The sequence below is a fragment of the Bos mutus genome, chromosome 24, assembly GCF_027580195.1.
Source record: "Bos mutus isolate GX-2022 chromosome 24, NWIPB_WYAK_1.1, whole genome shotgun sequence".
Taxonomy (NCBI): domain Eukaryota; kingdom Metazoa; phylum Chordata; class Mammalia; order Artiodactyla; family Bovidae; genus Bos; species Bos mutus.
The window spans coordinates 2,831,582-2,903,670 of record NC_091640.1 but is presented as its reverse complement, the minus strand read 5'-3'; the positions used below and the strand labels follow the sequence as shown (position 1 = coordinate 2,903,670).

At 46.7% G+C, this 72,089-nt stretch overlaps 1 long non-coding RNA gene across 1 annotated transcript; it reads right to left on the bottom strand.

Moving 5' to 3' along the window:
* Positions 1-32,494: 32,494 nt before the first annotated feature.
* On the bottom strand, positions 32,495-65,433 carry LOC138985368 (uncharacterized). The gene is made up of 3 exons (XR_011462433.1): positions 65,224-65,433; positions 64,125-64,214; positions 32,495-36,904 (listed from the first exon to the last, which is right to left on the bottom strand). It is a non-coding gene; the product is annotated as an uncharacterized lncRNA (long non-coding RNA).
* Between the last annotated feature and the right edge of the window lie 6,656 nt (positions 65,434-72,089).

Below are 72,089 nucleotides of genomic sequence, written 5' to 3'. Positions count from 1 at the left end.
GACCGCGCATGGTTCCATATTTCTGTTTCTGGGTGATTAGAAATTTCGATTTCTCATCCCCTCATCATTAGGCAAACCGGCAAATGGACATGTTGGTAATGAAATGTTTTTCAAAGTCAGAGTTCAAAGGGTACTGTGAAGATTCTGTCTGCAAAGTGAGATGGGACGTGTTAAGAATTGTCTCACCGGGTGAATGTCAGGCAAAGGAGCAGGGGTTTTGACAGTCTTGTATCTCAGATGACATTTGGTCTGCAGTGTGTCTGTATATTTGCATCAGGTTTTAATATCCCCCATAACTGCAATTTCAGTTTACTTTGCTTCTGAAATCATCCACTGAGCACCTCCTAGGCACGGGACAGGGAAGCCCTGAAGCAGAGGGTGTGGAAAGAGGAGGGAGCCGCAGCCTCTGCCCTGGCAAAGGGCTGACAGACAGGGAGGAGCACGAGGCAGTCAGAGTTCAGGATGCCCCGCTGACAGACCTCCCTGCTCGAGTCCCACATCCCTACGCACACCTTTCAGGCTGCGAGGCCGAGGCGCCCCCGTCCTTCTGACAGTCTTGTCATTTCTCTGCTCTTAGAGTGCACTGACCTGGAAATCCTTCTGTGTAATTTGCACCCAGAGCACATGGTTCTGGGTCTTTAGGCACACGAAATTTGCTTGGTCAAATGACCTAGTGACATTAGAAGAGTGAAAATCTAATAATAAATTAACAATGTGTTTTTTCTTCCTCCCCTTCCTTCCTCCCTCCCCCATCCACGCCTCCCTCCCCCATCCATCCCTCCTTCCCCATTCACCCCTCCCTCCCCCATCCACTCCTCCCCATCCACCCCCTTCCCCCATCCACCCTCCCCCATCACCCCTCCCCCCATCACCCCCTCCCTCATCCATCCCTCCCTCCCCATTCATCCTCTCCCCATCCACCCCTCCCTCCCCCATCCACCCTCCCCCCATCACCCCCTCCCCATCACCCCCTCCCTCGTCCATCCCTCCCTCCCCATTCATCCTCTCCCCATCCACCCCTCCCTCCCCATCCACCCTCCCCCCCATCACCCCTCCCTCATCCATCCATCCCTCCCTCCCCATTCATCCTCTCCCCATCCACCCCTCCTTCCCCCATCCACCCTTCCCTTCCCCTTCACCCTCCCCCATCCACCCCTCCCCCCATCCATCCCTCCCTCCCTCCCCATCCATCCCTCCATTCCTCCCCATCCATTCCCCTCCCCATCCATCCATCCCCCCCCCCATCCCCCTCCCCATCCCTCCATCCCCTCCCCATCCATCCCCTCCCCCATCCCTCTCCCACCCCTGGCAGCCAGCGCAGCTGCAGAAACAGCAAGAGAGCAGGAGAATGCGGACTCTCAGGGCACCCCGGGCAGAGGCCAGAGAGGCAGGCCTGGGGCAGGTCTCAGAAAGCTCTACCCTCCACAGAGCTTGCACTCATCCTCAGGAAAATTCAGGGAAGAAGCAGCTACTGATCTGTGAGCCACAATCTGACTTCACAGGGAAAGCTCTCTGGACACCACAGCCACTCCTGAGTCCCCCGGCAAACTCCGGTCAGGTCAGCATCTCCACGGCCTGTCCAGCACCTCGGCCATCTTCACAGCATCCCAGAGCCTGGGGGTAGACGAGCTCTCCTGGGAGCGGAGCGAGGGGATGAAGGGCTAGGGGCATCTTTGAGATTGATCCCAGAGGAGCAGCTGCAGCCGCCCGTGCAGCCCCTCCATCGGCTCTGCCCATCCCCCCTGTGTGCCAGCAGCTCTTTAGGATCCAGGAGCATCGGCATCCGTGCTGGAGGAGGGCTCAGGCCACGCCTCTCCTGCCACGCTCACAGTGTTTCACCGGTCCCGGTGCCCACACACCAGCGGCCACATCTTAGCCCCTGGACTAGCCATGCCCTTCTATTTATGACCAAGGTGAGTCCTGGCCACGGAGAAAAGGAGGCGCGGCCAAAGTCAAGAGGCAGCACCGTAACTGCAGGCACCTGCCCTGCTGAGAAGAGCCCAGGTCTCCTGTGAAGCTTGCACGACGTGGAATAAAACGTGTTAGCTCACTGGGGACAAAAGTGAGCCCTGAATGTCGCCGTGACTTCTGACACGTAAAGGAGAACAGGTTGCCCTTGGCTCCAGTTCCCCACCCCCCACCCCCTTGCAGGTACACTTGAGAGAAACCCTTGCATATTTGGGAAGGGAAGATCAAGTCTTCTCCAAAGCCGGGAGACAAAGAAATGACCTCTATGGGTCCTTCCGATGTATGTTGCTAGACAGCGAACAGAATTTCTTAAGTATTTGTTAAAGATCACAGACAAGTATCTCTTGAGATGCAATTCAATTAACACAAATGAAGCTGACTGCTCTTCACTTCCAAAGAGGCTTGATTTCATAAAGATTGTTTAAACCCAGGAAATTGAAAGGCTCTCTTCAGGAGGCCCCTATCTTGATCTCAAGAAGCCAAAACCTAGAGAGACCTCGTATCAACGATTGAAGTGTCACCGTTTCCTACAAAGGTGTCCCGTGGCTCCTCTGACCTGGGATGAGCCCTGAACTCACTGCTGGTGAGCAGGGCGTCTTCCTGACTGCAGAGACGCGTCGCTGCTTCCTATTGACAGCTTTTGGGTGTTCCTGTGGCGATCTTTTTTTCCTATCTAGATTGAAAAGAAAGAATTGTTTAAACAAACAGAGAGCTCAAAGCAAAAGCAGGGAATGGTTGTGTTTTTTTGGCGATGGTTAAAGAAAAAGCCCCCTGAACTTTGTGGGCAGAAGAACCAGGAAGGGAACTCGAGTTGGCCCGGGGAAGATCTCTGCCTGCATCACGTCTGCAGCCTCTGGTCAGACAGTTAAGGAACATCTGTTTTTCCAGCAGACTGGACAAGGTGTTCTCCAGCAAAATCCTCTTCATAGAAAATCATGGTCAGCCTCATGCTGGTCATGCAGGTGAAGCACGTGTGTTATTTTCAGAAACTGCAAACTAATTGAAATCCTATTTCCATTATAACTCCACTAACTTCATTATTGATGAATAGGTTAGATGTGTTTACCATCAATTGAGTAGTTCTTGTCGAGACCAGGGGTCTCCTTTTGGTCAGCTCACAGCTAAGCCTGTGGTCAAGAGTTTGAAAAATGCATACTTCCATCACTGACGTTACTATTTTTTTTATCCGCACTCTGTTGAGCTTGGCTCACTAATAAACCACCCAAGAAGCAGGAGGGAAGAGAGGAAGCTGGGGTTAAGGGGGATTGAATAAGAAAGGCGTCATATCCTTTCCTCCATGGGGTTAATTATGTTAACTGACGGAAAACCTGGCAAATCCACAGAAGCATTTTTTCCTTCACAGCAAGAGTGTTAATATCTCCGCAGGGTCTTAACTCTATAGTTTTCACCAATTTTTATAACCCAACCATCAACATACTTGTAACTGAGACAATTAAATCCAATCCTACACTGGCTTCTGCTGGTCCAAATGAGCTCTCAGGTCCATCTGACTGTCACCATCTCTGACTACAGTCTTATCAGCCACCCCGACGACCTCCTAGTTGGAAACTTCCTCTCCTTCCACCCTCCAATCCATCCTAAACACAAGTTGAAACAGCCTAACACAAGTTACACACTTCGAATTCAGGGGGCATTAAATATTGGATTTTAATTTTGTTTCGATCTCAGTTCACTTCCTTTTCTTCCTTAAGACCCCATCATCTGGTCACCCCGTTCTATTGTAATCGTCTGAATAAAACTGATTCATTGTCTGTCTTCCCAAGCAAAATAAATTAAGAAGTTTTCTTCTGAAAACCTCACAAGTTAGTGAAGGAGGAAGATACATAAATAAAAGTTCAGCCAAGGTAGACTATGATAAGTGATACTATAGAAGGAAAAACTAAATCCTGGTTAAATATATTCCAGAAGCAGAGAACAACTTGGACAGGAATTTGTCATCTAATTTGTCATCACTATTTAACTTCTGACTCTGGGTCGACCTGCAAATTTAATAAATATGAATTCACGTCTCATTCAGGTCAATGACAAGACATTGAGAGGACAGGGAGAGGGGCAAATGTGTTCACAAGAACTCATTAATCAACCCTTTTTTGTGAAATAGTTTAATTATTTATATTTAAAAAAACATTAGAAAGTATTTGCAGTGGTTGGAGCCTGGTAGGCTGCAGTCCATGGGGTCGCTGAGAGTCGGGCATGACTGAGGGACTTCATTTTCACTTTTCATTTTCATGCATTGGAGAACGAACTGGCAACCCACTCCAGTATTCTTGCCTGGAGAATCCCAGAGAAAGAGGAGCCTAGTGGGCTGCTGTCTATGGGGTTGCACAGAGTCAGACACGACTGAAGCGACTTAGCAGCAGCAGCAGCAGCAGAACTGATACTGTATCAAAGACTTTCTTATGGGTTTCCTTGTGCATCCTGACAACAGCCTATGCATTGGGCGCAACCGTACTGCATTTGCTAAGAAGCAGGCTCAAGTAGTTAAATAGCATACAAGAGTTGGTGTCAGGATGTGAACTGGAGAATTCTGACTCCAGTGCTCACATCTTCAAACACTATGAGATTCAAATTGGAAGGGATGCAAAAGAATAGAAATCCAGCTATGTGATATGAGTGTATAAAACCACCCATTCATTTAACATGAGGCCGCCGCGTCCCTTAGGAGTTTTTAACCACTTAGCTTCCAAATACCTAAAACCTTGAGGCTTTGTTAATTTAAGTAAAAGGCCATGCTTATATCACAACCAGAAGATGGATAAGACCCAAACTTCAAAGTCCCCAGAGGTAGAAAAATACTCCCACCCAATGCACTACTTCGCATTCCATTGCCTATTTTTGTGGAGAACAACAGAAATTCAAGAAAAATGTCATGGGCGAGAAAAGAGGGAAGCTAGCTGTGGGGCAGAAATGGCCACCAATACCATGAGACAGAGAACATCCACCACGTGTGCAAGGAAAAAGGGGCCCTGGAAGATTGGGAGTTACAAAAAGGGACTCAGAAAGGCAATCCATCTGAGACAGTGGCCTTGGACAGGCACTGCTTCTGTGAGAAAAGGAGTGTACAGAAGAACTGGGGCACACAGGACTGGGTGTAATAGGGAAAGTAAGCAAAACAGGTCAATTAATGGCCCTGTGACACCCCCACTGATGGAAATTCTAGAAAATTCTAGAGAAACAGCCAGAGTGCAAAGAAAGCTGCAGCACAACACTCCACGCTGACTGATACCCTATGCAAGCGCCGGGGAGGAAAGGCCACCAGCATCAGAACATCCCCTCTCGGCAATCACCATCGTAACGAGTCCATCACCGCAGTCTGAGAATTAATTTTTTGAATTGATAGGATGATTTAGTAAAATTGTTGAACAACAACAAAACAATTTACAAAAAGTAATGTGCACTTTTACACCTGAGCAGAATTCCAGATGTGCAGTTTAGAAAGAGAAGTCACCGTGATATCAACGAGAATTCAAGAATTTTAGAAACAAATAAAAGAAAGCTATTCAAGATTTGATGGAGAAGGATTTGATGGATTTGATGGAGAATGTTATTGAAAGATATTGACAATTACCTAAATAGACATACCACTATATTTATGAGTAGGAAAATCGAACACAGATCATCCTCACTTTTAATGCTTTTCATATGCACAGATTTTAATGACTATCAGTTCAGTTCAGTCGCTCAGTCGTGTCCGACTCTTTGTGACCCCATGAATCGCAGCACGCCAGGCCTACCTGTCCATCACCAACTCCCGGAGTTCACTCAGACTCACATCCATCGAGTCAGTGATGCCATCCAGCCATCTCATCCTCTGTCATCCCCTTCTCCTCCTGCCCCCAATCCCTCCCAGCATCAGAGTCTTTTCCAGTGAGTCAACTCTTCACATGAGGTGGCCAAAGTACTGGAGTTTCAGTTTTAGCATCATTCCTTCCAAAGAAATTCCAGGGCTGATCTCCTTCAGAATGGACTGGTTGGATCTCCTTGCAGTCCAAGGGACTGTCAAGAGTCTTCTCCAACACCACAGTTCCAAAGCATCAATTCTTCGGCGCTCAGCCTTCTTCACAGTCCAACTCTCACATCCATACATAACCACTGGAAAAACCATAGCCTTGACTAGACGAACCTTTGTTGGCAAAGTAATGTCTCTGCTTTTGAATATGCTATCTAGGTTGGTCATAACTTTCCTTCCAAGGAGTAAGCGTCTTTTAATTTCATGGCTGCAGTCACCATCTGCAGTGATTTTGGAGCCCAAAAAAATAGTCTGACACTGTTTCCACTGTTTCCCCATCTATAGTTCAGTTCAAATGCACCCATTCATGCACATCACCATTCATAACATCCATCTCCACCATCTATGTTCTGTGTGTAACTGAAGAGATGCAAACTAGGTCTTCAGTCCACAAATCGCAACATAAATAACAGATGCGTGTCATGGTCAGTGACCAATCACACTGCTCCTTCCAAAGTCTGTTAGCAATTAGTTCACGTACGTCTGTCACTCGGCTCACGAACAGAGAGCAAAGCTCACACTGTGTTGTTTCCTTGGCTCCCAGTAGTAAAATCCACACATCATTTTATGAAAATGGATAATTGAGGGAGGAAATTGTCCAACCAGGATAAAAATGCAGTATATTCATTTCCTGTGCTCCTGCAACAAATTGCCACAAATGAAGTGGTTAAAACAGCATGAACTTATCCTCTTGTGGTTCCGGAGGTCAGGAGTCGAGAAGGAATCTCACTGGGCCAACGTGAAGAGGTCAGCAGAGCTGGTTCTCTCGGGAGCGCCTCTTCCCTGCCTCCTCCAGCATCTAGAGGCTGCCTTGCTTTCCCGGGATTGTGGCCACACCGCTTTAGTCCCCTCGGTCTTTGCGTCATCTCCTCTCTCTCTGATCTCTCGTCCCCTGTGGCTCCACTGGGTCTGCCTGGATAATGTAGAATAATCTCCCATCTCAAGGCCCTTAACTTACTCTCATCTGCAGAAGTCCTTTTGCATACAAGGTGATAGTCACAAATTCTGGGGGTTAGGACGTGGATAGCCAGTGCGCCATGCAGCAAAGAAACAAGACGTATTAATGTGAAATGGATGTGGTTAGAGGACAGCCGACCGTGGGAGTGCAGACACTGCTTCTTCCTGAGAATCCTAGGTCAGCAGCCAGAGGAACCTAGCGGAGGCAAGTAATCAACACAAAGAGGAAGATGGCTGTGACGAAGGAAGGGGGTGACGATATCCCAGGGAGAGTGAGAGACCTCTCAGAGAGGCTCTACAGTGATGAGAGGGCCCTGGGTAACATGCTGGACGCCCCTCCCAACTTAGAAAGGAGGATGACTATTCCTCAAGGCATGGACAAGATGCTCCCTCCAAACCATAAATTCCAAGATGAGAAGTAAGCATATACTGCCCCAGCTATTAAGCTTTTACAAAGAAACAAGACACACTAATTATCAACGTTTCTCATGTTTTTAATTACTGTGTACTAAATAAGCAAGTTTTACCATTTTTTTAAAAAGTCCTTCCCAGGTGGCTCAGTGGTAAAGAATCCGCCTGCCAATGCAATTCCTGGGTCTGGAAGATCCCCTGGAGGAAGAAATTACAACCCACTACAATATTCTTGCCTGGAGAATCCCATGGACACAGGAGTCTGGTGGGCTACGGTCCGTGTGGTCGCAAAAAGTCAGGCACAAGTGAGCACGCAGCAGCATAATGCTCTATACTCTGCACATACCATGTTTTGACTTTCTATATATTTACAACTGACAATAAATAAGCTTTAACATTGTGACAGACTTTTAAGGGTCACAGAGTCATCATGATCACTAAGGTGGTTTGCACGTTCCAGCCAATATGCCCCACATCTTACACCCCTCAAAGGCAGAGCTGCCAGAAGCGCAAGCACCAACCAGAAGTGGGGACCAGCAGAGTCTTCTACCAGAATCAGTCTTAAGGAAGCATAAACAAGATGGCATGGTTTTGGCAACAGGATAACTAGAGGTCTCGAAGAGACCACCCATGTATGGAAATCGATAATGCATATCTCCTAGGAAGGAGAAATCAGATGGGCATGGCAGCCACACTTGAAAGACAAATCTCAAACTTTCAGAAAAAAATGTATAAGAAATCATTATAACAAAGATAGGAAATGGCTTCTTCATAAAGCCCTAAGGGGAAACATTGATGTACTGGACTTAATTAAAATTAAGAATTCCTATTAATCAAAAATCACAATAAGGACAGTGAAAAGACAAGCTACAGGATGAATCTATATGCAGTAGATACAACTTAAAAATTCTTATTACCCAGAATATATAAAGAAGTTCTATACAACAGAGAAAGAATAACTACTCAAAAGAAAATTATACAAAAGGCACCAACAGAGAGTTCACAGAAAAAGAAAACTGAGTCAACAATACAGATATGAAATTTCCAAACCTACCAGCAATCAAGAAAACACTCCTTAATATCACCTCATCAAGAGTGGCAAAAGTTGTAAATTCTAATAATAGTTGACAAGGAGCTAAAGCACGAGAACCTTCACACTCAGCTGATGACAGTCTAAAGACACAAAAGAACTTTGGGCAATTTTTGACATCACTTTAAAATTTTATTATCTGCCTACTTAAGAGCCAGCAATTACACTTGCAGCCATACATGCTCGAGAATGTCACCCAAAGGTACACCAGGGGACAGTCAGAATAAACAGAGATCCCCACTGGTATTCAGAAAGAGAGGAAGAACCCAGCATCGATGCAGAGGGAGGCAGGAAATAAACGTGACCATCCACCCAACAGGCCAGCAGCGGGAAAGGATGGGAACAGGGCTCCAGGCGCCTGTGTAGATGAACCGGGAAGCAAAGCTGAGTGAACACAGCAGGTGGAAGAGAATACCAGGGTGATTTCCTCAGGGCCGCTCTGTGTCTCTTTGAGACTTGAAGAGCCGTGGGCACTTGATTTTTTGACAGAAAGAACCCCATTTGGGTTTGCCAGATGTTTCTCAAAATGACATGGGTTGGACCTTAACTAGCATGATTCTTTCCAGCCAAGTTTCACATTTAGACAACTTAAAGGTGAGTCTGAAGTTCTGTTTTCTTTGGCCACGTGGAATAATCATGTCTTGACCACGGAACCATCAACTGTCCCAGGAGGTCAGAACAGCTAAAACCATGGCTTGTCCTTTGAGCAAAACTCCCACACATTTCCTGGAGCTACCAAGTAGGGTTTTATGCATAGATTTGTTCAAAACTTTGCCAAAAAAAAAAAAAAAATGGTTTTTGCTGAATGCAATGATTAGACACCCATGTGGAAATTTTGCTCAAAACACAGATGCTGCATCTGGAATCCATCTGAGTGAACACTGTGTATAAACTCCTTGAAGATGACACCCATCTCCCCTCCTATGTCAAATCATTTCTCTGCTACCTTTTAAAGCTTAGCAGCTACAGCAGGGGCCATCTCCTTACTCTCGGCTCTACTGCCTCCCCTGTGGTGGGCAGACACCTCACAGAACAACTACGTATATAATCTTTTACTGTTCCTTAGAGCAGCCGTATTTGTAAGCCTGTCTCCCCAACAGGACTGAAAATTCTGGAATGTAAATCAAGCTAAAAAATACTGGCTTCCAGCAAAAAACCTGATTAAAATGCATGTGCCCTTCTGAATGCCCTCCACCACGAGGCACGTGAAATTGCAGAATGAATCCACACAACCAAATGCACAGAACTGGAGCACTGTGCTGGTGAGCGGTGAGGTGCTGGTGAACACAGCCCCGTCTGAGCAAACTCTCCTGCCACACGGTCGAGGCTTCAGCTCACAGGCCGGAGAGTCAGTGGCCTCAGCTGCTCAGACTGGCTCTTCATTTTACTTTCCTACCCAAGTAGTTTGACGTTCCTCCACCTACATTTCCTCATCTCCAGAATGGAGGTGATCATGCCCACGTCACAGCACAACACGAAATAGTGTTTTCAGTGTGAAGTCCAGGGTCCAGCGCGTGGGAAAAGCTCCCCCGATGTTCAGCCTTCACGTTCTCAGACCGTCCTATCACATCCAACATCCTCCTGCTTCATCACAGGTATTCATCATTACATGTGCGGGTGACCCAGCTGGGACCCCAAGAGCGTCTTAGGAGAGAACCCAGGCCATCAGGAAGCCAACACCCTCGTGTGTAGGGTCCACACCCCAGAGGAAGAGGTGAGAGGCCAGAGCCACAGCCGCGGGGGTGAACGCTCAGCCCTCGTTTGCACCCACCCCACATCTCAGAGGGAAGGAAGGGCTTTTTCCCAACAGCGTCCTCCACCAAGAGGCCACATGGAACCGTGGGTTTGACATCCGGAGAGAAGGGCGGGGGGCACTCAGGGGGCGCCGGGTGGAGCCACCCCCTGTGCCGTGCCCGAGGGCTGGCGTCCACAGCCCCAGGGCAGCGTCCCCAGAGACCCCAAGGGCCGCAGGGCGGGATCGATGGAGAAACACTGACGGAAATGGACTCTTCAGTGCCAGATTCTTCAGAGGACCTGTCACGGCCGCAGACTGTGACTCTGCAAGAGAGGGAGGGTGTTGGGTGTCTCAAACTCGGTTGATCACAGAATCCTTTCCCCGAGAACACCCATTGCCCTTGGGAGCAGTACTGAGGAAAACCCTGGTGTGTTCTGGAGTATGCTGGACGCTAATATGTATGTGTATGCGTGTGTTCACGGGTGTACTTCTGCATACATCTGTGTGTTTACATGTGCACACTTGTGTGTGCATTTTTTTTATTTTTATTTTTTTTTCTATTGTCGTCTACTCTGGTCCTTTGAACTTCATGCAGATGCCAAAACACCTGAACAGTCTGAAAATCCATGATTGAGGCAAAGTCTCTGAATAAATGCTTTTATTTAATATAGTCTTGACTTTTTCTAGAGCCTAGCACAATATTTGACAGATAAGAGTCCCTCAGTGAATGTGTTTGATTTAAAGGATGTCTTCAAACACATAGAAAATACACATATATACATATACACACACAGAGGTCCCATCATTTATAGAGATTCAATAGATAGATGTTATTCCAGAATGAGGCAAAATAAATTGCATGGAAAAGCTAAATTCCCCATCAACAGACCTTCAAATACTACCAACACACACTTTCACACCCTTGTTGGTATATATGGATTTCCATAGCATTTCCTATTTCAAAAATTAAGACACCAATCAGAAAAAAATAATTGGTTCTTGGTTCTGGGCATCACAAGTTTTCTTCTCCTGTTGAGAAAGATATTTTATGCCTTACTTTTCCATTCTCCAAATCTGTCTCATATATCAAATATCCGTTTCCGCTAGCAAGCACACAGGGCACCCCCTCTTCTTGGTTTCCTTCCCGCCCTTACACTTTTATACTCCTTTTTAATTAAAAGAAAAGTTTAAGATGTACTTCAATGTGTCAGAGGAAAAACAAGGAGAAAAGATCTGTGAGACGGAAAAAGAAAGTCCCATATTTGCAGATTTTTAATGAAGAGGTTTTTAAAATATTTTCTTACATACACAAAGTTAATGCTTCGGTAGGTGAGTTGTAAACGCTCCTTTTCGTTCCATAATTATAAGTGAAATGTTCTTTAATGTGCAGTAATAATGTTCAAGCTGTGCTATTTTGCAGCTAATAATTATACACAACAGCGTGGGGCATGATGGGGAACAGAAAGTTTTCCTCCTCTCCGTATTACCCTCATCCCTGCTCTCCCTACTCCTGCCTTATTTGTAGTGACTGCGCTTTTTAATCCACTCTTTATTCTAGGAATAGAAGCACTAGTTAGTTACTTTCTTAAGGAAAGAATGTGAGGCAAGACTGCTGACGGGGTAAAATCGCTCCCATACAAAGTGAAGTCTATAATAGGCTTGCTTTAAAAAAAGAAAGAAAGAAATACACACTCGAACTCCAGCTAAGCTTAAAACGTGCTTGCTTGAATCCTCAGTATTAAAAGGTCAGAAGTTTGCTGTATGGTTTAACACAGTGTTACTGAAACAAGACTTGAATCTGGCAGTGGAAGCCGAGGTCATCAAGTCCTGGCCCAGATATCAATTTTTTCGCAGATGGAGAAATAAATTTATCACTGCACACCCACATTTGTTCTTGTGGACATGCACCATTTCCGAGATACCGTGAGGTTAGCCAGCTGTGTACCCCCGTCAGCTTCTCCATTAGCTTTTCAACCACAATGTTTCCTTGAGATTGCTGAATATATTATGTAATTTTCCTGGAAAAAAAACAGAAAGAAAGAAGATGCTGCATGTATGAAGAAAAGTCATAGCAGATAAAATGAGACCTGGTGGGAGGCATTTGAAGAAACCAACTCACCTCAAATTGAGTGTTCTAAATAGTTTAGATGAATTAATTTCTGCATAAATTTGAAGAACCATAAAAGGAATGTAATCCGGATACAGGAATTGATTCAGCAGAAGTGAGCATTCCTGACTTTCAGTCTACCCAGCACTCATTTGGACAGCTGCCTGGATTTCTTCAGCTAACATTTAGCTCATTTCCAGCTGCTCCAAACATACCTCCTTCTTAATGGTTCACAATAAACTGACCATATGGGTTAATACTGACTCCATCCTCTATTTTCCCTTGCTCTCAGGAACTATGAAAGCAGATTCTTTGACATAAACTTGTGGATATGATCAGCCATGACCCAAATAGATTACTGGAAAACGTATGTATTTTACTTAGTATTACAGGGCAATTAGGGAAGCAGGTGAGAAAGCCAGCTGTGTTGCACAGGACATGGGGCCATTACAGATGAGAGGCTGTAAACATATACTTTGCCTTATTACAGAATCTAGAAATTACCCCTGTTTCTTATTGGTAGATATTGCCAGGGTTTTCCAGAAGCTTCTATAGGTTTATCCACAGTTGAACTAATTCACAACTTCAAATACTAAGATAATATAAAGTTAGAACTTGATGGGAACTTTAATGTCAAGTACTCTCTCCCCTCATTTCAAAGATGATGAATACTTTGGTTCAAAGGCTGATAGAAGGCTGATTTGATTGTAACACTTGTCACCCCAAGAATCAGCAAAATAGACTCTAATGGCTAGACAAATTCTCAGTTTTTTCTCCATGTGCCTGCTTAGCTTGGTGTGTGTTTTGTTGAAGGCCAAGACTTGGATTCCACTTCAGGTAGATTATTTGCATCAATCCACACACAACCGAACACACGATGGTAGACAATGTGTGTAAGCATGGAAGAGCTAACATAGCAAGGAAGACGTTGACTTTGGAGGTTTTGTTCTGGGAGCATGTGCTAAATCGGAAGGACGTGTGGCAGTCTGAGCTGAGTCTCTGGCACCTACATAGCACTCCTGGAACATATCTTAGAATCTGGGGCACACCATTGGTAAGGACTTGGATTTATTAATACTACTTCTACCTTGGTCTAGAACTCTAAAACTTGCTCCCTAAGAGTCAGAATACACCAGAAGTAAACCATCCCTTTCATTCACAGCTTGAAGATCAGATTTAAACCATCTGGATGGCCCAAAGTGCTTAAAATAATCCCAGATTTAGTTAAAAATTGTCAGAAGTTTAAAAACATGTGTCCAGAGGAAGATAATGTTATCCTATGCCTCATATTATTTCTACTAAAAATTTCTAAACAAAATGTGTAGCCTAAAATCAGAGATAACTTGGCTCATGGGGAGATAAGCCATCGTGAGAAAGCGCTTTTAGAAACCATGAGCAACGGAAGCAGACCTCTGAGGACTCAGATACAAAAATTATCAAAGACTCTGAAACAACCATGTGTACTCTGTTCAAGAAGATAAGATCTAAATTGAAAATTTGGAATACAAAACTGGAAACTATAAAAAAGTAATGTCAGATTTTTAAATGAGCTCACTGTAAGTTTTAGAAATGAAATATAAAATAATTGAAATGAAGGACTTAATAGACAACTTTAACTGCAGATAAAGAGCTTAAAAATGGTTGAAAATAAGATGTCTGATAACTGTAGATTACAAAAAAAAAAAATAGAAAAGAGAAGCTTCAACTAGGAAAACAAAAATTACTCAAGATTTTTTTTAAGGAATTTGATGTTGGGAACTGGTTATACGGTAAGGAAAAGCTGAGAGTCCAAGCAGGAAATGTGAGACAATCCAGAGATTAGCAATAGAGAAAAGCCAATAACCTTCCCCCAAGCCAGATGATCAAAGGAAAGATGTGGGTTGCTGGACCCCAGGGGCCCTGGGTGGAAGCACAGCATGCTTTCCCAGAAGGAGCTGAAGTCAAAGAGCAAATGCAGTCATCGCCAGAGACGTGTCCTAAGGAAGGTGGGAATGACCTACGCGCATCAATGCTTTCACCACCATTTGCCAAAACCAGCCAAGCCTGCCCAGAAGTTCACTTCTGGGAACTTGGGATATGAAGCTTGCAGTGGTCAGTGACCTCATGAGCCAAAACAGAGCAAGGAAAGATGAATCTGACAACAAAAGCCCAGGGACTAGCAGAGGAAAAATCAGAATCATAGAAGATTGGAAAGTGGAGAGCCGGTCTATTTAATTGGCCGATAGAAGAAGAGAGAAAATATGGCAGAGTCAATATGTTAAGAATAAGGACTGAACATCAATATCTGATGCAAAACCTAATCTACATATTCAGTAAACACAACTAAAATCTTGAAGGAGGGAAACAGACATTACTTTTACAATGTGAAAGCTAGCTAACATGTGACATACCTCTAATCGAAGTCAAGTATAGGACCTGCCAAAACTCTTCAGCCTTCATATGTATTAGTGTCCCATTCTGGTCAAGGCAGCGCTGAGTTTATAAAGCTGTAGTTCTCAGCCTTGGCCACGTGTTAGAATCTACCAAGAAGCTTTAAAGAAAAAAAAATATCAAGGGCATGTTGTTGTTGTTTAATCACTAAGTCATGTCCAACTCTTTGTGACCCCATGGACTGTAGCCTGCCAAGTTCCTCCGTCCCTAGGATTCTCCAGGCAAGAACACTGGAGTAGGTTGCCATTTCCTTCTCCAGGGGGTCTTCCCAACCCAGGGATCAAACCCAAGTCTCCTGCATTGCAGGCAGATTTTTATTGCTGAGTCACCAGGAAAATGCCTATCAAGGCCATAACATAACACATGTCAGTTTAATTAGGATCTCCAAGGAAAGGCCTATGCACCAGTTTTTGTGATGTTTACTGGTTATTGGTTTTAATCTCTGTAGCTGGTTGCAATGTGAAAATTGAGTCCGAGAAGCAGTTACAGAGCTATCCTGATGTAGATCAAGGGAAGAGTGAGGTCCAATGTGGGTGAAAACCTTGATGTGAAGGGATCAGAGCCTCAGAGACTCTCTGCTTATTTCCGCATCAGATTCTTTAGTGTTGGCTGTGCTGATTTACAGCAGCAGAGTTAGGGCTCTCATTATCTCCTTAGAGGGCTGCATCTAATCAACTGCAGGCTAAGAACAAAACCAGGGTTTCCACATGTGAACTGAAGTATCAGCTACTGCCTGAGAGTTTCCCATCTGCTGGCCTGCTCTAAAGATTGGAGACTTGCTTAGCCAGCCCCTCAATCGTGTAAGCCAATTCCAGGTGATAAATCTCCCTCTCTCTGTCTGTCTTTCCTTGTCTGTCTCTCTGTCTGTCTATCTGCCTGTCTGCCAGTCCTGTCTCTCTGACAGGTGTAAACTTGTCAGTAGAATCACCTCTTTGCATCAAACAGCAACGGTAGACAGAGATTTTAGGATTACACTGTTATTAATAAAATGCTTATGGGTAATCTGTAATGTGAGTAACATCTTTAAGAAATCTGGACTTCCCCAAAAAGGATTTGGGTATTAGATTATTAAACAATAAGCTATTTTGGAGGAGATGAGTTACAGATACAAATATTTTGGTAGGATCACCACAGGAACAAGCCCTAGGTGATGCTAGGAAGTGGAATTCGGAAAGCAAACCCAAGCAGAAATACCCCAAAGTGGACCTGAGCTACAGGAGGCACTGAGGTCTAAATCCTAGTAAAATGGGGGGAGGGTCCAGACCACTTTGGTGCATAGCATTTGTTCATAATCACTCCTCCTTTCCCACCCTTCATAGAGCTCCCCATCCCGTTAACTTTGGGTCTGATGACATGACATTCTTTGGACTACAGGTTGTAAGCAAATATGGTTCCAAGCCTGAGCAGAAGCCTTAAACTTGATTGCTTTCTCTGGAATACTCCATCACAGGAAGACAAGACATAAGAGATGCTGGATCATCACTCCCCTTTATCCTAGAATAAAAGCCAACACATATTAATCCAAAACCTGGAACACAGCTGCAGAAGCACTGAGTGCAGACTAAGAATTGACTGCCATCAGACGTGTCACATGTGCAACAAACAAACCTCACTGTTACCGGGCGTTAGGACCTGAGGGAGGGAGTATGCTTCCTAAGTAGCCTCACCACGGCAAAAAAACACTGACTTATACATCTTCTTCACCATTTGTCTTAGGGTTCTACATTCACAATTTAAATCCTCTTAAGTGTTCAAATAATGTCATCTTGAAAGTTGCAAGTGTTTCCAGAATGCAGTATTAACATTTTTATTATCGTTTAGCCTTAAGAGAGTCTTAAGTTTGAGGAAACAAGAAAGTTCCTCATTTAAGAACAGCTGTGTTAAACATATTGACCAAATTCTACTCAAGGAATAATGATAAATGTAGCATTAATGTTTCAAATTGGTCCTGCTGAAAGGTTAGTCTTCTAGCACCCCTCCAGCTTCCCAATATCCTGCAGGGAAATTAAAGGAACGTTAGACTAAGCAAGACTTGGAAGGGATGAAATATCTTTAAAATACTTTTTAAAAGATGTGACAGACAACATGCAGCTGAGTAGTTAAAACAATAACGTGGCCATCATACAATAAAGGCTGGAAAGTGAAACTCTTACAAAAATGTCTCGTGGCAAGAACTTTATGATTAAAGAAGTCATTTGATCCTCTCCTTGTGGTTTTGAATAACCCCATTTCTATTTTTTAAACTAAAAAGCTCAAATTCAACCCCATTTGTACTGTCGAGATGAGTAAATGAAAGAACAGATGCGTCTGGGGAGGCAGTAAACATGCATACTCACCGCTGACCTGGGTGGGGCGAGTGAAAGGCTCACTCAGAAAGAAACACTTAAGGATGCTGAAATAACTACAGGGAGTAAAGCAGTTTGACTAGCTTTTAATTGTATTTTGTTATAATTTCAAATTCACAGAATAGCTTCAGGAACAATAAAAGGAACTCCTCAGTTCAGTTCAGTTCAGTTCAGTCGCTCAGTCGTGTCCGACTCTTTGCGACCCATGAATCGCAGCACGCCAGGCCTCCCTGTCCATCACCAACTCCCAGAGTTCACTCAGACTCACATCCATCGAGTCAATGATGCCATCCAGCCATCTCATCCTCTGTTGTCCCCTTCTCCTCCTGCCCCCAATCCCTCCCAGCATCAGAGTCTTTTCCAGTGAGTCAACTCTTCGCATGAGGTGGCCAAAGTACTGGAGTTTCAGCTTTAGCATCATTCCTTCCAAAGAACACCCAGGGCTGATCTCCTTCAGAATGGACTGTTTGGATCTCCTTGCATACCCTTTAGTCTGAGGCAAATGATTTACCATTCTCTCTCTGCCTCTCTCTCGTAAATATATTTTTTACACCAACTAAAGGGTAAATGTGAGACATTTTTGCTTCTATATATTTAAATACATCAGTGTATGTTTTCCAAGTACAAAGACACTTTTTACACAAACACAGTAAAATTGTTGATTAAATTTAATGTTAATAGAATACTATCATCTAATGCCCAATCCGGATTGAAGTTTTGATAATCACCTCAATTGTGTCTTTTATCACAATTATTTTTCCAGTCCAGGACCATGCAGTGCATTTTGTTGTCCTATGTCTTTAGTCTCCTTTAAACTGGAAGAGTTTCTCAGCCTTTATCTTTCTTGACCTTGATATTTTTGAAGATGACAGGCTGGTTATTTTGCATAAATTCTTCATTTTGGTGTTTTTTTGTTTGTTTGTTTATCTGTTTTTCCATTTGGGTTTTCTGATATTTCCTCACCAGGAAATTCAGATTAGGCCCTACTAGCACTACTAGGGAAAAAGGACAGTGTCCTTCTATGTGTATCTGCTTTGTCTCAGTACAAATGATGTCATTTTGGGTGCTTGCTTTCTGCCAGATTTTAGCACTACCATGCTACTAATTTTCCCTTTGTACTTCATAAGTAATTTGTAGAGACCTTCTTTGTTGACTTCCTTGGTGGCTCAGATGGTAAAGCGTCTGCCTACAATGCAGGAGACCTGGGTTCAATCCCTGGGTTGGGAAGATCTCCTGGAGAAGGCAATGGCACCCCACTCCAGTATTCTTGCCTGGAAAATCCCATGGACGGAGGAGGCTACAGTCCATGGGGTCGCAAAGAGTCGGGCCTGACTGAGTGACTTCACTTTCACTTTCTTTGTTACTATGTGCATATCCTGTTACTCCTCACTTTTACCTGCTAGTATTAGTATCCACTGATAACTGCATAACTCCCTATTCCTTCTACATTTACTAGGTGATGTTCCACCAGGAGGAAGAGATTCCTTTATTACTTGTACACACAAGTAATAAAGTGTGCATATAATATATGTGTACACAAATATATGTATAAAAGTATGTATGCTTGTGTATGTGTTTGTGTATATGTGTGTGTGTGTGTGTGTGTGTGTGTGTGTATATCTCAGTATAGTCTTGCTGCTACTGCTGCTGCTAAGTCGCTTCAGTTGTGTCTGACTCTGTGCGGCCCCATAGATGGAAGCCCACCAGGCTCCCCCGTCCCTGGGATTCTCCAGGCAAGAACACTGGACTGGGTTGCCATTTCCTTCTCCAATGCATGAAAGTGAAAAGTGAAAGTGAAGTCGCTCAGTCGTGTCCAACTCCTAGCAACCCCATGGACTGCAGCCCACCAGGCCCCTCCGTCCATGGGATTTTCCAGGCAAGAGTACTGGAGTGGGGTGCCATTGCCTTCTCCCAGTATAGTCTTACCGAGCGTTAAAAAAGAAAATTAGACTGTTTTCATTGGTGAAAATGACTGAAAAATTATGGAATAGTATTGAGATGTGTCACAGGAACCAACTGGTTGGAACCATCAATTCAAGATGCCTCTCTGAGTAGCAGCCATTAAAAATAAATAAATAAAACCTTATAACCCCGCTTTACGTCTCTGGCTGTGACCGCCCCTAAACCAGCTAGAATTACAAATACCCCAGCAGAAAACTCTCCCTGAAAACCAGACAGCCCTATCCTGTTTCCATAAGCATCTTATGATCATTTTATGTGGAGTAAATCCTGTACTCAAGCCAAAGGCTTAATGAAGACTCAGAAATCTACCATCTCAAGGTAGCCCCGATGTCACTGAACCAAGTGTTCCAGTCAGCTCAACACTTGGAAGCGCTCTCTGGTCTCACTGTGCTCCCTCTCCCGTCCCGTCGCTCCAGCTCTGTGAAACCCACCTCAACGCTGAGAGCACCTTAGGTCTGCGCTGGTGGTACAAGTGTGGAGATACTTTGCTTCCAACATCCAACGGACTTTAACTCTCCCATACCCTTGGTCACCTGAACTCACGGTCAGGCTGCTCTTCTTCAAGATCAAGGAGCAAAATGACTTGTCCTTAAAGAAGGATGTTTGCTTCCTTTAAATACCAATGACTGTTGAATATGCTCTTTAAATATTTGAACAGGGTTGTGTTTTGTAACATCTTAATGTGTTTCTGCATCATGAATAATCTCTCCCATTCCGTTCCTAGCTCATCAACTTGGAAGGCACAGGACAAGAGTCAGACCTCGTGTGATTTGAAGCAGAGCTGAAGTTTCAGCTCAACAAGCCGAGGATAAAATGTGAAAGATGCTGAAGAGAAATCACTGTTGACAACACATTGTACCTGGCCGTCCAGCATTGTTTATCAGCATAATAAAATGTGCCAATACTTATCACCACTCTAAAATATGCACTAATAATAAATAGAGATAGAGGGCATAATATGGTCAATGATGAGATGTGGATTTATGGCTGCTGGGGAAAGAAAATAATGGGCTGCCTCCCAAAGGGCAGAATTGGCTCTGGATAACACTGAGGGTCTTTCTCCTTTGAAAAGCACCAGACAAAAATAGCATTGTTTTTTTTCTGCTGTTCTTATAAAATAATTTTTAAGACTAAGAAACAAGCAAGTATCTAGTATATATTTTTGACTCCACGTCTTCCAGCTTCATTTTTTGCACATTGTGTTGATGGTTAAAAGCTAATGGTTCTCATAAAAACAGGTAACCAATGGGCTTCGCTGATGGCTCAGACAACACAGAATCTACCTGCAGGTTTGACCCCTGGGTCAGGAAGATCCCCTGCAGAAGGGAACGGTAACCCACTGCAGTATTCTTGCCTGGAGAATTCCATGTACAGAGGAGCCTGGCAGGCTACAGTCCATGGGGTCGCAAAGAGTCGGACAAGACTAAGCGACTAACACTTTCACTTTCAGGTAACCAACAAGGGCCCACTGTATAGCAGAGGGAGCTATACCAAATACCTTATAATAACCTATAATGGAAAAGAATCTAAAAAGGAATATAATGTATATATACATATATATATATATGTTCTTCAGTCGCCAGGTCTTTGCTATACATGCATAGATATACATATGTATGTATGTATAGCTGAACCACTTTGCTGTATACCTGAAGCTAACATATTATAGATTAACTACCCTGTGTACAAGACAGCAAAAGAGACACTGATGTATAGAACAGTCTTATGGACTCTGTTGCAGAGGGAGAGGGTGGGAAGATTTGGGAGAATGGCATTGAAACATGTAAAATATCATGTATGAAACGAGATGCCAGTCCAGGTTCGATGCACGATACTGGATGCTTGGGGCTAGTGCACTGGGACGACCCAGAGGGATGGTATGGGGAGGGAGGAGGGAGGAGGGTTCAGGATGGGGAACACATGTATACCTGTGGCGGATTCATTTCGATATTTGGCAAAACTAATACAATTTGTAAAGTTTAAAAATAAAATAAAATTAAAATTAAAAAAATTTTTTCAATGGATATTTAAAACAATCTGTTCTGTGTCATTGATATATTACTGGAGAGCTATACAGACCTAATTTTTATAAACTGAATTATCTGAGTATGCTGAAGTCATATGGTAGGTAAAGGAATCTTCTTATAGAAATAAATCAAATCACTTTTTAAAAAACTAATGCCTTTCTCTGGCGAACAGAGCTGCATGTTATACATGCCAATCATTAATATGACAAGTCATCAACTACAACACTGTTTTCCTCCATTCCTCAAAGAAAAGGCAAAGAAAGATATACAGTCACTTCTCCACTTGGTTTCCTATAACACTTGGATTTTCTGAATTTTCCTCAACTAAATATTCACTCTTAACTGAAGAGCCCAATGTGTAAAGGCTGCTTACCACCTATTGAGGACAAAGCCACAATTCCAAATTCCCTCTCCACGTGCAATGGCAGGTTGGAGCCACTCCATGAAAACAAATAGATGCCTTGCCCACACTGACTTAGGGTGAGCACTTCAGTCTGACGTTGAGGTTCTTTCATGTTGCGGCTAGAACTCAATATGCAAACATCATTACTGTCCCACCTTCCCTTCCCCTTAACAAACTTTAATCTCATTTTTGAAGCTTTGGAATACCGTGGCCTCTCATTCTTTTTCTAAACCAACAAAGCAGCATGCTCATTTCACATTTGATGTTTTGTTTGTTTTCTTATTACAGGTGAGTTGATTTGTATCTGCCGAGCTTTATCTCACTAAGTTTTAAGTTGACCTTCCCTGTAAATGCAATTTGGAATTCATTGTTTTTCTCTATGATTCCTGATTCTAATATAATGCAAAATGCTAGACAGATAGATCAATTCATTGGTCCAACTGGCATCGTCATAATTCCGGTAGTTTCCACACCTAAATTTATAATCACTGGTAGAGGTAAAACTGTTCTAAACCAATCACCATCAGGGTAGAACTAACTCCTTTCTGATGCAACTGTATTTATCACCTTATCTGTATTCCTCCCAAAACTAAAATGACACCTTTTACAATGGAAAGTCATAGCAAACAAGAGCAATAGCTAATTTTCACTGCACACTGACTCTGCTAAGCCTCGGATACATCCTCCTCTGTAATTCTCAGTCAACCTAGGGGATAAATTCTCTATACGGGCTTGCTCAGTTAGATGGTACCGGAGACAATCTGTCAGTCCTGAAGATGCTGCTATGTGCTCACAGGATGACAAGCTTCAGTCTTTTATAATTAAATGACCATCCTACCCTCAAACACACTGGTTCTAAATAGGAAAAGAAGTATGTCAAGGCTGTATATTCTCACCCTGCTTATTTAACTTATATTCAGAGTACATCATGAGAAATGCTGGGCTGGAGGAAGCACAAGTTAGAATCAAGATTGCCAGGAGAAATATCAATAACCTCAGATATACAGATGACAACACCCTTATGGCAGAAAGTGAAGAAAAACTAAAGAGCCTCTTGATGAAAGTGAAAGAGGAGAGGGAAAAAGTTGGCTTAAAGCTCAACATTCAGAAAACGAAGATCATGGCATCCGGTCCCATCACTTCATGGGAAATAGATGGGGAAACAGTGGAAACAGCGTCAGACTTTATTTTCCTGGGCTCCAAAATCACTGCAGATGGTGACTGCAGCCATGAAATTAAAAGACGCTTACTCCTTGGAAGGAACGTTATGACCAACCTAGACAGCATATTAAAAAGCAGAGACATTACTTTGCCAACAAAGGTCTGTCTAGTCAAGGCTATGGTTTTTCCAGTAGTCATGTATGGATGTGAGAGTTGGACTGTGAAGAAGGCTGAGTGCCGAAGAATTGATGCTTTTGAACTGTGGTGTTGGAGAAGACTCTTGAGAGTCCCTTGGACTGCAAGGAGATCCAACCAGTCCATCCTAAAGGAGATCAGTCCTGGGTGTTCATTGGAAGGACTGATGTTGAAACTGAAGCTCCAATACTTTGGCCAGCTGATGCAAAGAGCTGACTCATTTGAAAAAACCCTGATGCTGGGAAAGATTGAGGGCAGGAGAAGGGGATGACAGAGGATGAGATGGTTAGATGGCATCACCAACTTGATAGACATGGGTTTGGTGAACTCCAGGAGTTGGTGATGGACAGGGAGGCCTGGAGTGCTGCATGCAGTTCATGGGGTCACAAAGAGTTGGACACAACTGAGAGACTGAACTGAACTGAACTGAACCCTCAAAAGGATGCTGTGATGCATCCTCAAAGACAAAATCTCAAATACGGACAGAGAGGGGGGCCCTGTAGAGTGTAAATACAGGAGAAAAGAGAAGAGTCAGAAAATCAGCTTAAAGCCTCATCCCCAAAGGGTAGGCGTGAATGCCCTTGAATGGCTTGGAGAGGCTCTCTAGGACCTTAGATTCTCTCAGTATCACAACTCCCTGTTCAAAAGGATGTGGCAGGCCCCCTTGGATGGAATAAAGGTGGTCCCCGCCCTAAAACCGGCCTCATTTTCTGGAGAAAACATGTGAATTCAGACATTGTGCTTAAGAGCTCTGACAGCAAGGCAAACACCTGACATCTGCCAGCTGGTCTCAGGGAGGCAGAGAGGGTGCCCGGCTCCACGCTTGGCCCCCTTCTCCTGATGGTGTCCTGGGGTGTGCCTGCAAGTGACTGCAGATTCTGAGTCCAGGGGTTGGCATCACGGGGCCCAAGCCTGGGGCTGAGCGGAGCAGGATCAGAAGAGGGAGGTGTTCTTGCAGCGGAGGTGTGGTGTGGACAAAGAACCCAGATCCAAGTACTCACAGCAGTTGCTGTTTCGTCACTCAGTTGTGTCTGAATCTTTGTGACCCCATGAACTGTAGCCCACCAGGCTCCTCTGTCCATGGGATTCTCCAGGCAAGAATAGTGGAGTGGGTTGCCATTCCCTTCTGCAGGGGATCTTCCCCACCCAGGGATCGAACCTGGGTCTCCTGCATTACAGGCAGATTCCTTACTGTCTGAGCCACGAGGGAAGCCCTCAGATAGTCTAAGGATTCAGATAGTCTTCAGGATCCTTAGATTTCTCTAATCTCAAAACTGGGTATCTACCCTTGCTGCCCAAGTTTCAGATTGCCTTTCCTCCTCTGCCGTAGACAGAACTGAAACTTGGAAGACAGTACGCTGCACCCCAGGTTTCTAACCCCCAAACACACCTCATTTACCGCCTAGTCAAGGCCAGTGGTTCCAGCAGTTCCCTAGGCAGGCCCTACCCTGGAGTTTAAAATCCCCCTCCTACAATATATATAGTTAGTCTTAATAAATAAATGACTTGGACCATGCATTATATATCACTCAAATCCACGAGGACACGAATTATGTATAATACATCGGCTGTGTAATTTATTTATTAAGCAAAACGTGAATTTTCCATGCTTGTGTTTGGAGGCCCAGTTTGTCACGCACAGTAAATGATGTATTCTTATTAGTCCCACTCAATTACCGAGTCATCCCTCTGTGTGCGCTGTATTTGTTAATGATAGTGCCACAGCGCTGCGTTACAATACCTGTGATTTTAGTGATTCATAACCGCTCACTAAAACTGTGAAGATGATAAATTGACTGCTGTTGATTAAATGCCGCCAACAGTATGTTTCATATGTGTTTGTCGCAGTTAGGAGTTAAAGAAACAGCATTGCTCAGAATCATTTAAATATCTAATTAAGCCCAAGCCCTCACTCAATATAAAGAACTCACCGGAATACAAGAAGGAAAAATAAAAGAAAGCTCACTGGGGGACAAGGACAGACACACACCCCTCACCATCACAGACGGCCTCGTGGAGCACGGGGGACTGTCGTGTTACAACTGGAGACGGCCGTGGCTCGCTCCCTCTGCTCACCGGCGAGGCTCTGACGCCCTGGTTCTGCCTCTGGGATTAGTCTTGGGCTGCGGAGGACTTCCGTCACACCTAAGGAAGCTCTGGGTGATGGCCTTTGAAACGGGAACAGATTCACGGGTGTCGGGAGAAGGGGGCTGATACAGGAGGGGGAATTTTCCAGCAGCTAGCATCCCTTTGGCTTTCGCTGCAGCAAAGGGGCTTTTTAAGGCTTCCTCGTGACAAATGGCAGCAGAAAGGAAAATACCATTTCAAACAAAGATTAATTATCTTTATGGCTTCAGCTAACTTTTTCTCCCCTTAGATAAATCCACGTAGCAGGCCTTACAGCTAAAACTCTCGGCAGGTAGCAGGAGCCCAAGCACAGGGCATGCTCCTGTGCCAACGCTGGGCTCCTGACTCAGGATTGTGCTGACAGATACCCTGTGAAGCTCGGTAATCTTACTGAGACCTCCCAGGAGGTGTTTATTTTCTTCTTTTGCAATTCTGAAATCAATTGAGACGTATGAGCAGAAGGCACATGACTTCTTTTGGAAATCAGTCTTCCTAAATCAGACCATGTCTCCAGAATGTTGGAAGCGGAGAGTCAAACAAACAAAAGGGAAAAAAAATAAGTGGATGATTGTGAATTTCGGAATTTGCATCTTTCAATTGGGTTGAAGACAATTCTTTGTTTTCTTTTAAAGAATAATTTCTACTGGAGTCTAGTTGATTTACAACGCTGTGTTAGTTTCAAGTGTACAGCAAAGTGAATTAGTTAAACATGTATCCACTCTTTTCTAGATTATTTTCCCATAAAGGTCCTTATAGAGTATTGAGTAGAGTCCCTTGTGCTATAGTGCTATACAGTAGGTCCTTATTTGTTATTATTTTACATATAGTGGTGTGCATGTGTCAATCCCAAATTATCCCTCCCCCCTTTCTCCCTTGGTAAACATGAGTTTGTTTTCTACATCTGTGATTCTATTTCTGTTTTGTAAACAAGCTCATTTATAAAGATAAAATCCTGGGTAATGTCCCCATGGTGACTTTGCCTTAAAGCATTATTTTAAAATTAAGGTGGAACATCTATCATTAGCCACATAACCCATAACTGGCCATGAAGAAAGCACTGTGTTCTCTACTGCCTTTGCAAAAGCCAATTTCACTCTTAAAACCCAAACTCAATAGATAAGGAGATGCTGAAATCTTAGAACTTTGAATGGCTCACAGTAACGGTCATGGTAAAAACTTTACAGGCATAACTGAGGTCGTTTTCAATTTCTAGACCAGAACCCAGAGCTTAACACATATGTATCAATTTAAACAGACTTAGTCTTGAAAGTTGGGATGATTTTCTTGATGTCAAAAATCCCCAGGGCACTCTTAAAGGCATTTACAATTTTTATTCCCACATCTGAAAGCGATTCCACGGGGTCCTGATAACAAAGGTCTCAAGAATCTTTGAACCCTTACTAGTTCCTGGATCCTTAAATGGAATGTCTCCCATGGTCGTCACAGTCAGTCACTCACCTGTTTATAGGCTTGTGCTTTGTTGTACTCGCTTCTTACTTGCAGTCAACCACAGAGTAAGGTTATGAATTTTGTTATCTGAGGATAGAAAGGCAAGGCCACGCAGATTCACTGGATGCTAGGAGGCTGCCCAGGTGAGAAAGGGCTTCTCCAAAGGGATGTTCCTTCCAAGTGATGCTGCGGTGAGGGGTGTGGGGAGAGCCATGTCTTCCCGTCTTCTGAATGAGCTGTGTGACTTGGGGCATCTGAGATTCGAGATTTCAAAACTGACAAAACTGGGCTTGAGGACAGTCCTGGTTCCCATCCTCACCTCTCCTTTAGGACCCAGACCCTTCGCGGCACTGAGACCCCCAGTCTGCACTGCAGCATGCCCTGACCAGCTCCTGGTGCCACAGCGGCCCCCAGCTCTCAGGTGTCAGCGTGGGTCCAGGCGCAACTTGGGTGGCCTCCCAGCTACGAGTCGTTCCAGAAGCTCCTATCGCGATGTGACTGAGTCCCTGCCCAGCAGAACACCTGCACAGCTTGTGATGCTCGGGGGGCCCCCAGGCTCCCTCTCCTTCTGCGGTCCCATCTCACCTGGTCTGCAGGTGAAGAAGCCTGCTCCCTCCCCACACCTGCAGCAGGTGCCCTTTGAATCTCTCCTCTGTCAGTGTGATTTCTTTAACCTCTAATATCTACAGGGATGCTCTTATGAGCGAGAAGCAGACAGACAAGGCACGTTGGAGGTGTCACGGGGAAGGACCATAGAAACACCAAGCTTTCCACTATTCTTTCAGCCCCTGTAGCAGGAAGACGTAGTCATGCAGGAATTTTCTAGCAACTTCTCCTTTATCAGCAATGCCTCAGACCAATCTTTCTCAGGCCTTTTGCTTTCTCTACCAAACTTGTGGAAGAACTTTTAAATATAAAGTAGCGCAATGGGAAAAAAAACCTGAATTCGATTCATTGAAAACCCCCAAAGCACAAAGTACTGACTTACAAGAGCGCTGTGGTTTTCCACAAATAAAGCTGTTAACTAGACCTCCTGTGAGACAATGTCTACAGTGAAACGGAGATAGAAAATTTCTCAAAAAAAAATTGTTCAGTGGTAAAAAGTACATCAGTGGAAAAAGAATCCCTTTTACCAACCTCTTATGATAGGTATATAATTAGAAGATGTCTGTTTTACCTTCCAGCTGTGCAGAAAAGCAAACAAAAAACATGGGGCTTCTAGTATTATAAGCTGATTTTATAAGAACAATAATGATTTTTTAAAGTCCTTTGGAACAATCATTTTGCTAGTCCTTCAGTAAAGTTCTCAAGCATCATTTTTTAAATAAGCCTTTGCTAAAGACTTCAGGTTTCAAACTGAAGGGAGCTGGAGTGCTTCCTTATTTCATGAGGATCTGGAGTTGCAGGGACCTCCCTCCCGAGGGTCCCTGGATGTTGTCTGGAGGGGCTCTGAGGCAGTCTCCCACATTTCACAGGTGTGGAAGCAAGGTTTGATGTCTGGACAACGCATCGACAGTGCCCCCTGAGGTGACCTTGGCCCCACACTGGGTTCAGCTCCTCCACCTGCTGGGGTGGGACTGAGGCCACCTGTAGAGCAGAGGTGATCATGTTTATTATTTCTTTTTCTGAGCTCCAAAATCACTGCAGATGGTGACTGCAGCCATGAAATTAAAAGACGCTTACTCCTTGGAAGGAAAGTTATGACCAACCTAGATAGCATATTCAAAAGCAGAGACATTACTTTGCCAACAAAGGTTCGTCTAGTCAAGGCTATGGTTTTTCCAGTGGTCATGTATGGATGTGAGAGTTGGACTGTGAAGAAGGCTGAGCGCCAAAGAATTGATGCTTTTGAACTGTGGTGTTGGAGAAGACTCTTGAGAGTCCCTTGGACTGCAAGGAGATCCAACCAGTCCATTCTGAAGGAGATCAGCCCTGGGATTTCTTTGGAAGAAATGATGCTAAAGCTGAAACTCCAGTACTTTGGCCACCTCATGCGAAGAGTTGACTCTTTGGAAAAGACTCTGATGCTGGGAGGGATTGGGGGCAGGAGGAGAAGGGGACAACAGAGGATGAGATGGCTGGATGGCATCACTGACTCGATGGACATGAGTCTGACTGAACTCTGGGAGTTGGTGATGGACAGGGAGGCCTGGCGTGCTGCGATTCATGGGGTCGCAAACAGTCGGACACGACTGAGTGACTGATCTGATCTGATCTGATCTGAATATTGAGCAAAGTAACACAATATTACACATCACGAGTGCAAGAAAGAAAAGAGAGAGAGCAGAGATTAAGAGGAAGTGGACCCAAGCATCGGAACACTTTTGAGTGAGCACCAGGCAGCACAGCAACATGTTATTTTTTACTTCTTTGAGATTTAACATTAGAAGATGCGGTGTTTCTGGGGCCCTTGGAGGTCAACCATAGTGAGGGGAATAATACTTTCCAGATGAAGCAGTAAAGACCAGTACACACAATAGAGTCAATACAATTGAAGAATTGAAGGAAGATTGTGTAAGAAGACCTTAGTTACATAATTACGGCAAGTATAACTTGCACACTTTCTTCTTATAAGCGTCTATAATACCACATCTAACTGGCTGAGTAAAGGATAACAAAAAAAACACGAAAGTCATGAGAAAGAGAGATAATGAGAGAATCTAAAATGCAAAGAGGAAGGAGAAAGAAAAGAAAAGAGGGTAAAGAGCAGGAAAGGAAAGAGAAGCATCCTGAAAAGGCTCTTGCTGCCATCAGCAGGGCAGGATGGATACTGTTTGGGGCGTGGAAAAGCAGCAGAGACCAAGAGCAAGTCACGAGCTCCTCACGAAGTGGGTAAGAAGACAACCATTGTCTGAAACCTCCTGTGCAGGAAGGTCTGAAAATCCTACTGAAACGTCCTTGGCAGAGAAGCAGTTCAGGACAACCACCCACCCAGGCTTTGCTCCCAAGCCTGATGACACCTGTTCAGTGTGGAAACAAAACCACTGGTGGTAGAACAAGCAAGAAGCACAGAATCACTAAGCTGGGGAGGGAGGGTTATTTTTACATCAAGCCAGAGGCATTTTTTAGACTCAAAGTAGAGAAATGAACTGAACTGCTCAGTCGTGTCTGACCCTTTGCAACTCCACGGACTGCAGCATACCAGGCTTCCCTGTCCTTCACGATGTGGAGTTTTTTCAAAATCATGTCCATTGAATCAATAATGCCTTCCAACCATCTCATCCTCTGTCATCCCCTTCCCTTCTGTCCTCAATCTTTCCCAGCATCAGGGTCTTTTCCAGTGAGTTGCTCTTTGCATCCGGTGGCCAACGTATTGGAGCTTCAGCATCAGTCCTTCCAGTGAATACTCAGAGTTGATTTCATTTAGAATTGACTAGTTTGACCTCCTAAGTCCAATACGAAGGGTCTAATTGAATCCTCAAGTGAGTTTGCAATTAGGTACAGTCGTTACTTCAAGTGGAAAATCTAAGATTTGCTGCCTTTTGCAAAAACATGCATGAGGCCATACAGCAAGCAGGAGGCAGAACCTTGATATCTGTCTGTCTGGCTCCAGCGCCAGAGCTGTTAATCACTGTTCTACACTGACTTGTATTCAAATAATTTTTTTATTAAAACTGAGTCTGTGCCAAGCCATCTGGGAAAGCCTGGTTTCATCCAGAATCTTCTCTGCTGTTGGGCATGGGTGACAGTCCTACAGAAGCCATATCAGGGTGAGATGCAGACGAGTAAGACCAAAGTCACTGCACCAGCCTGAGTCAGGCGGGAGCAGACCTGGGATCCCAGGCATTGGGGAAGGACTCCATGATGCTTCTTCAGCTCAAATTTCACCGTCAGTGAAGAGGAGGGGCTTACATCTGAGAGGACCACCACCTTCCTGTCCAAGGAACCGTTCTCGCGTTTGGACGCTTAGAACACAACCCTGAGCCACAGCGTTTTACTCACTGAAACTTTTTTTTTCATGTTCCTTTCTACTTCACACTGGGACTTCCCTGGTGGCTCAGATGATAAAGAATCTGCCTGCAATGTAGGAAACCTGGGTTCAGTCCCTGGGTCAGAAAGATCCCCTGGAGAAGGGCATGGCCACCCACTCCAGTATTCTTGCCTAGAGACTCCCATGGACAGAGCAGCCTGGCGGGCCACAGTCCATGAGGTCACAAAGAGTGACTAGCACAACTTCACATGGATAATCAGCCTCTCCCAGACACGACCTTGGGTCTCTGAGAGATAACACAGCTGGAGCAGCTAAGGCAGTAAATGGCCCATCAGCATGGTGAGAATCACGGGGCCCCGTCACCTCCCCAGCGCAGCCCCAGGAGGGGTAGCTTCCGTTTCTCCTCCAGCCCCCCGTGGTCATCCCCAGAGAGCACAAGCCTTGGGGACCTATGGCAGCAGAAACCAAGCACCCTGCCGCCACTGAGCATGGTGAAAGACGAGCCCTAACCATGAGCCCCATGGGGACTGGGGACGGGGCGGCGCAGGGTCCGGTCTCCCTGAGCAGGATGCGGGCGCCCCGGGCCACGCCGACCAGCCCTGCCCCTCCATGTGCGGTCGTGCTGAGGAGGAGCCCACCATCTCGCCCCTTGCTTTCCCTTCTCCCGCTCTCCTCCTCCTAAGAAGGGAGGGCGGAAGCAGGGCGGCTTGCAGGGCGGCTCTCTGGCCCCGGGCGTCGCGGGCCTGTCCTCGCGGTGTCCTTCCCCGGCCCCGAGTCACGCATCAGTCATCTTGTCACATTGAACTCCAGATGCTCCTACCCTAGAGAATGCTCTGACTCCGGCCATTTTTCTTCATTCTCACTAACAATTTGGTAATGAAATATTGATTTTTAGTTAGATTCATATTGATGCTATTAGGTTTGCATTGATAAATCATGCCGGGCTCCTGTCTGGGCGGCCAGAGAGTGCTACACTGAGCCCTGGAGATTACAATCAACTCATTGATGTGTTAATTTGATGGATTTTTTCGTTCTCTGAGAAGGAGTGGGAGGGTGCAGGGAGATTTTTCAGCACAGCCCTGGTAAAGTTTTCACAGTGAGATCCGGACAGTCATTGCTGGCTTCACGGTGCGTGTTAGCCTCCGAGGAAGAGTCCTCAGGCTTGTCTGGCCGGAACTCGCAAAGCAGGGCGGGGGCTGCAGGGGCGGGAGGGTGGGGTGGGGGCGGAAAGGGGTGACAGGCCTAGCGACACCGTGGTGGGTGGGGGAGGGGAGGGGTCATTCCGGGAAATTCTAATTAAACCATTTAGAGGCCATCATGGCAGAGTGCGTCCATCTCTAGAGGCCCCGTGTACAGTCCACCCCAGGAAAGCGGAGGTGGGCTGGGGATGCAAGTGGCCAACCTGCAGGCAGGCTTGACCCCCCTCCCCTCTGGCTGGCTGACCGCCCCGGTGGTTTTGGGGACATTTCCCAGGTTCTTTCCCCTGCAAAGTGCCACTTAGCCAGCAGTGTCCTCGGCATCTGCCATCTACTTAGAACAGCCCCTCGATCTGATGTACGGTCTTGGGCAGACATAATGCCCATCACAAGGGGCAGGGCTCGGCTGTACCAAGGCACGAATTATGATCTTCAAAGACCCCGGGCCTAGCGGCTCCGGAAAGAAAGGGCTCTGAAAATGCTTAGGCCGAAAGTCATTGTGTTCTCTTTTGTTGTTTGAAGCCGAATTATTTCACATTCAAACTTGATGTGCTTCTCGTTGGTGAGCTGTCCAGCCCCTTCCCTTCGCTGGGCACCAAGGAGCAGCTCACATCCACCGTTCCGAGACATTCACGTGTGTACACAGGTGTGTGCCTGCACGCGAAGCAAACACAAGGCCTGCCTTCTGAAACAGAGACGCTCAGAGGTAAAGGGAGAGAGCCCTCCAGAGCCCTGACGTGTGTGGCGAGGCAGCCGCTGGCCTGGCCCAGTCATGGGAAGGAGGAAGGGATCTATCTGTCTGCTTCCTTCACCTCAGCATCTCTGAGAGCTCGGACGGCCCACTGAGAGCCTACCGTCCACTCCAGGAGAGTGCATGGAGGGGCTCTGCTGTTAAGACAGGGGCGTGGGCTCCCCCGAGGCCAGCATGTGGGGTCAGCGTGGGGTCAGCTCTTTTCCAGGTTAGCCTAGTCTCTGTCTCTGCAGAGGGACAAGGGCAGATCAAGAGGGGCTGCACTTCACAGCTCCTTGTCACCCCAGGATACTCTTGGTGGCCTAGGCAAGGCTCAGCATTCAGAAAACTAAGATCATGACATCCAGTGCCATCACTTCATGGAAAATAGATGGGGAAACAATGGAAACAGTGAGAGACTTTATTTTCGGGGGCTCAAAAATCACTGCAGATGGTGACTGCAGCCATGAAATTAAAAGATGCTTGCTCTTTGCAAGAAAAGCTATGACCAACCTAGGCAGAGTATTAAAAAGCAGAGATATTACTTTGCCAACAAAGGCCCATATTGTCAAAGCTATAGTTTTTCCAGTAGTCATGTATGGATGTGAGAGTTGAACCATGAAGAAGGTTGAGCACCAAAGAACTGATCCTTTTGAACTGAGTTGTTGGAGAAGATTCTTGAGAGTCCCTTGGACTGGAAGGAGATCAAACCAGTCAATCTTAAAGGAAATCAACCCTGAATATTCATTAGAGGGACTGATGGTAAAGCTGAAGTTCTAATACTTTGGCCACCTGATGTGAAGATCTGACTCAGTGGAAAAGACCCTGAGGCTGGGAAAGATTGAAGGCAGGAGGAGAAGGGGATGACAGAGGAGGGACAAGATGGCTGGACAGCATCAGTGGTTCAATGGACATAAGTTTGAGCAAGCTCTGGGAGATGGTGAAAGACAGGGAAGCCTGGTGTGCTGCAGTCCATGGGGTCACAGAGTCGGACATGACTGACCAACTGAACCACAACAAAGGCAAGGCTTGGGAGAGCAGAAACTTTATAAACCACAGATCCTTTCAAGACTACAGCCATAAATAACCACTTTAAGTTTCCAACTATCATCACCCACTCCTAAGCTCTCCAGGGTTCCCAGTTTCAATCCCCTCCTTCCTTTGGAAGGCTGGTCTCCTGCCACTCTGGAAGGAACCAGCTCTAGTTTCAGGGACAAACCATGACCCCCAGGGTTCCAAGCTTGACCGCAGGCCCAGGTGCTACCTGCAAAAGCATCTGAAAGTGAAAGTCAAAGTCACTCAGTCATGTCCGACTCTTTGCGACTGAATGGACTATACAGCCATGGAATTCTCCAGGACAGAATACTGGAGTGGGTAGCCTTTCCCTTTTCCAGGGGATCTTCCTAACCCAGGGATCGAACCCAGGTCTCCCACATTGCAGGAGGACTCTTTACCAGCTGAGCCACAAGGGAAGCCCAAGAATACTGCAGTGGGTAGCCTATCCCTTCTCCAGCAGATCTTCCCAACCCAGAAATTGAACTGGGGTCTCCTGCATTGCAGGCGGATTCTTTACCAACTGAGTTACCAGGCAAGTCCTGCAAAAGCATTTCATCAGTAATAAAACACTGGCCAAGTCAGAAGGCGTGCTGGCATCAGGAGAGCTCAAGGTGCTGGGGAGATGAAGACCTTTCTGAAGGACCATTCCTGTCAGGACCTGTAGTTTTCCCTTCTAGGCACTGGACCCCATGTGGGAAACCAGGCCCTGGAGGAGTGAGCAGACCATGTCTCAGGTGGATCGGTAGCCGGGACGAACGGGGCTCTCTTACTCCAAGGGGAACCCTGAGAATCCATGTAGGAAGGTCCTGGGTCATAGCTCTTCCCAATGTCAACGCATCTTTCTTTGAACCTGTGAGTGACTAAGGTTATAACTCATCCTCACCTCCTCAAATGCCACCAGTGCCTGAACCCTGCCTCCCCCAGCCCAGCCCCAAAGAACACAGGGGTCTCCCCAAAGAGGCCACTCTGCTCTGCTCACACCAGGACACTGCAAGTCCAGCTGAAAAGAAATTATAAAACCCTGGACGAGTAACCTCATTCAGCTCCATCTCTGTGAATCGCATGTCAAAGAGAACTCTACTCAACAGTGTAAAACCACCTTTATCGCTTGTTTCCTATCAGTGTTAACGGTTACGCTAAACACACACATGGGCTAAATTTACACTCTCCTGGGTGGATCCACCATCTACATCAATAACTCTCATTTAAAGGAAGATCAAATCTCCCATCTCAGTTTGGCCATAATTCCCCAGAGAGAAAGCAGTTGTCCACACCCAACTCCCTCCCTTTCTTCCGCCTGCTCTCTTTGTGGGACCTCAGCTCACCCACGAATGCAGAATACGAGTCTATGCTCCCCACAATCTTCTCCACCCCCAAATCGCATTGTCTACATTATGATAGTCCACTCCTCGCTCAGTCTCCAAATCTTAGCCCTTCCTTTTTCCAATCTGTTGGTACTGTTGGCACACCATAGATCTCCCTTAAACCTAAGTTTCATGGCTGTCTCCTCAAAAACACAGTTTCTCCCCTCACCTGTAATTTCACACCCTGACCTCCCCCCTGGATTCGAAGTCCTCCATGAGTTGGTGCCAAGCCCTACCGGCCCTTTCCTCCCTGCTCAGCATCCCACATCCACCAGATGAGGCATCTTTCTGTAAAATCAATGTCCTCATCACCCTGGGCTCAAGTGTAGGGATCTTGATTTTGTTCTTCATTTCACTGTGGGGCCTTTTGTATGCATGCATGCTAAGTCGTGTCCAACTCTTTGTGACCCCATGGACTGCAGCCCACCAGGCTCCTCTGTCCATGGGATTCTCCAGGCAAGAATACTAGGGTGGGTTGCCATTTCCTCCCAGGGGATCTTCTTGACCTAGGGATTGAACCTGAATCTCTTGTGTCTCCTGCACTGCAGATGGATTCTTTTACCACTGAGCCACGAGGGAAGCCCTGGCATCTTGTACAAATTCCTGAAGGAAACTACGATTCAGAGAATCCATCTGCAAAATGTGCCTTCCTCCCTGTATCACTGAGAACACTGACATGAGGTTATTCTGCACGTACAACGGCTGCAGAGGGGCCCAGTGGACTGTACGCCCTGATGCAGCCTGGCCCCTTCCCTGACTCAGCCACCCTGCAAGAGACTTTTCCTCTCAAGTTAGACAAGCATCTCCATCTCGTCCCTCCAGGAAGCCTTCTCCTTCCAGCGCACTCAAGCTCGCTTGGACCTCAGGCTTCTCCAAGCTCTTGTTTTGCTGAGCAGAGGTCGAGGAGCATTCCAGAACAGCAGCAGGGAGCACAGGTGAGGCCACCGTCAGCCTCTGCCGCATCTGTGATGCCAGACCCGGCAGGTGTGATGCTAATGGACCAAGGCGGCCGCCCAGGTCCTGTGGACTTGACGCGGTCCTGCGGTGCTGTTTCATATCTGAAGGTGGGTCTTTAGACAATCTCCCGAGTGTGGTTGGTTTCTGATACATTTCATGTCTGACTTCTCTTTTAAAACTTGCAAGAGGGTAAGGCTTAGAAGCACGTGCTCTGGAGCCAGACTGCTTGGGTTCAAACCCCAGGGCTACCCCATGCTCCTGTGCAATTTCAGGTGAGCTCCTCAGCTTCTCTGTGTTTTCCTTATGAACAGCAAGAAGACCCTAACGTACGTACCCCTCAGAGTTGCTATGAGCATTAAATGAGTTAATACCCATGCCAGACTTGGAACAGGGCCTGGAACACCAAGGTCACTATCATCTATGTGTCCATTTTTTTCTGGCAAGTGGGACCCTCATTCTTGCTTAGGGGGAGTTTTGAGGGGCTGCAGATCCTGCTTCCTTTAGACTGATGGTGCCCACTTCTGTAATATCTGGTCGGGGCCCCTTGGACATTACTCCTGTGGCCATCATAGGCAGCGAAGTGTGCCACCCGGGACGTCAGAAGTGCCCCTGGGGACGGCATGGCCGGACGCGGCGCTGGTCCGGGAGCGTCACCCCGGGTGTCGGTCCGCAGCCTGAGGGGCCCAGGAAGGAGGGGAGCTGAGGGGGCTGAGATCAGGCTCAGGGCTACGAGTCAGCGAGCACGGAGACAGGCTGGTGAGGACACGGTCCTGCTGAGGAAGCGGCGTCAGGCCACGGAGGCCCCGGGAGCAAGGCAGTCCGGCTGTGCGCTCTCACAGAGAAAAGGCGGCAAGAGAGAGGCCAGCAGCGCAGCCAGTTTAGAGATCTGGGAGTCAGGATGGAAGAGGGGGCCCCGGAGGAAAGAAAGCCAGCACCCTGCCAAGGCCGGCACAAGGGAACCAGCCAACAACTGGCTGAACCTCGGCTCAGCCCCAGACGCCTGTGAGTGAGTCACGGCAGAAGGTCAGCCTCGTGTTCTGACCTGGCGTTCCCCTGCTTTGATGATCTGCTCCCAGGATAAGCTGGCAGGGAGCACAGGACAGAGGAGGCCACCACCCCCGACACGGGCCACACACCAGGGCCACAGCCTCAGGGCTGGAGCCTACAGAGGTCTGTCAAGGTCTGCATCCATGGTGGACATCACACAGATGAATCCAGGCATCTAAGCGATGTCTTGGGTGCTTCTCTGGTGCCTCCGTTGGTAAAGAATTGCCTGCAATGCAAGAGACCCAGATTCAATACCCGAATGGAGAAGATCCCCTGGAGAAGGAAATGGCAACCCACTTCAGTATTCTTGCCTGGAAAATCCCATGGACAGAGGAGCAATTTCTTAATCAGCCACAAACAATTCCCCAGGGCCAGAATACAAGCTCCCTCTGTAATATAGAAGCAAATCCAGCTGACGTGTTTCCTAAAATCTCACAACAATCCGCAAAGAAAATATAAGTTGCTATGTAAGGCTTAGGGCTAAATAGTCACTTCCAAAATAGCTGACCCTACTTAACAGAACAGGAATTTCCAAGTTCCAGAAAGTTATACGAATTGCAGATTACCTTGCTTTCAGGGGGAGGCAGGTTTCATGGTCCCACCTACTTTGAATTTTACCCACACCCCAGGAAGTTTTTCCCTAGGCAAAGGAGGACAGAGTATACCCAATAAAACTTTTTAATTGAAAATCATTACCAAAGGGCTTTCTTCTAAGACAAGTAGGCTCCAGACCTACAATCTCTGTCCTCAAATTGTGACTTTTTGTAGCTTTTCCTGGCAGGGGCAGGTCAAGGCGTCTGACAATGGCGGGTTTGACTTCAAGGCCTGCTGACAATTCCTTATCTGACAAAAATAACTTCTTTCATGGGGAATTTGAGAATCTAAAAATTGGCGAGCGAGCCTGCTCTGTGGGAGGTGAGTACAGAGCTCCGCTGAGGAGGCCCTAACGCTTAAGAAGCCCCTTGGATGTCCCCAGCCGCACCTCGGGCCTTCTGCTGGTGCTCACGATCAAGGGCTTTGTCCCGAGAGCAAGGCAGCTCTGTGGGGGTGCGTGTTCTGTATTTAGCCCGGTGCACACCTGTTAGCATGTTGACACCACTTTCAGAAGGCTTTTTCCCAATGCACCCCTCCCTAGGGGGAAGCCTCTCCCTGACATCCGTGGCAGCTCCGTGGGGCTCATTCTGTGAAACAGCCTTCCGCATGAGGCTCTCTCTGACCCCACCTCCCCCAACTGTCTGCATTTCCGGTGTCCCAGTTGCAGCAGGACCACAGCAGCACGTGAAGGCCCCCGTGCACCCCGGGGGGACAGGTGATCTGCAAGCCTGGACTTTCACTTTCTTTGCCTCCAGGAACTAAATCCAAGATGTGTGTGTGCTTGTTGCTCAGTCCCATGGACTGTAACCTGCCAGGCTTCAGGCAAGAATATTGGAGTGGGTAGTCATGCCCTTTTCCAGGAGATCTTCCTGATTCAGGGATGGAACTCAGGTCTCTCGCCTTGCAGGCAGATTCTTTACTGTCTGAGCCACCAGGGAAGCCCAAGAATACTGGAGTGGGCAGCCTATCCCTCCTCCAGGGGATCTTCCTGATGCAGGGATGGAACCCAGGTGTTCTGCCTTGCAGGCAGATTCTTGACCGTCTGAGCCACCAGGGCATCCAACTTGATGACGAGCAATTCCAAACCCACACACACCTCAGGTCCCAGTGGCCTCTGCAGCCAGCTCTTTACCTCCTTAATTTCCTGGCTATCACGTGTCATTCCTCTAGAAAAGTCCAAGAGGTGAAAAGTGGAAGTCGATGTCAGAGCTCTGGATGGTAAGGAGCCCAGGAGCAGAAAAGACGCTGAGCACGGAGGTCAAGGTCCTCCACAGAGAAGGCGATGCTCAACATCTCTCCTGGCTCCCACCTCCCCTCCAGCACCCGAAACAGACGGCCAGGTCCCCGCCTAGGCCTCGTGCCCCACTGGGCACGAGCTTCCTTCCCATCTGCCCGCTGAGCAGCCAGTACTGCTCCTGAGGACTTGGAGCACAGGCCACCGTTAGCAGCGGTCACGCACCGGGAGGGGGTGCTTCTGCTCCAGGGCTGATGGAGTTGCCTCTACCTGCCAGCTCCGTGTCTTCTCTTGTCCTCTCTTTCCATCATTCCAATCAGGCTTGGGTCTCACCAGCCACCAAAACCACTGAGAGGACCACGAAAGCCCGAGGAAGCCGCGAACCCAGCCCTGCCCGCCTCTGCCCTGACCAGCGGCTGCCCCGGCCACGCCCCCCTTGCCCCTGGCCTTCTTCCCTCGGCGTCCGGCCCTCCGTGCCACTTGCTCCCCCTCTTCTTGTGGGTCCTCCTCTGCAGGCCCCCAGGCCAACTCCCCGCACCTCCTGGAATTCCCCCTGTTGAAATTCCTGGGTCCCCGAGCTTGGTCTCCTCACATGCACGCTACACCCTGGGCCACCGGTCCCCGTGTCTCAGCTCGAGATGCCATCGAATGGCCTTGGCTCATGAGTCTAGCTTGACCCCTCTGCTTCTCTCACTGTACTTGGTTACAGCAGCTGGAGCAAACTCACCCCTCGAAGACAACGGTATTAACTCTCAGAGCACTAAGTTTCAACTTTAAACCATCGACATTCAGAGTCTGGAGTCAGAGGGGCTGTCTTTCACCTTTCCAAGGAAATGGTTGCGAAGGAGACACATTTATGCCCCTGAAGGGCATCTGCTCATTCTTCACCCAAATCCAAACACCAGCTATTTCCATCCTACAGCTGATCACTGGCTTCAATAATCAGTTCTACCATTAAAAGGTTCTATCATAAATGGAAATTTCTCATCATAATTAATCACTAAACGACATTTTGCACTGAACTGACCAATGAAATTTGTTTATTCATTTCTTTTATTCTTTCCTTTACTACTTACTTTCCTAGAGAAGATGAGGATGGGTCTTGAGTTAAAACTCCTGACCTTTACATGACCCTTGCCAACTATTCAAACACAAAAAGCCATAAAAAAACTATTATGGGTCAATTTAGCAGAAATCCAAAAATTCTCTCTCTCTCTTTTTTCTTAGCTACTGAAGAAATATCAGAAATGACATATATAAATTGGAAATCATTTCCCGCTTGCCAGCATACCTTAAATTGATGTGGCCAAGAATATTCCTTGTAATTGTTAAATTAATTTAGATATTCTTGATGTATTGTTCTTCACGGGAAAATCACTCATCATTCTTCCTTGGCTATTTGCCTTTTTTTTTTTTTTTTCCTAAGACTAGAGAAAGTTGTGTAGAACACACCACAAAAGTGTCTTCTGCACACAGGGCATTGGCTGAGGACCACTTTCAACACAACCTCACAGAAACTCAAAGGTGCTTTTATTACAACAGGCATGGCACTCCCAAAGCCCTACATCAAGACCTGCTCCTAGAATCTTCAAGTACAGGGGGAAGGTTGAATTTTCCTTAAAGGAAAATAAAGATAAATAATTATGCCTTTTGGGGAAGAGTCTTCCTCCAAAATCTCCGTAAAAAATCGCAACATCCACAGCTTCCCCAATGAGCAGGTACATGGAAATGAGACACAATACGAATTAAATGTCAAGGCAACCTACAAACATTTCAAAAACCTAATAAATCCTCTCCTGATTAGTTTTACCTGAGAGTGTAGAATCATACTGGGCTTGGCTGACACGTTATAAGAAAACTAGAACCATTCGAAAGAAATCCAGCACTCCAGACTGTCCCGCATGTAAAAATCACATTCTAAGTGATGCGGTTTGCCTGGTGTTCTGCACCTCCATGAATGCTGAGTGACTCCAAGTGATCCATTGTCCTGCTCTGTGTCTTGAGGATTTAAAATAGAGAAGGTAAAACTCTATGCTCTTTTAAGCTTATCTAAGGAGTATCTATTGTTTGTCCAAATGGCATATGCCTTTATATTTGCAAGTAATTAAATTCAGACATTTTTATATTTCAAACAAAATGCTTCATGCAAACCATAAGTAAAAGTGGTTTCCTGCTTTGTATTCTAAAGCGCCTTTGCAGGACTGCTGATATCCTGGTGGTGCCTCATTGGAGCATAGTTAGACCTCAAGTCCCCTGGGCCCACAGCAGCAGTTCACAAGTCATCCACGACACCCACCATCTGGTCTCTGCCCGGCCAACAGTCAGGTGTTCAGATTCTCACCCCATATGTGCATACGAGACCCCTAGGATACAAGTGCTCCCCTTTATAAGAAACTTACTTCATTACATGGCAACAGCAGTGTCTCTCTCAGCCAGCATCTCTGTGTCTGCTGGGTCATGTCCTCAGAGAACCAGACTTCACCCTGCTGGTCTAGCAGCCAGCAGGCCTTGTTGGGGGGCCAGCCATGCCCAACTTCCAGATCCAGGGTCTCAGGATTAGGGCAGAACCCTGGAAATTCATTGGAAGGACTAATGATGAAATTGAAGCCCCAATACTTTGGCCACCTGATGCAAAGAGACAACTCACTGGAAAAGACCCTGATGCTAGGAAACACTGAAGGCAGGAGAATGGGATGACAGATGATGAGATGGTTGGATGGTATTACTGGTTCACTGGACATGAGTTTGAGCAACCACTGGGAGATAGTGAAGGACAGGGAAGCCTGGCATGCTACAGTCCATGGGGTCACAAAGAGTCAGACATGACTGAGCAACTGAACAACAAATATATATATATATATATATTTACTCATGGTCCAAGAATTATAAATACCTTTTTATCGCCAGGTGTGCTGGGTGTCCAGGTGTGCTGGTGTCCAGGTGTGCTGTGTGTCTAGTTGTGCTGGTATCCAGGTGTGCTGGTGTCCAGGTGTGCTGGGTGTCCAGGTGTGCTGCTGTCTAGGTGTGCTGGGTGATCAGGTGTGCTGGGTGTCCAGGTGTGCTGGTGTCCAGGTGTCCAGGTGTGCTGGGTGTCCAGGTGTGCTAGATGTCCAGGTGTGCTGGTGTCCAGGTGTGCTGGTGTCTAGGTGTGCTGGTGTCCAGGTGTGCTGGTGTCCAGGTGTGCTGGTGTCTAGGTGTCCAGGTGTGCTGGTGTCCAGGTGTGCTGGGTGTGCTGGTGTGCAGTTGTGCTGGTGTCTAGGTGTCCAGGTGTGCTGGTGTCCAGGTGTGCTGGGTGTCCATGTGTGCTGGTGTCTAGGTGTGCTGGGTGTCCAGGTGTGCTGGTGTCCAGGTGTGCTGGGTGTGCTGGTGTCCAGGTGTGCTGGTGTCCAGGTGTGCTGGGTGTCCAGGTGTCCAGGTGTGCTGGTGTCCAGGTGTGCTGGGTGTGCTGGTGTGCTGGTGTCCAGGTGTGCTGGTGTCTAGGTGTGCTGGTGTCCAGGTGTGCTGGGTGTGCTGGTGTGCTGGTGTCCAGGTGTGCTGGTGTCTAGGTGTCCAGGTGTGCTGGTGTCCAGGTGTGCTGGGTGTCCAGGTATGTTGGTGTCCAGGTGTGCTGGGTGTGCTGGTGTCCAGGTGTGCTGGTGTCCAGGTGTGCTGGGTGTCCAGGTGTGCTGGTGTCCGGGTGTGCTGGGTGTCCAGGTGTGCTGGTGTCCAGGTGTGCTGGGTGTCCAGGTGTGCTGGTGTCCAGGTGTGCTGGGTGTCTAGGTGTCCAGGTGTGGTGTCCAGGTGTGCTGGTGTCTAGGTGTGCTGGGTGTCCAGGTGTGCTGGGTGTCCAGGTGTGCTGGTGTCTAGGTGTGCTGGTGTCCAGGTGTGCTGGGTGTCCAGGTGTGCTGGTGTCTAGGTGTCCTGGGTGTGCTGGTGTCCAGGTGTGCTGGGTGTCCAGGTGTGCTGGTGTCTAGGTGTGCTGGGTGTCCAGGTGTCCTGGGTGTGCTGGTGTCCTGGGTGTGCTGGGTGTCCAGGTGTGCTGGTGTCTAGGTGTCCTGGGTGTGCTGGTGTCCAGGTGTGCTGGGTGTCCAGGTGTGCTGGTGTCCAGGTGCTGGGTGTCCAGGTGCTGGGTGTGTCCAGGTGTCCTGGGTGTCCAGGTGTGCTGGTGTCTGGGTGTGCTGGGTGCCAGGTGTCCTGGGTGTGCTGGTGTCAGGTGTGCTGGGTGTCCAGGTGTGCTGGTGTGTGTCCTGGGTGTGCTGGTGTCCAGGTGCTGGGTGTCCAGGTGTCCAGGTGTGCTGGGTGTCCAGGTGTCCAGGGTGTGCAGGTGTGCCTGGGTGTGCTGGTGTCCAGGTGTGCTGGGTGTCCAGGTGTGCTGGGTGTGCTGGTGTGGTGTACTGGGTGTCCAGGTGTGCCTAGGTGTGCTGGGTGTCCAGGTGTCCTGGGTGTCCAGGTGTGCTGGGTGTCCAGGTGTCCTGGGTGTGCTGGTGTCCAGGTGTGCTGGGTGTCCAGGTGTGCTGGTGTCTAGGTGTGCTGGGTGTCCAGGTGTCCTGGGTGTGCTGGTGTCCAGGTGTGCTGGGTGTCCAGGTGTGCTGGTGTCTAGGTGTCCTGGGTGTGCTGGTGTCCAGGTGTGCTGGGTGTCCAGGTGTGCTGGTGTCTAGGTGTGCTGGGTGTCCAGGTGTCCTGGGTGTGCTGGTGTCCAGGTGTGCTGGGTGTCCAGGTGTGCTGGTGTCCAGGTGTGCTGGGTGTCTAGGTGTCCAGGTGTGGTGTCCAGGTGTGCTAGTGTCTAGGTGTGCTGGGTGTCCAGGTGTGCTGGGTGTCCAGGTGTCTAGGTGTGCTGGGTGTCCAGGTGTCCTGGGTGTGCTGGTGTCCAGGTGTGCTGGGTGTCCAGGTGTCCAGGTTTGCTGGTGTCCAGATGTGCTGGGTGTCCAGGTGTGTTGGTGTCTAGTTGTTCTGGTGTCCAGGTGTGCTGGTGTCCAGGTGTGCTGGTGTCCAGGTGTCCTGGGTCCGGGTGTGCTGCAGATGGATGTCAGTGAACTCCACATTCAAAGCTCCAGGACAGGACACCTCCAGCTCCGCCTTCGCCAGGCCCTCCCCTTGCCCTTGCTTCTTTCGCAACACGGGGTGGGGGTGGGGGTGGCCGGGTGATAGGAGCTGCATTTTCTATTTCTTTCCTTAGATTTATATGATGTTTCCACTTCAAAGAGCTCCCCTCATGGGCCCACATATTAAACAACCTTTACAACAGAACAGACACCTCTGAACAAGAGGTGGAACCCTAAGAAGACGAGAGAAAATGGTTGAAATCTGCCCACAATTTGGCCTGAGACCGTGTGTCCACTTCAAAGAAACCGTCAGCAGATGCAGGAGAGGAACCTCGGAGGATGGTTATTTAGTTTTCTCGGGGAGGGGAAGGAGGTCAGTTCTGAAGTCAGGCCAGGGAGGAAGCTTGGATCACGGGAACTGATGGGCATCGGAGAGTGGCTTACACGCCAGCTCGCCCTGGGTGCTGCGGAGCTGCCTGGTGCTGCCCGGGCCTGCCGCGCTTCTCTCTGCCGTGACTTTGGCGACAAGCACACACGGCGGTTCACTCAGCACGGCTCAGGGGAGGCCCAGGCACGGCTCAGGAGCAGGAACAAGGAAGGAGCAGCTGTAAAGCCCAGACGGAGAAGGTGCAGGCCTTGCTTCAAGGCACTGCCCACCGCCAGTCAGAGAACCCGGAGGACAGCACAGCAGCTCAGAGTCCCCCCACCATACATCCCTCCATGTGATGCGGAGAGGGCCTCAGAGCAAACTCCCGTTCAAAACAAGGGATCTAGACCTGAGAACCCATCATGGCACATCTTGAGTCTTGAAAACAGACACACATTCGGTAAAGAATGCACCTGCATTGTGGGAGACCTGGGTTCGATCTCTGGCTTGGAAAGACCCCCTGGAGAAGGGAAAGGCTAGCCACTCCAGTATTCTGGCCTGGAGAATCCCGTGGACTGTATAGTCCATGGGGTCGCAAAGTCGCACATGACTGATCGACTTTCACTTCTACTATGGGGGGGCATGAAGATGCCTTCCCTGAAAAAAAGCAAAACATAAACAACAAACAAGCACCAACAGCCAAAAAGCAGCAACAACAAACCGTCCCTGCTTCAGTCCCAGGAAGGCAGAGCCATCAAGGCAGACGGGGCCTGACTTCGGCACAGGTGCTGGGGGTGCGTGGAAGCCAGCCCATCCTTCCTGCAGGCAGGAGACCGCAGGTCAAGGCACGGGGTACGTAGAGGCCCGTTCATCAGAAGCTCAGACCACGGGGAGGCCTATGAAACAAGGGGTTCATAGGAGGCTGAGAGCTTGTCCACTGTGCCAGTGGCTCTTGATGCAGCTTGACCCAGGACAGAGCCTGTAGGCTGAGTTCACACCGACTGAGAAAGCGGAGAAAAGGTGGGGGGGCCCTTGGGGCCGAGGAGCCGGGGGCCTGGCTGCTGCCCCAGGAGCACGATGGGCCCGCAGGTCACATGGGCAGCTGCCTCCTGTCCCCACTCCGAATACTGTGTGACCCAGCATCAAAGAGAACACTGGGACCATCACTGTCGCTCCACTGAAGGGACCAGCTCCAATCCACTGCACCTCACAAGAGGGCCGAAGATGCGCGGGCCCCTTCCCACCTCCTGCAGGGGACTACCTGTGCACAGGTGAGGAACTGCCCCCCAGTTCCACACACATGCCCCCGGGCCCAGCACTGCCCCGAGTGGGGAGCACAGGCCAGGAGACCACCTCTCTGGGAGCCCAGGCAGAGAACACAGTCGCCAAGATCTTGTCCAGTGTTTCAAATGTACTCATGCATTTCATTGTTACCTGTGATGTTTGCTGAGTGAGTCAAGTGATTGAAGATGCTGAGGCTTGAAGTTCACAGCATCACATAAACCTGAATTCCAGCAAAGAAATGAACCAACACTACTTAACAGCTTTGCTGAGTGTCCAGAGGTGGAGAGACGAGGCACTGATCTGCTGACTGCGTCTCCCCTCTCTCCCCACATCCACCTCAGAGCACCACACCTGGTCCACAGCCTGGTTTAGAGCATCGGTCGTCCATGGACCTCTGCCTCCTCTCCCACAGCCTGCGTTCCCTTCAGATGCACAGGGACAGCACCTCTGTTTTCTGGCTCTGTGCTCTTCTGCAGGGCATTTCATAGGGCTCATTCTCTTGTAAGGATTATGAGGACAATCCATGTCAAATGCTGACACTCACACTGAAACAGCAGCTGAAAGTCGCCTTATCCTGCTCTTTCTGCATTTTGCGTCCCACCAACACATCCTTGAAGGTGGACACTCACTCACACATGTCCCCCGTTTTTGGCATCTTCCCTGCCTCTCCCAAGGAGGCCCTCAATAAATCTTCATTGCACAGAACTGGCGCTGAATTTTTAAAGACATCTAGATTATTGTTTTAAATAATATATCATCTTTTCCCAAGAGACTCAAACACTATCCTTCAAAGAGCTTCATCAGGTGTCCTAATAGTTTTTATACACTTCAGTGTAAAACATGAATTAATGATACAGGACAAACAGGGTTACTTCACATCATCTCTGCGGTTTCATGTCCAGTTTGAACAGCCTGATTTAGTAAATAGTGAGAATAATAAAGAAAGCCCGGATTCCAGGCGTGTGTCTCTAAAGATGATGCAACTGTTGGCTTTTCAAAGTCCATAATTGGAAGAAAATGGAAAAGTTCCTGAAATCAAGATGTTAAGATAAAGTCAATTGGGAAGAGTAAGAGATAGAGGTTTATGCTACTTACAGAAACGCTTAAAAAATAAAGTAAAGCTGGTAGTCAACAGTCCCTTCTCCCCAGAGACAGATACGTATATAATAAAGACCTCCAGAACATCCACCAATATGGATTGGTAAGGATGTCCTGAACAGGTCACTTTAAACTCTACCAGGAAAAGACTAAAGTGATTTAAAGTTTACATTCCTGTTGTAAATGGGTATTTCATTTTCTATGTAAGGTCATATGATTTTCCTAGATTTACAGCTGTATCAAAAGACAACAGTTCAAATTTATGACTGAGATTTCTGGGGTGAAGTTTAAAATGTTAGGAATGCTGAAAATGCTCAAAGGTCGGGTTTATGCCCTTGAATATGGTTTTTACTCTTAGACCACGAGCTGCGGTCACACAAGCTGGATATAATTGATCTGGTAATTATAGAATGCAATTTGAATTATCACAGACCTGTATTGATTACTGAAGGACCCCTATCTAGAGCCCAGCAGAGGATAAAGAGGCTGCAGTCCAGCCCAGAGCTCTGCTGGAGTGGCTGAGGCCTTGTGAAGTCATGAAGAGGAGCTATGAAAAGCCCTGGGTTAATGAGAGTGAGGAAAAGCCTTAGGTCTTGAGCTGAGAGTTAGAATGGGAGTTGGACTAAGGGCTGAAAAGGCATTTGTTACTAAGAATTAGGAAAAATAACTACACTCATTCTGTGTGAAAATACTTAGAATCTATTCTAAATATTCAGTGATATTTGTGTTTTGCAGCTTTACACGATAACAAAAGTTCTTTTTCATTGAAACTCCTATAGAATAAGCCATTTTGACATCTGGGGCTTGAAATGCCAACTCCTTTTCCAATTGGTTTTCTAAAGAAGGCAACTAACCAATGACAAAAGTAAAAATCTAAACATAACTGACTTGGCTACTTCTTACTGAAGTAAACAGATGTCCTCATCTGGTTCAATGGAGCAAACATTTCCCACAAAGAACACAGGTTCTTTCCAGGCGCAGTGCCTCTCTCCTCTCCTGGGCCTTGTGCCAATCAAAGTTTTTAATCTGCAGAGTTGCATGCCCACCACCCCCACCCCAAAATGACTAGCCTTTTGTCTAATAATAAGCAATCCAAAGGCAGAATCATATGAGTTTGAATACCAAAATAAGTGAGACCCGGACACAGAGGATAGAACTGTGGTTGCCAAGGGGGTGGGGTGGAGGAGGACTCACCAGGAGGCTGGGGGAGGAAGTGAGTGCGAGGTTGGGGTTGGCAAGTGTCAGCCGTTACGTATAGGATGGATACACAGCAAGAGCCTACTGTGCATCACACAGAGCTGCATTCTGTATCCTCTGATAAACCATAATGGAAAAGAAAAAATTTTAAAAAGAATGTATATATATGTATAACTGAACTACTTTGCTGTCCAGCAGAAATGAACTCAATGCTGTGAATCAACTATACTTCTTTTAAAAAAGTTAAATAAACAGATAAATGAGACCAAGAAGTGGTGCACCTCAGAGGGCCTGACTCTCACGGGCATCTCTAGGAGTTGGTCCCATGTCCAGTCTATGTGTCAGAAAAGAATGAATAAGTACAGGACAGGCCTCGGTGGAAAATAAGATCCATTGTGCAAAGGTGAGAAATAGCCACTTGCTTCCTTGGCTTCACCTCCTAGAGAGGTCGCAGTCTGTTCCCTGGTCTTTCACGTTGGAAACTGCACCCACCACTTCCTCCCACCAGAGGCTCCTGTTCTCAGTGTCCCAACAGCACCCCTGCCGGTTCCCACAAAACCCCAGCACCGCCTCCAAGACATCAGGCCACCTCAACTCTGGAAGGCTTCTCACAGCCAAGTCCCCACAGAACTGCCTGGTTACATGAGCAGTGCGAAACCTCATCCTCCAGTTTTATTTCCAGGTAAGGAATGAATACTAAAGAAATTTTAACCAAGAAAAAAGCAAAATGCATCCTGAGTTGCCCAATGACCATAAATTCATACCAAACATCATATTTGGTAACCTTTCCTGGAAATGACACACCACCACCTCCTTGGCAAGTAGGAGAAGTAAGTGCAATCCAGAGAAGTTAGAAACTCTCAGTCACATTGACCCCTGGTGCTGGAATTTGGTGACTTTCTGTAACTGGAAGAGGTAGGTGTAAACTATTTGAAATACAACATTCGTCTTGGAACTCACCGTGCATTTACCCAGATTTTGTCTGAGCAACCGCACTGGCCATCACTTCCTCTAGGTTTCTGTTGTATAAACAAACATACATGAATGATTAAGAGCCCAGGCTGTAACTCACCAGACCCTGGCCTGTTCCTTCATATGTTTTTCTTTAAAAACCGTCACCAGATCATTGATGAAGGATCGAATGGCCTACCCATCCCCTTCTGCCACTGGTTCACTCTCTGATTTGAGGAAAGTCGTTTTGTGAGCCTCACTTTTCTCGGCTGTAGATCATACTCTAGTACAACCTCCCCAGCTGAGGGAAGAACGCCGTGAGGTCACTCGTGAGAACGTGGCTGAGAGCCGGGCTCAGTGAGCACAACCTGTCGTCTGAGCTAGTCCCAGTGAGGACCTTTAAGGGGCAGATGCGGTCCCCACTCTGGCCAGAGTGTGGCTTCCAGGCCAACACTGCAAGTACTTCGCAGCCACTCAGCTTCCTGAGCCTACGTTCTAGCCACTCTGAATAAATCCCTCACACATTTAGACTGAGCTGACACACAGCCTTTACAGTCAAGCCAAAGAATTAAGGGCAGAATTTCATGATACTACTCCTCTGCAGTCTTGAGGTCAGTATTAGAAACCCTTGCAAATCTATGTCCTGGCCAAAAAAATGGACCACTGAAGAGGCGTTGCAGCGCCCAAGTCGCTATAAAAGAAATTGGCACAGCTGAGGGAGGGGGCGAACCATGGGAAACCCAGAGACAGGAACACACTTTCATCCCACACATCAACGTATCAGATTACTGAGGGGGAAAGAAGTAAAAAAAAAAAAATAAAGTGTGGGGGAAATAATTTAATATATTCCCTCTTCTCCTGTCATGCATATAGAAAGAGGCCATCTGAGCTAAATCAATTGGGCAAAGTGTTTCTGAAACTGCTGACATAAAACTGGACGTTTTTGAAGGCCAAGGACTGCGTTTCCTTCAGTCTGTGTTAATCCACGCAGAGTTACGCTCGCAATCATAAACTTGCTGGCGGGTAAAACAGCACAGAGTAATAAAGCATTTCGAGGTCTGGTACGTGTAAAGCTGAGAAGGGCCGTACCTGCCACCAGCCCGTTACATTCCCGTTCCTTCGCACCGCAACTCTTCTACAGGACCTCCTTCATAATGGAATGACAGTTGTTACTGCTGATGATAATTTTATTATTATCAGTGTTTACCAAACCCTACAGGATTTGTAGGGTTTGGTAAACACAAATAAAAACTGTTTGGTAAAAACAATGCAGAAATTGTTCTAAGTACTTATCAAGGATGAAGTCATTTCTTCTTCTCCGACTCTTATAAGATAGCTGCTCTTATCCCCACTTTCAATTCAGTTTAGTCTCTCAGTTGTGTCCAACTCTTTGCGACCCCACGGACTACAGCACACCAGGCTTCCCTGTCCATCATCAACTCCCGGAGTTTACTCAAACTCATGTCCATTGAGTCGGTGATGCCATCCAACCATCTCATCCTCTGTGGTCCCCTTCTTCTCCTGCGTTCCATCTTTCCCAGCATCAGGGTCTTTTCAAATGAGTCAGTTCTTCACATCAGGTGGCCAAAGGAATGGAGTTTCAGCTTCAACATCAGTCCTTCCAATGAACACCCAGGACTGATCTCCTTTAGGATGGGCTGGTTGGATCTCCTTGATGTCCAAGGGACTCTCAAGAGTCTTCTCCAACACCATGATTCAAAAGCATCAATTTGTTGGCACTCAGCTTTCTTTATAGTCTAACTCTCACATTCACACATGACCACTGGAAAAACCATAGCCTTGACTAGACGGACCTTTGTTGAGAAGTAATGTCTCTGCTTTTGAATATGCTATCTAGGTTGGTCATAACTTTCCTTCCATGGAGCAAGTGTCTTTTAATTTCACAGCTTCCCTCCCCCACCCAACACTTTACAGGTGAATAAATGGAAACCAGAGTTTCATGTGCCCAGGGATGCAGGCTCTGCCTGGCAGCACGGGCCTGACCCAGGACGCCAGGCCCTGCAGCCTGTGCTCAGCCATCATGTGATGCTCCATAAAGCAGTCCACAAGAGGGTTACTGGAGCACCTTCAAAACTCACAGCTCTTGCTAACTCAGAGGCTCCTCAGTGTCCAACCTCAGGAGGCAGACTGACCCTAGTCCTCTGGTCACTTCTCCAGGCCAAGGAGCTCTGGTTCCATCCTGCAGTCCTGCCATTTACTACCTCTTGGCTCCCCACTGCCCACGCTCATCCGTGAACTGATGCATGGAAGTATCAGGCTCCTCATGTGAAAAACTGCTTTGACACATTGTTTTTTAATGTGGGCTGGAGTAGGGTGGGATCAAGATGAGTCAGAGGCAGATGGCATTTCACTGTGGCCTGTCATCTCAGTGAGATACGTGAGGCTCCACAGGAAAGGATGAAGGTACTGAAGGCATTGAGACTGAGGAAGAAACCGAAATGAAAGCAGATCTTGAGAAGGACTCTGAAGTGAAAATTCAGATTGAAAATGTAAATTGTCTACAGATGACGTGCTAATAGGGCTGAGAGAAAAGGGCTGTGATCTCACAGGAGGATGTACGTGTGTGCTGAGCAGGACCAAGCAGACGGTTCACACATGCTGGACGCCGGCTTCCGGTGGGTGTGATGGGACCGTAGGAGGAGGAATGTTCATACTCAGCGCCCCTCGGTTTGGGAAGTTGCTCTGTGGGACGGAAAGCTGGGGCACTGAAACGCACAGACCCCGGGCCGTCACAGCTCTTCACACCATGTGCTTTCCGGCAAGAGACCTCGCCTTCCTGAGCAGGCAACTGGCCAACTGGAAGGGACCATCCTGAGGTGCCTAGACTCAGAGCTGGTGCCTGGAATCCCTGGGTCACCGAGGGGATCAAGTTCACAGAGAAGCAAGGCAGGGGTCTGTACCAAGGTGTCCAGCAGAACAGCTACTGGAAGAAACCTACAGTTCAGACCCAGAGAAGCCCAAACCAAGCTAAATGCTCCTCCACGTGCAGACCTACTGTGCGTCCGTGTCTTCTCTCTCACACTGTGTATTGTGTATATGTCTGTATGTGTGTGTATCTGCATATTTATGTAAAAGTATGGGGATTCCCTGTGGCTCAGACAGTAAAGAATCTGCCTGCAAGGCAGGAGACCCAGGTTTGATCCCTGGGTCAGGAAGCTCCCCTGGAGAAGGGAATGGGAACCCACTCCAGTATTCTTGCCTGGGAAATCCCATGGACAGAGGAGCCTGGAGGGTTACAGTCCATGGGATCACAGAGTCAGACACTATTGAGCAACTGACACTGTATATGTAAGTATATACGTGGATAAATGTGTATGGACATGTATGTACGTATGCATTTTTGTGCATATATGTGTATGTCTAGATGTATATGTGTGTGGTCATGTATATATTGTATTGCATGTATCTGTGTGTGTATGTATACTCATGCAATTTTGTGTGTTTATATCTTTGTGTGTCTGTGTTATATGTGTGATACATGTATATGTCTAGCTGTATACACATGTATATGTGCATGTATGTATGTATTGCATGTATATGTGTCCATACTCATGTACGTGTATGCATATGTCTGTGTATTATATATGTGATATGCAAGTGTGTGTGTTTGCGTGTATACGTCTGTGCTGTTATGTACGTATGTGTGTATGTGAGGTGTGTGTATATGTGTGCATGTATGCACACCTGTGTGTATATATACACATATCCTGACACTGGTCCTGTGAGATTGGCAGTTTTCATCACTCTGTGACCTTGAGGAGTCAGGTGAATATTCCTCAGTTTTTAGCATGTATATGTATATATATATATATATATATAAATATAAACAAGACCGTTTGCACCCAAGCCTGTGTGACAGCAAAGCCCGTGTGTTCCAATTCCAGAGAACAGCTGGGACTAATGTGCATCCAAATGGGGTCTGATGGAGAGTACAGACCAGAGACCCACAGTTCAAGATAACAATGGAAACAGTGAGCTTCAGGAAGCCTTGAGAGTCACCTCTGGGTAAGAACCCCCAACATCCCAGAGAGACAGATAGGTGATCACCCCAGATCTGGAGTGAGGCTTGGTCTCTCCAGCATCCACACTTGTAGTGGTTCATGATCATGCGTAACAGGCTCTCTTCACAGACTCAGCTCTTTCAAACTAATGCTTCCCTTCTTTTAACAAGTCTAAAAATAAGGTAATCCCTTAAGGGAAAAACAGTACCTCTGTATGTGTGTGCACACCCACAGGCAACGTGTGTGGTCAATCAAGACAGTGATCTTAATACTTAAAATTATTACAGACAAATAACAAAAAGGAGCTTCTCAGGTGACTGAGTGGTAAAGAATCTGCCTGCAATGCAGGAGACATGGTTTTGATTCCTGGGTTGGGAGGGTCCCCTGGAGAAGGAAATGGTACCCACTCCAGTATTCTTGCCTGGGAAATCTCATGGACAGAGGAGCCTGGCGTGCTACAAGCCATGGGGTCTCAAAAGAGTCAGACACGATTTAGCAACCAAGCAACAATTACAAAAAGATGAATATAAAACACAATAGAGAACAATGCTCATAGTTCTCACACATACATACAAAAGAAACATCTAGTCAACTTATGAATGAATTGAGCCTCATTGTCAGAGAAGGAAAATATTGAAAATGAAATACCACCTTTCGTTTAACAAGCTAGAGTACGATGACTTTCATTTCTTTGTCGTGTATTCCTGTGCACTTCAAAGTTTCTACAGTAACTATGTTACTTTTACTACCATCAGAAAAAAGTGCTATTACTTGAGAAAAGTGTTGAGAAGAGATAGCACTTTGAGTTCTACATGACAGACTTAATAACACTGCATAGATGGACAGAGCTTTCTCCTTGACACTCTGTGTCCAGGTGAGAAAAGAACAGGTGAGCCCCATTCCTGTAGTCAGCCCCCTTGGTGCATCTGACAATCTCTGATATTGCCAGAGCTCAAATTAAAAGACAATATCTAGGTGTGTCATAAACCTAGACAGCCTATTAAAAAGCAGAGACATCACTTTGCTGACAAAGGTCTGTCTAGTCAAAGCTATGGTGTTCCAGTAGTCATGTATAGATGTGAGAGTTGGACCATAAAGAAAGCTGAGTGCCAAAGAATTTGAACTGTGGTGTTGGAGAAGACCCTTGAGAGTCCTTTGGACTGCAAGGAGATCCAATCAATCAATCCTACAGGAAGTCAGTCCTGAATATTATTCATTGGAAGGACTGATGCTGAAGCTGAAGCTCCAATACTTTGGCCACCTGATGTGAAAAGCCAACTCACTGGAAAAGACCCTGATGCTGGGAAAGACTGAAGGCAGGAGAAGAAGGGGGTAACAGAGGATGAGATGGTTGGATGGCATCACTGACTCAATGGACATGAGTTTGAGCAAACTCACGGAGAGAGTAAAAGACAGGGAAGCCTGGTGTGCTGCAGTACATGGGGTTGCAGAGTCGGACAGGACTGAGTGACTCAACAAGAACAAGTCAAAATACCTTCTGCGTCTGAATACAAAGTTCTACCCGTGACATTAGTGTGCTTAGCCTAACAATTTCCCACCATCTTGTCCCAAGGGGCTTAAATTGCAATTTCTTAAAACCACCAAGATTGGAGCCATGGTTACAAAGTCCAAGAAGGATTCTGACTGGCTCTCGGGGGTGACTATTCCTGGCCCTACGCCCTGAACAGAAAACGAGTCTCATAGAGGATTTCCTGCCTTCCCCTGGGATTGCCAGGCTCTTTTGAGTTGAATCCCAATGTTGTAGCTTTTTAGTTAAAAAATAATTTGACACAACAGAATGGATTCAGTGGCCTACTTATTTTCAAGTAAAAAAATATGACAGACAGACGGAGACAGTGCTCCTTCAGCCTCTGGGCTCACCCAGAATTCTTTATCCACCCCACACCCCAAATAGCATAACCACACTGCTGCCTTCTTCAGATGTGACCTCCCTGAGCCCATGTGAGCCTTGTGTGTGAGCCTCGTGTGTTCTTACAGAACTCAACCTTCTGGATGACCACGGTGTTTTAAAGCAGATCACTTGGCGAGTCTGTGGGATCCTTCTCGTCTAAGGAAAATTATAATAGCTTGCATGTTTGCCGTGTGTGTGCTCACTGGACCTGGCACAACCTTCTTCCCTGAAACATTCAGGGAAGGAAGTCTAAGGGGCTTTTCGTGTTATCAAAGCAGTGGCTGCACCAGGATTAAACGATCCTTAATTCAAATCCTGCCGAAGTGTAGAAATGCGCACAGTACTGTATTCAGAGCTCTTAAATTAGGGCTTCATTAATTTGTGACCACTGGCTCACATCTCAAGATCAAGACATATTGTTAAATACTTCTTCCGCCCAGAGTTTAAAAGTAGGAAAGGAAAGGGGAGAGGATGAGAGGAAAAGAGGAAACGAGAAAGGAGGAGAAGCTGAGTGCTCCCCAGCTGAGTGCTCCCCAGTGTCAAGCACTGCTCTTCCCACCACGTGCCTTGACCACCTGCTCTGTGGTCCTCCCACATCTCTGGTCCTCCCTATCTGTGGTCCTCCTGTGTTCGATAAGATCTCCAGAGAGACTCCAACATACACAAAAGGAGCAGATTGTCTCTACTGAACTCAAGATCCTCTCCACAGAAACCTATGAACAAAGTTTCCAATTTATCAAGTGAGTTACTGGTAATTTTTTCCTAAGATAATCTCTGCATTGTGCCTTAGAATAAGCACATATAAGTATTATTATGGGAACAAAGTACGTGAAGATTTTAGGGCTATTATTTCATATTAATACATGCCTCTCCAGAAACATACTTACCTATAATCTTACCCTTATAAGCGGCTTCCCTTGTGGCTCAGCAGGTAAAGAATCCGCCTGCAATGCAGGAGACCTGGGTTTGATCCCTGGGTTGGGAAGATCCCCTGGAGAAGGGAAAGGCTACACACTCCAGTATTCTGGCCTGGAGAATTCCATGGACTGTATAGTCCACGGGGTTGCAAAGAGCCGGACACGACTAAGCAACTTTCACTTTCACTTTGCCCTTGTAAGTCACCTTGCCTTTACTAATATTAACAGTATTTTAACTTTGAGGCCACATCTCGCTATATTAAGGCAATGTTTGTGTTTGTTTTTTAAGAAAGTCCTTTTTTTCAATATTTAAATTGTTTGTAACTTAACTCAAAGGAACTTCAGGGGAATTAATGTTAGAATTCCCAGTGTTATGATGGGAATTACTGTCAGAATTCACTAAAATGAGCTATGCTCTGGAAAGGATTGGCTGTAAGCTTACTTTGAGGAAGTCAAACCTAAAGGAGATTTGAGCAGCTTTGTGTATTCCATGGTCATGGTTAGAATGTGGATTGTTGAAGCTTTTACGAGAGACAATACATACCCTGGCATTGTTAAAAATTATCTACCATACATTTAATGACACAAAAAGTACGTGTAATCCTGACCATATCTGAATATTTTACATAAAGTACGTAAGTACATGTAATCTTGAACAAGCATGAATTTTTTTTCATTTTCCTATATTCTAATGGTATATAACTTAGTAAGTCAACGATAATCAAAGGTACCTGTTGTGGATGATTCAAATCTGCTGTACAGCTCATGTGTCTCTTTCTCTTTGTTTTACCCGTCACGTGAATGGCTCCAAATTCACAGTCTTGAGTCCTCAACCTCTCTACCTCTGATGCTACATTTATACTGACACGGACCTTGTCCACCCAAACCTGTCACAACTTAGGATTCTTAATTTCAAGAAGTTCAAAAATATGTTCCAAAGATCATTAAATATGTCTGCTGCTACTGCTAAGTCGCTTCAGTCGTGTCCAACTCTGTGCGACCCCATAGACGGCAGCCCAGTAGGCTCCCCCAGCCCTGGGATCCTCCAGGCAAGAACACTGGAGTGGGTTGCCATTTCCTTCTCCAGTGCATGAAAGTGAAAAGTGAAAGTGAAGTCGCTCAGTCGTGTCCGACTCTTAGTGACCCCATGGACTGCAGCCTTTCAGGCTCCTCCGTCCATGGGATTCCCCAGGCAAGAGTACTGGAGTGAGGTGCCCCTGCCTTCTCCTAAATATGTCTAGTCCTGGATTAATCCTTTATAGCTGACCATCCTAGTTAATGGGACACTGGCAGCTCACCTCACCCTCTCTCTTGGTCGCTTGGTTCTTGTTTATCCATCCTCATTCTCGCCTGTCTTCTCTAGAGTGACCGCACTGCCTCCGTTTCCTTCTCCCATTATTTTGTGGTGTGTTCTCATTCACCCCCAGGTCTAAACCCGCCCCAGGGAGGCACTGGGCGGCATGAGTAAGGGCATCGACCACAGAGTGGCCAGGCGTGGGAAAGCTCTTTACTCCTGCAGGTCAGAGACGGTCCTCCTCCACCTGGACACACCAGGTGGCCCGGCCTGGAGAATCTCCCGGCACCACCACAGGCAGCACAGGTAGGAGCCACTCTGAATCTTGGCAACACAAGATAAGCCAAACAGACCAAATGACCCAGAAAGGGTCTGAAAAATTAGACTGCTGTTCGAACCTATAAAAGTAGGCTATGACCTATGCGCAAAGCTTAAATAGAGTGACTGCCTTTTTAAATAAAATATTTACAAGGTCCCACAGACTCCTAACGTAATACTCAAAGTGTTGAGGATAGTATTTTTTAAAACACCGATAATAACAAGAATCAGAAAATCACAAGCTGAATGAGACAGGTCCATCAACTGATGTTAACACTAAGATGAATCAGGTGTTAGAATTATCTGTTGAGCACTTTCAAGCATCCATTACAAAACTGCCTCAGTAAACAATTACAATATATCTTGAAACAAATGAAAAAGCAGAGAAATATCAGCAAAGAAACAGAGGTCATAAAAAAGAACCAAATGGAAATAATAGAATTGAAAAATACGATAACAGAGATTTTTTAAATAGCAGAGTGTCCAATAGCAGAATGCAGAAGAAAGAAGACAGAACTGGGGAACAGAAGGATAGATCAATAAACCTCACCCAGTCTGAACAACAGAGAGCAGACAGACTACAAAAAACATCAACCAAGGCTCAGACGCCTGGGGTCAATAACAAAAGACCAAACCTTCATATCAGACCCTCTCAGAAGGTGAGGAGAAAAACCGTGGTGCTAAAAGAGTGTTTGAGAAAATAATGGATGAAAACTTCTCAGATTTGGTGAACACCTTAAACAGATTCAGGAAACTGAATAAAACCCAAATACAATAACCTCACAGTCATATCATAAACTGCTGAAAACTAAGGACAGAAAAACTCTTGAAGACATCCAGAGAAAAACAATACATTACCTTTAGAGAAGCAAAAATGGTGCACTGCCTACAGAGGAACAAAATGATAGATTACCTTTAGGAGAACATGAATTCCAGGGACAACAGATTTCTCAGTAGAAACCACAGAGGCCGGGAAGTGACACAATGTTTTTCAAGGGCTAAAAGAAGAGAACTGTCAACCAGTAAAGCTGTGCTTCAGGGATGATGGAGAAATAAAAACACTCTTAGATGAAAGGAAAAAAAGAAAAGAACTTCTGACGAGCATGAAGTGAAGTGAAGTGGCTCAGTCGTGTCCGACTCTTGGCGACCCCATGGACTGTAGCCTACCAGGCTCCATCCATGGGATTTTCCAGGCAAGAGTACTGGAGTAAGTTGCCATTTCCTTCTCCAGGGGATCTTCCCAACCCAGGGATCAAACCCGGGTCAAACCCGGGTCTCCCGCATTGCAAGCAGACGCTTTACTGTCTGAGCCACCAGGGATTTAAAGCATGCTTAAAGTGAGTACTTCAAACTTAAAGAAAATGAAAAAAAGAAGAAATTTTGGACTCTAATTAGAAAAGAAGAAAGAGTAATGGAAAGAGCAGAAGTGTGAGAATATATAATGAATTATCCTCTTCCTTGTGAATTTTCTAAACAATATATGATGGCTGAAAGAAAAATGACATCCTCGAGCTGCATTTAGACGTGGAGCGAGTGAAGAGGACCACGCGGCAGCAAGGTGTCACGTGTCACCCAGAGGGGTGAACGCCGGTCACAGCAGGCCACGTCCGGCTGGTTGGCAGGAGACGCAGATCAGACCCCTGGTCCAGGAAGACCCCACAGGCTGCGGGGCAGCTAAGCCCACATGCCACAGCTACTGAAGCCGTGCACCCCAGAGCCCATGCTCTGCAGCAAGAGACGCCCACACATCACAAGCAGAAAGGGGCCTCCACTCTCCGCAACTAGAGTGAAGCTCATGCAGCAGGGAAGACCCAGCTCAGCCAAAAATAAATAAATAAATAAATAAAGTAGATTGGAAAGGAGGAAATCAAACTATCCTTGTTTGCAGATGATGTAATTTTTCACCTTATTTCTACAGAATCCCAAAGAATCTGTAAGATCACTCCTGAAACTCAAAGGTGAGTTCAGCAAGTTTGCAGAAACAAGATTAACACACAAAAGCCAATCCCATTTGGAAACAGTAACCATGAGCTATGGAAATCAAACTATAAACACAGTATCATTTGCCATCTAAAGAAAATGAAATACTTACTTATATACTCAACAAAACACGTTCAGGATTCATATATTGAAAATTTTAAAACATGGGTGCAATAAGCCGGAGAAGACCTCGTATGTTAGAAGTCTCAGCTCAGCCCTTCCTCTCCACTGTAAGCTCTTCCCATAACAGAGTTACCACCACCATCACAGCCTTAGTATTATAATTTCTTGCTTCCGTGTCTGAATCTATCTGCCCCCACCTGCGGGTAGGGACTGGATTTTTCACTACTGTTTTTCCAGGGCCTGGCCCAGCATCTGGTACGGGAGCATTCAGTAAACACCAGGTAGACAAGTAAAGTCAAGTAAAGAAGCAGTAAGTTGGTCCAGGAGAGAATGTCACGTGGGCAACTCGGGGATGTAGTTCTGGCTTTCAGAAAAGCACTCGGGGCTGGTAGTTCAGATTTAGGAGCCTTCGGAGTCAGATGCTTAATAAGACTCTAAATGCAAAGAAATATCTGGAGAACAGAGAAAGAAAGACGGGGTGGGAACCAGAATGGCCATCATCAAAAAAATCCACACACAGCAAATACTAGCGAGGGTGTGGAAAGGAGAGAAGCCTACTACACTGTTGGTGGGAATGTAAATTTTACAGCCAGTATGGGGAACTGTACGGAGATTCCTTAAAAAACGAAAACTAGAGCTCCCCTGATCTATCTGATCCTGCAACCCCACTCCTGGGCATATATCCAGAGAAAAACATGATCTGAAAGGATACATGCACCCCAGTGTTCATTGCACCACTGTTTACAAAAGCCAAGACTTGGAAGCAACCCAAATGTCCATCAACAGAGGGATGGACAAAGAAGATGTGGTACATGTATACAAGGGAATATTACTCAGCCTGTGGGAAGAATGGAACAAAGCCATTTGCAGCGTCATGGATGGACCCAGACAGTGTCATACTGAGTGAGTTAAGTCAGACAGAGAAGGAGAAACGCCTTATGACATCCCTCATATGTTGGATCTAAAAAGAAATGGTACAAATGAAGTGTCTTGCAAAACAGAAAGAGATCACAGATTTAGAGAATTAACTTATGGTTGCCAGGGGGAGGGGATAGTTAGGGAGTTTGGAAAGGTCGTGTACACACTGCTAGATTTAAAATGGGTAACCAACAAGGACCCACTGTATAGCACAGGGAACTCTGCTCAGTGTTACATGCCAGCCTGCAGGGGAGGGGAGACTGGGGAGAACGGATACATGGATATGTACGGCTGAGTGCCTGCACCATTTGCTGAAACTACCACAACCTTGTTACCCGGCTATACCCCAATACAAAATAGAAAGGTTTTTTTTTTTTTTTCCTTAATTAAAAAAAAGAGAGAGAGGGAAGGAAGGAAGGAAAAGAGCATACGAAGTACAGAGGACGGGAAAGGGTCTGAGGGGCGAGAAGAGACAGGAAGTAGGGAGAATCCGGGGTAAAACTCAGCAAACCAAGCCGACCGAGAGCAGCAGCCCTCAGAGGCCTGAAGGGCAAAGACTACAGGGCTGGTCACGGCGACGTCGGGCGTGGGGCGGGGCCGAACGGCAGCAAGCTGAGGGTCTCAGTGGCTAAAGGCGGGAAACGGGGCAGCGACGTGGCACTAAGTGAGTCTTCAACAGGAGAAAAAAGTTTGAGAAAAGTCAAACACTGAGAGGAAGGATGAGAAATCAAAAGCAATAGAAAGCAAAGTGGAAGGTGTTACTGTGGAGTAAGAGCCCCCAGGAGAGGCGGAGGCGGGGGGAAGACCAGGGCACAGAGCAGAGGGCAGGGAGCTCCTGGGAGAGGTCAGGGGGACCTCAGACGCCCAAGACGAGCAGGCCGGGGTGACAGGTCGGGTGTCAGACTTCTCTCTGTAATCTGTTATTGACTCCAAGAGCTGGTCCAGCGAAGGCGGGAACTTCAGTAGACTGACAAGGTTCTAACGTCGCAAAGCAAGCGAAGAACTGGGGAGGGAAAAACGGAGTCTCCAGGAGCCACTGACAGTTGACCTGCAGTGACCACGTGTAGCTCCCAGACCAGCCTTGACCTTCCCTCGGGCAGAGGTCAGGGGCCAGCAGGGAAGGCGGAGGACGGGAGGGTGCTCCAGAGGGCACCCCGTCCATCTCCTCTCCTGTGCCTGTACTTCTGGGTTCTTGGGTGACGGCCAAAGTCTACCAAGACCCCATTTTGCTGTATTTCTGAGGCTACACAATCACTGTTTCCTCCAGTGTTCCTATAGTCTAGGAACAAAGCTTATTCATTGTCCTAGCAGCAAAAAAGATTCCAAAATTCATCTTCTCCATAATTCAGACCCAAGTCAGCAGGCTGGCAGGCTCAGGTAATTTGGCCAACTCGCTGGCCACGAGGACTCACGATGTCATCCATCATCATTACGAGCCGCATTCACCACGTTTCTTCCTTTGGCATAAAGTGTGAAATGCAAAGGATTGTTCGGACAGAGAGAGATGAACCAATGAGATCCTGGGACCCAAAGAGGTGCTTTGTTAGAAATGAAAACGGAAATATGATTCCAGGGGAAAAAGGACTTGGTGGCAACATGGTCACACACTCCTTTCAAAACATGAAAAATAAATTCACCCTCAAGAAAAAGAAGAAAAATGGATCTGACAGATTCATTCTCTCCTATCTGGAGGCTCCTCCTCTGAGCCTGTATATCAGGAATCAGTCTGAACGAGCAAAGCTGGGCCACCAAGATGAGGCCTAGCTTCCATTGTCACCCAGCCCCATCCTCTCCTCACTGGTCTCTGCTTTTTAACCCAAATATGATTAAGTGGCTTGTCCCAGAAATGAAAAAAAAAAAGCTTCCATTCCAGCCCAAACGCAAATAGATCACACACTTGCATCACTACCATTGCAACATCCACTTCTAATTTGAATGTTCAGAACTCTGATTGTATTTGTAACCCAGAAGGGAATAAAAAACATTCTTCAGTGGCTTATTAATCACAAATTCTTCCCTATAGTCTGTGAATGCACAGCAGAAAAATGCGTGTTGGACAGGGCAGAATTACAAAACGTGGTCAGAGATTTCGAGGTTTATCAGTCCCACTTCCTGGTGTTACAGACAGGCTGCCTACAGACCAGGAAACAAAGGTCCCTAAGGCAGCTTTTCAGACCCGGACAGTTTGGACCACATTAGAACACCCAACAGCTGTAACAGCGCGACGCAGGCCTCTCGGTTGAACTGGCACACAGCAGTCTGTGCTTCTCTCAGGGGTATTTCCTGCACACCTAAACCCAGATGAGGCTGCACCACACCCAGGACACAGTGCATACCCAATATGCATTTGTCCAATTGCTTCCTAAAGTCGATGCAAATGAGAACCCACTCTGATCTCCTTGAAAGTCCCAACCATAAATGATTCTCGAACGTAAGGGGAATCTTGACAACTTCCCGCTGAGGATGACAGTTTGTCAATTTATTATAGAATCATCATGGCCATTTCAGAACCAAATCTCAGAATACTAACAATGGACTCTTTCTGAGTTACGCACTAATTTACATCAATATTCATCTTTTTATTATATGGTTAGTGAATCACTTTAATGGGTAAATTTTAAATTGCTTGAATTCAGAACTGTGTCAGAAAATCCAGAATAACTCTCAGGCAAGATCTGAGGATCTCATCACAAATCAAATGTAAACGACTTGAACACTGTGATGTTCGTTTTGAGAAGTTCTCATCTGCAAATGGACCTGATGTGATAAATTGCTCAGAATGTGAAATTATGAAACTCCTCATACATGGGCCAGTTTGGTGAGAGATCAGTAATGTAAAGTTATGATGGTAAGCCTAGTAAAGACTACAATGAATACCATCTTTCTCTTACAGTTGAGGGGAAATAAGCTTATTAACAACATAGTAACATTGCTTCATCTCTTCTTCTTAATAGCTTGTACTCTGTGGATCCAGTGTTGAGTGTTTATGTTGCCATCGATCCAACTGAAAAAAGACAGGGAGGTTTTTCTGATGGACAGCTCTGCCACCTTCTTAACTACTAAAATCAAATGTCATGTTCGGCTATTAATACTGAGACGGAACAGACAATGGCCAGATAACACCTTAATTTTAGACAGACTCCCAAGTCAAGACCGTATAAAGGTGATATTAAAAGGTTCGTGATGTCTAAAAACATAAAGAAATCACAACATTCTCCTTACCTTGGAAGTACACAAATCAGTCACATATTACGTTCTTAAACTAGCTGCACAGAAAATACATTAAAATTAAAAAAAAAAAAAAACAGTTACCATTGTGTGAAAGAGAAAAAAAAATGACTAATTGGGAAGAGGAATGAGTCTACTTTCTAAGAGAAATCAAGCAGGAAGCATTTAAAGGGATTTAGTTTCATCCTGCTTTGCTCGTTAATAACATGGTTTCTCATGAAGTAGGATGATAAACCCAGAGGCAAAGTGAAATTATTCAAACTTCCTAGGTCCGGTGGTCTCTGGCTACATTTTGAATGTGATGTGCAACATGAAAACACTTTTATTTTTTTCTCTTTCCAAATCTCTGAGCCTCCTGGCACATGAAGTAAAAAAACACACAACGCCCACTCCTGAGCGCAAAGAAAACCATCTCACCATACTAAGCAGGGATCTAAACACACTTTTAAAAGGAGATTTTGGCAACCAAGCAGTGAGTGGCAAGATCGGCACCCGTTACACTTAAGGAAGGCCAAGAGGAGCTCTGACGGGGGCCCTGAGGATGAGTGTGTTCAGCTGTCCATGGCTGCAGCAGCCTCCTCCTTTCCTGTTCCAAGAGGCCGCAGTGTTTTTTTATCTGGGCTAAACTGACAGGACATACTTGAACAGTGACATATGTTTTCAATCTTTATTAACAACGTATTAGCCTAAAAGTTTCTCCTCCTCCTTTCTGCCCCCACTTCCCCTTCTTTAAAAATTTAACTAAAGAGACATGTTAATTTCAGCTCCGCCTCCACCAGGTCACCCTGGGGTCAGCAGATCAGAAGCTTCAGTGGAAGAAGGAAGACAGCATGCTCCGACTGCGGGCAGGGTGACCCAGCCATCAGTCAGGACGCTGCGCATCTGAACAATGACAGCCATGTGTCAGGAAGCGGGAGGTGGGGCCTCATTAACACACGGCTCACCTGCCCCGAGCTATGCCTGGCTTGTAACAGTTATCATCGCTTACCTCCAAGGTGTTGCTTGTCTCTGCTCCATGAAATAACAGGTCCTTTATTTCCAGCTTGGTCTCCCTTCTGAGTTCACACGGCCAAGTCGCCTGGAGACAAGAGGAGGAAGAAAGGGCTGGGATGGGGCCAGACCTGGGAGGGAAAGGGTGCTGTGAGAAGCCGAAAGAAGGCACCTGGGTTCACCGACCATGAGAGGTCAGCGGATGGGACCACTGAGAACTGAGCCGTCCACACGCCAGCCAGGGATGCGAGAGTGTGATCAAGGGTCCCAGACACCCCGCCCCACCCCGTTATCCTCAATGAAGGCATCTCCTGGACAGGAATGGTCTAAAATCTCAAATTCATTTTCCACTTTGTTTCTTGTAAATACAGGTAACTTGAAAATAAAGTAACCACAAAGCTCTCATTTTCTGAGCATCGGAATATACCACTGGGAATCTCTTCTATATATTGCACCTTTCCTTCCTGCGTCTGCCTCTAACATACAACATTTAATTAATTTAGCCTAAAGAAACCTTGAAATGCTGCCCACAAAGAGAATTCTCCTAGAGAATATTTTGTTGTGAAATGATATCTAATTGTGTTCCCCAAAGGAGGCCATCACATATTTGTTGCGAGGCAGCCTTCCTGGACTGTACAAACCCAGTATGGTTTCTTTGAAGGGCCATAGATTCTGCTAAGAAGTTTCAACGGGAAGCCCAATTTAAACCTGGGCCACCATTCAGAATGGTTCGTAAGTTACAAAAACTTTGTTATTCTGCCACTGTAGGGGAATTAAACACACAAAGACACACAGAGCTGGCCTTTCTTAACTCTGGGACAATAATAACGTACCTTTTATCCCTAGGTTGGAAAAGTAACCAAAGGGCGTTAAACTCATAGGGGGCTCATGGGCCATAAGACCAAGCCTGGGAGGATGCGGTGACCTCTCTGAGGCCCTGCAGACCGGAGGCAACACCAACCGGGGCTCGAGGGCCCGCCTCAGTCACGGAGAAACTGGAGACCTCCCGGGAGGAGCAGGAGGTGTAACAGAACACGCCGATGGCCGGTGCCACACGCACTCTGGGTGGTAAGGGGCCTCCAGCGGGGGTCACTTACACGTGGGAGGCCAGAGAGGCCTTGGGGACCAGGAACGAGAGGAGCCCAGACAGGAGGTGGAGGGCACGTTTCTCCTGGGGCAGCTGGGGGCCTCTAACTTGACGGCAGCAGGAGAAGCAGCCGATGGGCCGCGCATGCGGGGCCGTGCCACACGGCCCTTCCAGCGTCAAGCTTGCGGCCAGGCTCCACCTCCGCCAGGCTCCACCTCCGCCTGGCGTCCAGGCCCCTGATGGAAGGGTCACGTGGCTGCACACATGCGGCGGGGGCCCTGGCGCCCGCCATCCTCCAAGGGCCTGGCGGAGCGCAGCACTTCCGTGAGGGAACACACGTCCTCAGCGACGGCAGGGCCAGCGTCTGTGTTAAACACAGATGTTCGGTCCCTTGCCTGCATCTGCAAAATCCCCAAAGATTGCAAAAACCGCAAATATTTCGTAGCGCCTTCCACGACAAAATCTGATCTACCCTTAACTGACGTGAGACTCCTGTATGCTGCTGCTGCTAAGTCGCTTCAGTCGTGTCCGAGACTCCTCTATAGTTCCTGTTTAACCCTCAGAGCATGAGCACGCCTGGTTTGGCGGCATCTAGACTCATGTGTTTGACTCTGAAGCAGCCTCCGACTCCGACGTGCTGTTCGGGACATAACTTGGACTGTTCCGCCCTGCACAACCTCAGATTCAGAATTCCAAACTCATCCGGCTGGGTGACCCCAGATCAGGCGTCATGAGGCCTCAGATAGGAGGAGGGTTTTGTGAGTCTCCATCCAGACACCTGCTGACATTCCTGAGGCTGACAAAACAATTACAAAATAGTGCACAGTTCACTTTGTTGTTTCTGGGAACCCCCATGTTGAAATTGCCCATCAATTATTGTTTTCTCTTCTTTTCTGGATAACAAGCGAAGGTCATGGTTAATAACAGTTCTGCCAGGAATGCTGTATTCACATCAACTCAGAGGGATAAAAGCTCCCTGGGCCCAGGACGCAGCTCTGAGAGATGCAGCCACGGGTGGCTTGCTTTCCTGGAAGCTGCAGATCCACTTGCAGACCCTTTGGGGTCGGCACCCTGAGAGGAAAGGCCAGAAATCGGTGCATACCTAGGTCCCCAAACCCTCATGCTCCCCTCTCTGATTTGCGAAAGTCATTGTCACAGTTGCTCTAAGGAGGGAAATAAAATATAGGCCTACCCAATTCTAACTCCCAAGAGCTTAATCTGTACCACACAGATTAAAATATTGATTTTCCAGGAGGCCACCGGAAGATAAAAGGTGGGTTTTGATGCAAGAGTCTTACGTGTAACAGGAACCAAATTTCACTTCTGGTGATGCTTGTCTCATTTACCGGGACAGCACTTGTCCCTGACACTTGCCCTATCTCCTTTTGTTTCACAGAAATGACTTTTAAAGCTTCATATTTTTAAATCCACCACCTGGCTGGCTAAGATATTTTTCCCAATCACAGGGCAAATGATCTTTTCCAAAACAAAATCCAGATTCATTATGCAGCTCTTTAGGTTTCCTTTATTTATTATAGATTTCAAAAAGGCACACACAGGACACATCTGATTTTTTAAAAATAAATCTCCCCCTCTCTCTGTCTCTCTCTGTCTGTCTCTCCCTCTCTCTCTCTCCCCCTCTCTGACTCTCTCCCTCTCTCCGCCTGTCTGTCTCTCCCTCTCTCTGTCTTTCTCTCCCTCTCTCTGCCTCTCTGTCTCTCTCACTGTCCTCCTCCTCTCCCCTCGTCTCTCCCCCCGCCACCCTCCCTAACTGTCCAGCCTCTACAAACCCAGGACTGTGAAAGAAACACCCGTCTATTGCTCTGTCAAATGTGCCTGCCTAGGATAGCGATTGGGTTTATAGAAGAGACAAACATTTCAGGCATGCCATTCTGGGGTAATGAAGCATGGCAACAAAATATACCTGTGCAACATTTGATAAAGATGAGCTGACACGCCAGTCCAAATAGGTTCCTTTGTGTGTCTGCACGTGTCTACCATCATGGCCCTCACCTGAACACACGAAGGCAGCGGCAGCAGCGGCAGCTGGCAGGGCCCAGGAGGGGAGCTGCTCGCGCAGCGAGATGGTGTACGCCTCTGGCCTTGCCTTCACTCCCACTGCCCCTAATTTATGGTAGGTGTCCTCCCTTTCTATGAAAAAAAGAGTGGCTCGATTTTTCTTTCTTTCTCTTGCTATCTAGTTCCTGTCACAGGGCATGGGAGAAAGACAATGAGCCAGGTCCCTCGGTGTTTAGCATGGGGTCTTAAGTTAGAATGCTTCTTAGTAGGGTTTTTATGGCTTTTATTGTGGTTTGATTGATGCAAAGCAAAATTAAATCCTACAGTTACACACGGGTACATCAAGCCAGGAGCAGGCCGCTGTACTTCCTGCTTTGGTTTACAGAGAGCATCTTTTGTTGCTTAATCTTCACTTAGAGAAGGTGGGATGGCAGCGGGCTGGGGGAGAGAGACTGTAGACCAGCTGAGAAGTGATCTGGAAGACGTAGGAGATCCAGTGACCCACACGGGAGCTCGGCAGTCATTCCGATCGCTCACCCACATTGGGGTTTTCGAGTTTCCATCCACTTCCTGGCTTGGGGACAGCCACGGCGGCCAGCCCAGGTGAGTCTCTGCAGGTGCCTGGCGCAGGGTGACACCCAGACAGCAGGGAGGGTGCTGTCCTGCCCCCTGCCGCTCTCTCTGAGCCTGACTTCAAAAGGCCTAAATGATGTATGGCCTTGATGCTATTTATAGAGAAGCACATTCTATTTATAAGGCAACGCAGTGAAACCGAAAGGGGCATAATAGCCACTCTGTATTATAAAGCCCTTCTGCTGAGCGAGCTGGACAAAGTGCCGTGGGTGATCTGATTTCTTTCTTCTCCTGGTGGCAGTCATAGTGTTTGGCGCTCCGCACGATGACAACAATGAACACTTTGTGGTGTCACGACCTCTCCAGGAACCAGACACACACAGGTTCTACTTTTGTTCACTCATTTCATTACCCATCCGTCATCACACCCGCACCCAGACCTAGAAACCCCAGCTAACCCTTACATTCACATGGGCTGGACCTTCACTTTGCCTACATCAGATGAAGCTGCCTCTGAACTGTAATTTCCATGCAAAGTCATCTTGGGTAAGGATCCTTCTTTATCCCCCTCAGAGCCTGTACAATAACAATACAAATCTTGACTAGAGAAAATACGGAGCAAGCATGTGGAGCTTTCCTGGTGGCTCAGACAGTAAAGAACCGCCTGCAACGCAGGAGACCTGGTTTGATCCCTCAGCTGGGAAGATCCCCTGGAGGAGGGCATGGCAACCCGCTCCAGGATTCTTGACTGGAGAATCCCATGGACAGAAGAGCCTGAGGGGCAAGAGTCCACGGGGTAGCAGGCCTGTTCTCTAGCTGTGATAGGCGGCTATTCTCTAGCTGTGACAGACGGGGGCTGTTCTCTGGTTGTGACAGGTGCCCAGCTGAGCAACTCAGCGTGGGCATGAGCATGTGGGGTTTGATATGGGAAGGCCGATTTGAGCATCTGCCTGGCCTCTCCTTAACTTGGGGAAGTCTTAACTGATGCTTCCTCTTCTATAATATCAGAATAGAAAGGGACTTCGCTGGTGGTCCAGTGGTTAAGAATTCCCCTATGCAGGGAACACAGATTCAACCCTTGGTCCAGGAAGCTCCCACATGTCTCGGAGCCACAGAGCCTGTGTGCCACAGCTAGTGAGCCTGTGCCCTAGAGCCCGGGAGCCACGTCTGCTGAGACCATGCGCAACAAGTACTGATGCCCTCCCCTCTAGATCCCGCACTCCGCAATAAGAGAAGCACCGCCACTAGAGGCCTGAGCCCCACAACTGGAGAAAAGCCCACATGCAGCAGTAAAGACCCCGCACAGTCAAAAAATAACTAATTAGTAATAAGGAAAAGCATGTTGTTGTTATTTACTCACTGAGTCATGTTGACTCTTTTGAGACCCCATGGACTATAGCCCACCAGGCTCCTCTGTCCATGGGATTTCCTAGGCAAGAACACTGGAGTGGGTTGCCATTTTCTCCTCCAGGGGATCTTCCCAGCTCAGGGATCAAACCCACGTCTCCTGCGTTGGCAGGCGGATTCTGAGCCACCGGGGAAGCCCAAAGAAAAGCATACAGGTTTTTAAAAATATTAGAATAGGAAGATGCCGGGCCAACTATAAGAGGAGTTGGAGAAAATCCAACAGACATTATATATAAAGCACTCTGTAAACTGCAAAACACTATCCTAAGGTTCATTTCTTTTATAAAAATTTTAAGTAGTTTACCTGCTGCTGCTGCTGCTAAGTCGCTTCAGTGTCCGACTCTGTGCGACCCCAGAGATGGCAGCCCACCAGGCTCCCCCGTCCCTGGGATTCTCCAGGCAAGAACACTGGAGTGGGTTGCCATTTCCCTCTCCAATGCATGAAGGTGAAAAGTGAAAGTGAAGTCGCTCAGTTGTAAAAAAGCAAATTCTAGAAGTAATCACCAGAGAAGGGAATGGCAACCCACTCCAGTACTCTTGCCTGGAGAATCCCATGGACGGAGGAGCCTGGTGGGCTGCAGTCCATGGGGTCGCTAAGAGTCGGACATGACTGAGTGACTTCACTTTCACTTTTCACTTTCATGCATTGGAAAAGGAAATGGCAACCCACCCCAGTGTTCTTGCCTGGAGAGTCCCAGGGACGAGGGAGCCTGATGGGCTGCCGTCTATGGGGTCACACAGAGTCAGACATGACTGAAGCGATTTAGCAGCAGCAGCAGAAGTAATCACAGAATAAAGTTGTGTTAAATCTCAAAAACTTAGTGATAAAAAAGTGGGAGAAAAAAACAATAAACTCCCAAATTGCATTGCTTCTGGCCTTACAGAATCTGAGTTTTATAAAATCCCCAGTTACTTAAGGCTTCTGTATTGTCCAAGCCATTTCATTGACATCATTCTTTTAAACTGCAAAGGAATGGTGAAAGTATCCCCTGAGATTTGCAGCAGGGAGAGCTGTCTAATGGAAGTCATTTGGTGAGTTGACTATTGTTTGTTGGTAATGAGAGCCATGCTCCAGAGAGGAGATGTATTTGGGGGGAAACTTCATAAACTTATCACAAAATCAGCCCATTTCTTTTTTTAATTGGAATATAGTTGATTTACAATGTTGTGTTACTTTCTGAGCAAAGTGACTCAGTCATACATATACATGCATTCTTTTTTATATTCTCCCATTATGGTTTATAACGGGATATTGAGTATAATTCCCTGTGCAATACATCAGGATCTTATTGTTTATCCATTCTACATATACTAGTTTGCATCTGCTAATCCCGAATTCCCAATCCGTCTCTCCCCGCCCCACCTCCCTTGGCAAACACAAGTCTGCTCTCTATGTCTGGGAGTCTGTTTCTGTTTTGTAGCTGTAGGTAAGTTCGTTTCTGTCGTGTTTTAGATTCCACATACAAATGGTATCATACGGTGTTTGTCTTTCTGTCTGATTTACTTCATTTAATATGATAATCTGTAGGTTCAATGCATGTTGCCACAAATGTCATTATTCCATTTTTTATGGCTGAGTAATATCCCACTGGGTATGCATACCATATCTTCTTCTTTATCCATTCATCTGCTGATGGACATTTCGGTTGTTTCCATGTCTTGGCTATTGTGAATAGTGCTGTTATGAGGACAGGGGCGCGTGATTCTTCTCATTAGAGTTCTATCTGGAAAATCAGCCCACTTTCTAAAACACACAAAAGTAGTGGAGTAAACAAAATTTCCAAGGTAAGTTAAAAGGTTCCATTGTTTCCTTTTGTATCTTGTTCTAAGTCAGATTTATTGAGATATATTTCACAATTATCAAGTTTGATAAACACATGCACTCATGTATCCATCACCAGAATCAAGATATGGAACATTTCCAATGCCCTTCATCCCGCTTGTAGCCAGTCATGTCCCTAACATCATGGACAGACAACTCCTGTCCCAGTCCGTAGTCACCACTGACTCCTTTCCTGTCTCCATGCTTCTGCCTTTTCCAAACATTCCGATAAAATGGAATCAGAGCATTACCCTTTAAGTTTGGCTTCTTCCACTCTGAATAACCCACACATGAGAGTCCTCCTCCATGTGCATTGTGAATCAGTAGTTCAATTTTTTTTTTTTTTTTTGCTTTTGGGTAGTATTGCTCAAGTGTCCCATGGTCTATTTATTTAAGAGGTGATGGATATTTGGATTGTCTCTGCTGCTAAGTCGCTTCAGTCGTGTCCGACTCTGTGCGACCCCATAGGCTGCAGCCCACCAGGCTCCGCCATCGCTGGGATTCTCCAGGCAAGAGTACTGGAGTGGGTTGCCATTTCCTTCTCCAGTGAATGAAAGTGAAAAGTGAAAGTGAAGTCGTGTCCGATTCTTGAGGACCCCATGGACTGCAGCCTACCAGGCTCCTCCATCCATGGGACTTTCCAGGCAAGAGCACTGGAGTGGGTTGCCATTGAATAAAGTAGCACACCTTTCCCTAAATCCTGCACACCTGCAGTTCCGGAGTACTCTGTCCTCTCAGAGTCAACACAGGCAGGCTTTTCTATGAAAGTATGTTTTCATTCTCTTAGTTAAAAACCTGGCAATGAGTTAGATGGTGGGTAATACATAGTGGATATCTCCTTTCAGAAGAACCTGGTCAATTGTTTTCCAAAGTAGCTGCACCACATTGCAGCCCCACCAGTAACTTCTGAGACCTGGAGTTGCTCTGTATCCTCGCCAGCGCTGGATGTGGTCTGCAGCCTTTGTAGTGGGTGTGCACAACTCGTTCATCACGGTTCTGATTTGTGTTTCTCTGGTGACTGAAGATGCTGAACATCTTTTCACGTGCTAATTTGC